Source organism: Hibiscus syriacus, unplaced genomic scaffold (assembly GCF_006381635.1).
Source record: "Hibiscus syriacus cultivar Baekdansim isolate YM2019G1 unplaced genomic scaffold, ASM638163v2 tig00111783_pilon, whole genome shotgun sequence".
Classification (NCBI taxonomy): domain Eukaryota; kingdom Viridiplantae; phylum Streptophyta; class Magnoliopsida; order Malvales; family Malvaceae; genus Hibiscus; species Hibiscus syriacus.
Genome location: NW_024063178.1, coordinates 2,146,484 through 2,218,572, shown reverse-complemented (window position 1 = coordinate 2,218,572; position 72,089 = coordinate 2,146,484). Strand labels below are relative to the sequence as shown.

Genomic DNA, 72,089 nt, shown 5'->3' with positions numbered 1-72,089 from the left:
ACCTTAATTTACCCTTAGCTTAATTAGGATAAATAAAAATTTATTTGATTTGCATTTTATTTTTAAACCTAAGGTAATGTTCACCTATTAGGGAATTAATGGTACATCTCCCGTAAGTATGCTCAGGGGGTGACTACTGGTGATTTTTAAAATCGAGGCAATATTCGGTTATCGAGTGCAATAGTTTATCTGTCGTGTTTATGCTACGGGGCGAATGCTATCGGCTTTAATAAATGAATACCCTTTTTAACATTGCATCTGTAATGATTTTTAAATTAAGTAACGTTCGAACTCAAAATTTATGATTTTAAATATAGGGTAACCAACTAGGTACCAATTTTTGGGTGCTTGTGGGGGTGGTAATCCTTCCCCACGCGTAACTTATTCCCGAATCCGATTTCTGGATTTTTGTAGACCTTGAAACTTGGTATTTTATAAAAATAAAATGTTTTATTAAAATCACTTGGTTTTCATGGTGTTCCAATCGCACCTTAAATGATTGGTAGCGACTCCCTATATTTCAAAAAACCTTTTCAAAAGAGAAAACCCCGAGTTAGTATCGGTCTTTCCCCGCACGGGCGAAAAACGGTGTTGACACATATGAAATCATCCATCAAAGTTATAAAACAACAACATTATACTCAAGTTTACAAATATAAGGAGCTCCTAAAATACATCATAATAATAATATAGTGTTAAAAATAAAACAGAGTTACAACTGAATACAAAGGGTCTACGAATAGTACATGCCCTCTAAATATGACTCAAGACGTATTCTAAAGCCTCAAGTGATCTGAAATCACTAATGATGATAATGCTCATTGATCGATCTCCTAAAAAATTATGTAGGGAAACACATTCTGAACATTGAGCTTACGAGTTCAGTGCTACACTAATAACTGTATTGTACTATGTGCATTCATTACATGAGCATGCTAGTGGCATAGGTAAAAACATATAAGAATGCTAACATGCACACTGAAGTAGGCATCATGGTGTGGTTGAGTGTTCTACATCTCAAAATGCAAACCCATCTGCCTACCTAAGATACCCTTGGGTATCTAGGGTGAGATCCAGAATTACATTGGAAACGTACATTTAGCCAACTTACTCCGTCGAGTCTTGGAGTATCTGCACCCAGTTGGAAACTAAAGTGTCTTGTCACTAGCTAAGATATATTTGGATATTTCTAACAAACAATACAATCATCAACTACTAAAGTAACTCGAGTGTTCATGTTGTTTTTCCGAGCATCATTCAAGGGCTAATTTTATGTTATCTTAGTTGATATTGTTTCTAGTTGTAATTGTATTTATTATTGTTCTCACTTGTAGTTTTATTTTGGTGTCGTTCTGGTGTTATTGGCTTTTTTTTAACCATTTAATTAAATGGGTTTCTTACCCAAAATTGTAAGTTGGTATCGATAATTTGCTCCTTAGCATCGGTACTGCTCCTTGAGTATCAATACTCACACTTGGTAAATATACTGAAAATTAGCTACTACAATCTAAGAAGGATGGATAGTACCATTACTCTTAGTTGAAGTATCAATACTTTTAAACTAGGGTATCGATATTATCCTAAGTATCGATACCAAAATTTGTTTCGATGTTTTGAAAATTAACCCAATATCGATACTTTTACTCAGTATCGATACTCCCATGAGTATCGATATTAAAATAGGCTACTAAAATCTACAAAGTAAACTTAGTATCTATACACATCCTGCGAGTATCGATACCCAACTAGCATTATTGATACCCGATGAAAATGTATCAATAAAATTTCCTTATTTTAGGCCATCTAATGAACAATATTAATATTGTTCTTCCAGTACTGATACCTAAAACCAGAGATGCTTTGTTTAGGCATGAAAATGATTTCCCATTTTCCCCAAAAGTCTCATTGAGGTTCCCAAGTGTTATTTAAGTTTTAATGTTAAGAGGAATCATAATAGGTCAATAAACATTTTGAAAAACATCAAATACTGAAATCTACCATGAACATACTTTTATGCTTCATAACTCATGCAAGATAACAACATACACCTAGTGATCTACAGGTGGTAGAGATGAGTTACAAATGTGTTACCTTGAATCCTAAGTTGTTGAAAGTGTCCAAAGCTCAACCAAGTGCTACTTTTTTCATTTCCCTTACTCTTTAAGCTTTCTCTCACTAGAAAAAAATAAACCACAAGAATTACTAACTGGTTTGAGAGTTTAGAAAGAGATTAAAAACTCTTTCCTAAGGTTTTAAATCCATTAAAAACATATAGATTAAGTATGATGTTTTAAACCCCCACTAAGGGCCACCATGGCCAAAACTTTATTTTGTGAGCTTGAAAGAGAGCTTGGGATGAGGGGATTATAACTCTTACCTTGTTGAATCAGACTGGTAGTGCTGGAGAATAAAGCTAAAGCCTTTAGAGAAGTCATAAAGAAGATGAAAGGAAATTCTTAAGAGGAGAAAGAATATAACTTTTGGAGAATGAGGGAGGAAAACATGTTGCACGATTTCACCACCAAACTTAATGGTTTTAAGCCTTTGAAATATTGGATGGGATATTCACTCACCTAGTCCCTCCTCTTTTGTCCTAAGATTAAAAATGCCACCTTTATGGTTGTTTGGGCTTAAGCCAAACCCAATCCAATTCAAACTAGGACTAAGACTTCCCAACATCTATTGGGTCTAACCAAAACCCTCTCAGTTTAGTTCGAAACTACTAACCCAGAATTTGGGGTGTTACACACAATGCTATCATTTAATCTTACAAAATTAATAGAAATAACTTTATTTGAGATCAGTTGTCTATAGTATTATGTTAATGACACATATGCCTGGACTTACCATTATACTTGAAATTACGCTAGTCACAATATATGCATACTTTTGGGCACATATTTTAGTCATTCAAGAATATTCTCCAAGAAATTACAAAGCCATTCAACTTATTCTCCAGACTTATCTAGAGATACAAACTTATATTTCATTATGAGTCTAGTTATAGTTGTTTTTTAAGGATTTTCATGACATGGCTTCTCCTCCCAATGTGAAATATATTTACTTTGTGTCTTTGATATCTTAATATCAAATTCCAAATAGCATCAGTCTATCATTCTAAATAATAGGATAGTTAAAGAAAATACAATTCATCGTTTAAGACCTATTTTCATTTGCTTTGGTAATATGGTCATCACATTCGCAAAAGACCCCATATTTTTAAGTGTTTGCATGACGTAGGTTTTCAGTATTTTTATAATTCATATGCTTTTTTGTCATTTTTTTCCCGGAGACCTTATTTAAAAGGTAATTAGTTGACAGAACAACTTCTCCTCTCCCACACATGTTCTGTGACAACCCATAAGTTCTTAGCATTACGTTCATTATTTTCTTTAAGATTTAATTCTTCCTCTTTGGTACTCCATTTATTTTAGGAGATTATAGTGATATCACTTCTTGAATATTATCATGTTGCGCACAATGGCTTAACATATTCATCACCACTGTTACTTTTTACCATATTATTTATTAGTTGGTTTTAACTTTATGTTTATAGAAAAAAAATCTCTATAACTTCACTTTTACTCTTTTTACACACCACGATACTTTTGCTATCATCAATAGAGGTAATAAAATATTTATTCTCCATCATTTGTGTCATTATTGTGAATTTTAAGAACTTGATCACTAATAATTCATTAGTACAAAGATCTTTCGTGTCGTATCTATGGTCCAATGTTATCCATAATTCTTTTTATTCATCTTATTGGATACTATACACTTTATATAATGTATCTGATAATACATTTAGGATGTATTTTCAATATAGAAATCGTAATACTTCCAAACTTTAGAAGAAGTGAATGTAGTAACAATGTTTACATTATCCTCTCTAATAATAGGAGGATCATATGATATTGGGTCAAATTTAACATGGTCAAATATAACAACATATTATGTTGTCACATCATAAAATTATATCTATAGAATTTTAAAAGTTTTTCACTGTTGTTGATGATCACCGACAATCATGATTTCGTTTAACACACGAAATTAGAATTAATAATAATTCAAACAATAAACCAAAAATAAAATTCTGGTTTATTCTACCCACAAAATGTAGTTAGATACTAAATTAGTAACAAAGTCGTTACTTTCAAACAATTTCTATTATAAATAGTAATCAAATAATTCTGTTACAAGAGAGAATTAAATCTCAATTGATTTCAAATACAAAATCAAAAATTCCAATAAACAAAAAATTAATTATCATTTATCTTCTATTTTGTTATCAAACAAAATCAAAATTCTGAAACAAAATCAATAACTAAATTTACTTTCACAATAATTTTTGTTATACAGATTTGTCCACTTTGAGATTTTAGCAAACATGTTAAGACAATAGGACAAATCCCAAAACAAATTTGTTTGTTATCTTGATTTTCTTACAATTTTCGAAATCAGATTAAGAAAGGTCAAAGAATGAAAAGGTGTTTATCTTAAGATTGTTAAACAAAATAACAATTCGAGACGAAATTGAACCTGGAAAAATAAAATACAAAAAAAATAAAACTTCTTTAAAACAAATAAAAATAAATGGAAATAAAAAAACTCCTTTTTATTGATTTGTCGACCATAATTATTTGAGGTTTGTCACTACACAATTTCCTTAAGATAAATTTTCTGTCACTCCTTCGTTGGTCGTCTTTCTCCCTGGATACAACAACTAGATGATCAACTACAGTAGCACAACTGTAAAGATAACGAACTATCCTTATCTTCGTCTATCACCGGAAAGCTAGTGGAAGAGAAAATATTTTTTTTCTTTCAAGTTCTTGAATTCTGAGATATCAAGACTTGTTCTGAATTGAATGCATGTGTTTAACATAGCATGTTAGCACAATATTTATAGGGGATTTCCAAGAGGGATTTACTCCAATCAAATAACTTTTAATATTCAAATTTAAACTGATAATAATATCTTTTAATTTGAAATATTGAAAAGATATATACACCATTCACTATTCAAACTTAAATATATATTATTTTAATTTGAAATATTCAAAAGTATATAATCATCTTTAATATTCAAAATTAAATAGAAATAAATGCCTTTTAATTTTGACATATTCAAAGTGTAATTATCATATTAAAATTAAAATTAAAATATCTTTTAATTTGTAACAGTCAAAAAGAATATAAATTTAATTTAAATATTAAATCCATAAATCAAATTCATTCTTTTTCCATCATTACGAAGATTATTGGATTTTTTTTTTATGTTTGACATATTTAAGAATGAAAGGTTTTATTATGAGTTTTTTAGTTTCTATCGTTTTAATGTTATTTTTAAATATGTTGTAATTTTGATTTATTTTATTATTTTTATTAATAAAATTTAGTTTCTCCATTGTTCAAAGAAAAAAATCAGGAAACTAATTGGCTTAGAAAATTGTTGGAAGTTCAAATCGACACACTGCCTTGTAGTTATAGTCTTATAGACGCTGTGTAGGGTTTTTTTTCTTCTAATTACCGTGAGCCCCAAAATTATTTAGGGAAAAAGGGATGTCAATAAATTATTTTGAGATCTACGGTATTTTCTATAATGCATGGTGAAATCGTCACTTCGAGGTTACGAGTTTCATTAAAAAATATTTTTCCCAAAATTTTAATATGAATTTAATTTTTTAAAAAAAAACCTTTTGATTTTCTTTTGGTATTGGGTAAACTATCATTACTCATGTAAACAATTTTGATATTGAGTAAACTACATGTTTAATATATAAACTATCATTTTTGTTTTCTTTTGGTACCTAAATTTTTATTTGTTTCAAAATTATAACTAAAGTTTACTTTTTTTATTTAATTTTCATACCTCGCTGTTAAAAGTTTAGCGGAACAAGCATAACATTTTTATGGGTAAATTACATCATTTATCACTCTACTATATTCTCACTCCTATTTTGATCACTAGAGTTTAATTTTTTAATTTTGTGACATCATGTTTTTATTATTGATTTATTAATATATAATTAAAATAAAAAATTAAAATTAATAACTTTCAAATTGCTCCTAATTTAATCACTCTTACTTTTAAATTTAATTTTTAACAGCGAGGTACCAAAATGAAAAAAAAATAAAGTTTAGGTATAATTTTAAAACAAATAAAAATTTAGGTACCCAAAAAAACAAAAATGATAGTTTATATATTAAACATGTAGTTTACCCAATACCAAATTTGTTTACATGGGTAATGATATTTTACTCAATACCAAAAGCAACTAGTCACCTCGTTTTAAAAAAAACTAAATTCATATTAAAATTTTGGAAAAAATAAATTTTTAATGAAATTCATCACCTCACAAGAAATATTAAAATATTATACTCGAAATAAAAAAATATCCCATGAAACTTGTCGTCTCGAAATAACAAATTCACCTTGCACGGTAGAAAATACCGTAAATCCTAAAATAATTTTTAAGGTATTCTACTGGGTCAAATAATTATTTTCGGTGCCCTACTGGGCTAAAAAACTCGTTGTGTAGTTCTCTAGGCCTTGAGCCTTGTACTTGGGCTGGTATAACATGCACACAATGTTTCTCCAACAATTGAGTGCCATTGATCTTTTAAACTCGAGCAGACTCTGTGAACCGGGACTAGGGTTTAAACCGAGTATAAAAGAAGTTTTCGTTTCCCAAAAGAAAAAAGGAAGAAAAAATCACCTCAACACTACTCTTACATCAGCTCTGCGCAAAACCCTAAGGGTGCGTTTGGATGGGGGATTGTGAGAATACGGGGGGGGGAAGTTTTTTCCAGAATGTGATACCCATGTTTGGATTGCAAAAATTCCTAGTAAGGGCTAATAAGTCATTCCTAACAGTGGCATTTTGGGGGCTTATTAGACATTCCCCCAATCCTTAGGTATTATTTTTTTCTCGTGACTTTGGACAAAAATACCCTTAAAACAAAATTTCCCCAAAAACATCCTTCTCCTAACCGGTGAATAAAAAAAATCTACGAATGGTAAATTGCATTATCCTTAAACTATTTTAGATTTACAAAAAAAAAATCCACAATTAAAATTTTATATGAAGTTCAAGGGTTAAAATAAAATTAATGTTTTTCATTAAACTAATTTATCTTTTAAATTTTGTAAAACAATTATATAAATTTTTAAATAAAATATATAAATTAAAAATAATAAAGTTATATATTTTCTATGATCTTTTATACAAATATTTTCTTTCGAATATTAAAATTCAACTTGTTTAAAAAACAAATATATAACAATGATAATTTGGTAAAATATACATTCCAGTAATATTTTATTCTTTTAATCAAACATTGTAATCTTACATTTCAGCTAAACAAACCAGACATAACAATGCAACATTCACAGTAATGTGTAGGGATGGCAAACGGGTACAATTTAGTGGATTTCGTACCGTACACGCTCCAATTGGGGCGGGGATGGGTATAACTTTAGTGGGTAGTGGGCGGGTGTGGATTTAGAAAGTGATACCTATCATGGGTAGTGGGCGGATGATGGGTTTGATACCTAACCCGCCTCGCATTCGTCCGCCCCACATCCACCCGCCCACTAAATATCCATTAAATTTTGGACCATTATGAATTTAGGTATAATTTTAGAGAATAAGTTGTAAATCTTAATATTGTATAAGATATAACTTATAATTTAACCAAATATTAGGGATAAGTTTATGAATCAATTTTTTTCTTTCAAACCTCTTGTTCTTTGCTTGCTAGTTACTGCGTCGATATTCTGGTAGTTCTTCTTCTCTAAGTTTCAAACTCTGGTCTCCAGCTCATTCATGTACACATTCTTCCTCTTCTTTAGTCTAGTCTCCTCTGCGGGTAGTAGAGTTGTATGTCATCTTATACACAGATCTAAAACCACCTTCCTAATTTTATTTGCTGCATCGAAGTTGTTTGTGGCTGCTTTAATTTGTCGTAAGGTGAATACTCCGGTTTTCAGATCTAATCCTCTTAGTTATGTTTTGATCTTCTTTTTTTGGATTGGGATAATGCAAAGGTAAAGATCCAAACATCGGGCTATATTTTACGCATCATGGATCATTTGCTTAGATTTGTATAAGCTTTTTTGGTTGCTAGTGTAGGGAAAGAGATGAAATAAAAATACGGTGTCCCTCGGCTCAAGAGCGAAGAGCAAAAAGACTTCAATAACAAAGATGAAGAAATTATAATTATAGGACAATCTATGTGCGTCAAAAGACAAAGGGATTCTAAACCTGTTTCGAACCCTTGCAAACGGTTAGCTGCCGAGCCCAGTTTGGAGCAACGACGAGTAGTTGTTTGTTCATGGGGAAACCAACGACTAGAAGAAGCAGATCCAGATGTGGATGAAATTATGAAAAATGAAAAGCAAAGGCAAATATTAGGAATTGAGCTTATTGCTTCCGAAAATTTTGTGTGCCGAGTTGTGATGGAAGCATTGGGAAGCCATTTAATAAACAAATACTCCGAAGGAATGCCTGGAGCCAGGTACTATACTGGCAACCAGTTTATAGATCAAATCGAAACCTTATGCCACGACCGTGCATTGGCAGCTTTTAATATTGAATTCAAGAAATGGGGTGTCAATGTGCAGCCATATTCATGTATCTATGCAAATTTTTCTGTTTATACCGGAGTTTTGTTGTCATGCGGGTCTAACTGAGTATGTCTCCAGCTGGATAGTGGGTGTGGGGATGGATTTGAGAATGTACCCATGTGGACGGGTATGGATTTGAAAATTTTTACCCATCATGAGTAGTGGGCGGATAGTGGATTGTAAAATATTAGGTGAATATAGGGATGGGGAGGGATATCCACACCCAACCCGCCCGTTTGTCATCCCTAATAATGTATTGAATAATGTTACATCTCGATAATCCTATCCCTGAAAATAATGCTTGATGAACCAAACTCATCATAAAAGCAATGCCTCTCAAAGCAGCTAAATCCAAGGAAGCTCCAGCCGAGAGGGGATTCCTTGGCTGATTCTCTTCTCACCTCAAGATTGGAATCATAACTTTCTTCTTCCAACTTCACTTCTCATTTTTTTCTTGAAGCTAAAGTTTTTCATCCACTAAATACCGCTTCTTCACTTTCATGTGGGATTGCCTAATGTGGGGAAATCTACTCTTTTAAACACACTTACTAAGCTTTCAAGTCATGCTGAGAACTTCCCCTTTTGTACGATCGAGCCTAATGAGGCCCGAGTTAATGTCCCTTACGAGCGATTCGAATGGCTTTGCCAATTGTTCAAGCCCAAAAGTGAGGTATAATCTGTTTTCTGCTTTGTTTTGCCTATTTTTGCATAAAATTAGCATTAATTGCACTTAAGCGGCTGCACTGTTATTGTATCCAAGTAAATCCTTAACGTTTAGTTTATACTTAAAATAACCCTTAATCTAAAACAACATTTCATAACTTATTTGGATGCAACTAAAGTACAGTACATGGACTTACTAAATAAATCTGAAATTATGCTGAGGCTTTTTTAGTGTTTTAGCTGGAAAAGATAGATTATGAACATTCAATATTGTTTTCTTAGCTGGTTCCCGTGTAAACATTTGAGATGTTTTGATGTAAAGGGGTTTCAGCTTTCTTAGAAATTCATGATATTGCTGGACTGGTTAGAGGTACCCATGAAGGGAAAGGATTGGGCAACAACTTCTTGTCGCACATACGTGTTGTCGATGACATTTTTCATGTTTTACGTAAGATATCTAGATTTTCAAGATGAAACTTTTTGTATCTTCTGTTTTTATGTTACAAATCACTATGTTTGCTTACTTAAGTTTTAAAATTTTATAATACCTTGCAAAAAATTAATTTTGCTTTTTCAACAAAGGGTTGTTAAAGTTATTAAATGGTTTATGTTATTGCTATTTACTAATAAGTTTGAGGTTATGTAAAGCCACTTTTGTTTTTATTGTTATTATGCTTGTCCTTTTGGTTTAAAAATATTTCTTTGTAATCTTATTTCTTGCACTCAATCCTACAGGTGCATTTAAAGATTCAGACATAATCCACGTTGAAGACTCTGTGGATCCTGCAAGGGATTTAGAGACTATTAGTGTTGAGTTACGGTTAAAGATTTGTTCTTGAATTCTAATGCTATTGTAATAGGTATTTGGAACTCTACATTCTATAATACAATGAAAATACAACTGGCCTATTTTTCATTTGGAATTGGAAGATTAATGAATGCATTTTACCAGTGTTGTCAAGACTTGTGCCTTAGCACTGGACAACAACAATGCACATTTGATCAGGCGCACACCTGGCACATGTAGTATGTGCCTGATTGAAATTCTCTTTCATTTATTTTTTTTTCACTCTTTTCATTAGATATTTCTTCATTGTTAAGAAATGAACGTTATCAAACCCTATACTTTGGGATGGACCATAAGGGAATGCAAGATTGACTGATAAAAAAATTTGCATATTTTGTGGATAGACTAGATCACGCACCAGAGTATGTCATGTACCTTAAGCTCTATAAAAAACACACACACACAAAAACTCATAGATATACATATTGCATTTTATTTCACTTGGCTAGCACTTTCTCTTGTGCCTTGCACCTGAGGCAATATGAGGGTTCTAGCACCTAGAGTGTGCATTGCTCCCTTGACAACACTTCTTTTTACAAGCTTGAAGATGAAATTTGAATTAAAATGATTAATACATGTACACATTATGCTTGTGCCTCTGTTGTGTGTATGCAGTGGCGGATGCACTAAGCCCCCATAGGGGCCAAGTGCATCCCTATTATTTTAGAAAAGTGATTAAATTTAGCTTAATGTGTTAAGGAAAAGAAAAAAAATTACAATTTTTGCATACTCATTATTTTTAAGAAAAAAAATTAAAATTTTGGACCCCTATTCTTAAATTTTTGTATCCGCCACTGTGTGCATGTCATAACTTTGATTGGATTTTATTATATTCCTAATGTCTATCATCTCCTCATTCATTATATTTTGGGGTGCTGTTAAGATTTAAAGAAAGTTAGCTATAATATATTTTGTTTTCAAATTTAATTTATGGCATCAGTTAAAGATATCACTTGGTGTGTTTCTTCCTTGTTACAAATGCAATTATGTCATTTATTCATTACTGATTCCTTTATCTATATGATGGTTTTTCTATTATTATACGTCAACATTGAAGAACCTAATAAGGACTTTTATGTACTCATTACTTTCTAAATTCATTTTCTTTAGGATGTTGAATTTATGGAAAGGAAGATAGAGGATCTTGAGAAGAGCATGAAGAGGAGTAATGACAAGCAATTGAAAATAGAAATTGAATTGTGTCAAAGGGTAGGGTTTTGAACATTTGATCTTTTACTTTTGCTGCATTGCCTCATCTTATCTCTGCCATTCTTCATGGTTCTTGTTCTTTTACTGGTTCTTATCTATTGGTGTTGCTTATGTATTGTAAATAGAGGAGATTTATCTCATGATTCTTCTATTTGGCTTCCCTTTAGTCTATGTACATCTTGATATTTTTTGGTTTTATCTTTTCAAAATTTAGTCCTTTATTGTTAGGGGTAAAATTTAGGAGGCAGGTTTGTGTTCTCTTTATAGTCTCTCTTTGACGTGAGGATTTCTACTTTTAGAAACAACCTTTACTCCAAAACTTAAGACCACCAGAGACCATGATCCAAAAGTTGTCAGCTAAGGTTCATCGCCTTAGGCCCACAACCTAAAAGATAGGCCCAAATTAAACCCCTATGACTGATTTAAAAAATTGTGCTCGGAAGTTCAAATACTGAAGACCATGACAGTGGCGCTGGTCAAAAGTAATTGGTAAAGACTAATTGTCACTGGACATAAAGTCTAAATTTTATTCAGTTTTTATTTTTTATGGTAATTTGTGAAGACTATTGTAGCTCAGTCAAGTATGCATTTAATCAGATTATCATGTTCATTGTATATGAGCTTATTCTATATAGCAAAATTTGCTAATGGTGGGTTATACGAATGCCAAAAATGATATTGCTTGTTGTATTACAGGTTAAGGCATGGATTGAAGATGGAAAAGATGTTCGTCTAGGGGATTGGAAAGCGGCTGATATTGAGATATTGAATCATAGTTACAGAAATCGCTCAACAGCCCACGATCTACGTACCGTACGATGCGATCCAAAACGCGGTACGAACGCGTTCCAGTCGTTTCAAAATCGCGATTCGGTACGAGCTTTGGGTTCATCGAGTGTTAAAGAGGAGCTTGAGGGATAGGAAATGGGGGAACGATAGGGGTTGGTTTAAGGCTGAAGAAGATAATGAATTAGGCGAAACTAACCTTGGCGTACGGTGGCGGCTGTCGATGACGCGGCGGAAAACCCACCAGAATCTGGGCGCCGGTTGTAGCTCCCTCTCTCTCTCTCTCTCAAAACTGAGAATGAAACAAAATGAAAATAAGCCCGTTTTGGCTTATATGCTTCATCGGTCGGCGGTTGGAAGTCTCGATGAGGGTTCGAAGAAGAAGATAGGAGGATGAAGAGGGAGAGTTGGAGAGAGACGGCTGAGTTTGGGTATTTTAAATTAGGTTTGAACCTTTAATTAGGTTTTATCTTAAAAGTTTTCAGTTAAATTAGGATTTAGTCACCGTATTCTTAGGGATAAATTAGGTTTAGGCCCTCGTAATTTAGCGAATTTTTATAAAACGGTCCCTAATTCATCCCAATTTTCTTATTTTGTTTCAAATGTTTAGGTACCATTTATATTATTTTACATATTATTTTAGCTTAAACCGATTTTGATAAATTGTATATAGGACCCTGTAACTTATACGCATTTTGTACTTAGGTCACTGATTTATTTCTAATTTTACCTGTTCAATTTTATATTTGTTTCTAGTTAAGGGTAAATATCTGTTTAAATCCCTGTTTTTTTATGTGTTATTTCAGTTATTAAGGAAGTTTTAATTTCTTTTATTTTATTCCTACTATTTATAGTTACTTATAAAATTTGATGTAGAAAATAGCAACCTATAAAACTGGTACATCATACCAATTTATATGGTACATCGTACCGGAGCGATCCAAAATAAGTCTACATCCCTCGTACCGAATTTTAGGGACCTAGCGAATTGCGATCCCGTTCCACGTTCCCGTACTAGAGCGTACCGCGATCCATGTGACTATGTATTGAATACTTTTCAATTGCTTAGTGCTAAGCCGGTTGTTTATTTGGTTGGTGTTCCTTCTATTTTACTTTTTTTTATAAGAAAAGGAAGTCTCAATGTCTCATTAAAAAATCTCTCTATAACCGTCAAAATAAAAAAAGTATCTCAATGGACATTAAAACCCCCCTTCTATTTTACTTTTTTTTATAAGAAAGAGAAGTCTCAATGTCTCATTAAAAAACCCCTCTATAACCGTCAAAATAAAAAAGTATCTCAACGGACATTAAAAACCCCCTTCTATTTTACTTTTCAATGCCTCTATTTTCCTTTTCATACGGCTATAGGTAATATGTACTTGTCATCTGTTAAGTAAGGTTGCTGCTATCTTGTATGATTTTTGCTTGCTGCATCTCTAATCTATATAACTATCAGTGACAAGATTTCCCATTACTACCTAAATTATCTGATGAGTTAAATGGTATAGCCTAGTTGTCTGAATACCTCATCAATTATCAGAGTTATAAATGGTTCATAGATGAAGTATAGTATACTTACTATGGATTTTTCTAAACTATTTCAAAATAGAAAACCTGGAGCTCGTTTGCTTTACAGATTATCCTTATTTCTAGCTGCCTGGTTTTTTTGTTTAATGTTGTTGGCCCATTAACCAATTTGTGTGTTCTGCTTATTCTAATATGGGAGAGCTTCAGATGTGTCATGTTTTATAATGTTAATATTTTAGAGAAAGTAGTTTTGTTTATCTTTCATAGTTTCGGCCTTCGGGAATGTGGCAGAGATTTAGTATCATATCATTTATTCATATGAAGGTTAACATGACCGAGAAAGATTACCAAAGAAAAAAGAAAAAGTTCTTACCAAAGATTCATTCTTGGTATGCTCTCTTCCTATGTCTGTGTTTGTCTCAGTGGTTGGGATTCACATATGCTTTTTCTATATAATGCCTGGAAACGTAGTGAGATGATCACACTAATATTTAGGTTTTATATTGGCCTTGATTGAGATAGGAAAGGAGGTGTAAATAAGAGAAGCTAGAGATTACAACAAAAAATAGAGGGAACTGGGAGAAACGTAGGAAATTGATAGAGAAATATAAATAGGGAAAGACAACCAAGGAGAAATGGGGAGAAATCGAAAAATAATAGTCCATAATTCCAGTAATTTATTATTAGCACCTTTTTAAAGGTAGCAACCGGATCTTCTATAGGCATAACCCATGGAACCCTAAACTAAACTCAAATTCTATATTAAGAGTAATTTGAAGTTTTGAACTCTAATAGTTCAGCACTCTTATATTTATTAGGTGTTAGAAAAGTATTTAACCAGTAAGTGTTAAATTTGGTTTAAGCAGCTCTTGGTGTTGGAAAACTTTCTTTTTGCTTTGTGTATATCATACTTACATTCTCAATTTGAATGAGAACTGTTTATCTTTTACAGGTGCAAGAACATGGTGGTGAACCTATCATTCCTTTTAGCGGTGTGCTTGAGAGGAACCTTGCTGATTTGGAACCTGCTGAAGCTGCAAGTATTGCGAGGAAACAAGGTGCAAAGGTTAGTTGAAAATGATCTCTTTGTTATTAGGGGTTTATAATGCTTTTAGTTTGAGTTGATCAAGACTCACGGTCAGATAGTCTTTGGTGTCCTGATGTTTGACCTGAACTTTTTCCATTTTCTTTGTATTCTGTGTATATGATGCTAAATAATTTTTGTTACAGTGCTCTTCCAAAGATCATCAAGACTGGTTTCTCTGCGATTAATCTCATATTTCTTCACAGCAGGACCAGATGAGGTATCTAATTCTTTTGATCTTATTTACATATTTTGGAAAATCCTGGTTCTATTTTAAATATTAAAAATGTGTGAAGGATGTAAAGAGTATTTACTGCTTCTAAATATCATCTAAGATCATTACATGAATTTGTAGACCTTTTATGCAATGTTGTGCTCTGGATTTGTTATTTTGCCAACATACTTCCTTTTTATAAGCATGGTATCCAAGCATAAGGATCACGTCTTTTGATTTTCATAGCTGCTCACAATGATAACTCGGTACATCATAGAATACTGATGTTGCAGTATTGTAGTCTAACTGACTATCCTTATTTTGGATTCCTTGGTGCATGCAGTTGCATGTTTTAAAGCTTTCCTCTAAATTGGATCACTTATTGGACGGTTCAGTGAATTTGTCTTTGGTTTAATCAAATGATGGCATTAATAATTTGATTGTTTTCCCCAATTCCAGGTGAAATGCTGGCAAATTAGACGGCAATCCAAGGCTCCTCAAGCTGCAGGAGCCATTCATACTGATTTTGAGAGAGGATTTATATGTGCTGTGGTTGGTCTTAGATCGCGACTTGTACATTTTGAAGTGCGCTTTGGGATTATCTTCTGTGACGAACTGACAATAATTATGCTTTTCAACTGGTCCCTTTTCCCGTGCTTAATCTGTTTCATGTTCTTGGAATTTATTAAGTGCAGTTTTTCTATTGCTTAAGTTTAAACATTGAAGCTTTTGTAACGTGTAGACTGTTGTTCCTCTAACTAAAAGGACAATATTTCCTTTTACCTATACATTTGATTTTCTTACCAGCATCTACGACAACATTTATATGTTTCTGTTAGTGACACCGATTTGTGGGTGTTGTGTAGGTCATGAAATTCGAAGATCTGAAGGAGCTTGGTGTAAAGTCAATATGTGTGTGCTAAGGGGGCACCGAATTCGGTGGAATTCGGTGCCATAAATGATTTGTTGATTTTTTGGGGTAATTTTAATTTTAGTCATTGCATTTTTTAGGGTATTTACAAGATTAGTCCCTAAGCTTCAAATATAAATATCCTAGCCCATTTAGCTTCAAAATCATCCCAAAAATCATTTATTTCTCCCAATACTAGAGAGTTTTCTTGTGAGTAGTGAGTGTTTTGTAAACACCTGTAAATTTTCTCTCTTAGTAAAAGATCTGTAGTAGTCCGGAGACGTATGCAAATTGGCTGAACTCCGTTATCAATTTCGGGTATTATTTTTTCGCTTTTATTTCGCATTCGCGCTAATCTGGTTATAGGGAAATTACTTGTTACTCGTTTATTTTCCAACAACAACTGGTAATCCGAGTTCTTGGTTGTCAATTGTGTCAATTTTTTTGCGATGTCATTATTCATTACTATTCACGTGAATAGTGAATTTCGTGAATAGTAAAAATTTTGTCGGCGATACGAATTTGTCGACGGATGTGTTCTAATATACGGTGGTTCGCAAGAATTGTCAGAAACGATCCAAACGAAGCCATATTCGAGTGGGAGCGATGGCTGCAGACGAAGGGAATGTGAAAATTGAAAAGTTCGATGGTGCGGACTTTGGTTTTTGGAAGATGTAGATTGAAGATTTTCTGTACCAGAAAAATCTATATCAACCTCTCTCAGAAAAATAACCAGAGGGCATGAAGAATGAAGACTGGGCTCTTCTCGACAGACAAGCACTCGGAGTAATCCGACTGACGTTATCCCGCAATGTTGCTTTCAACATAGCAAAGGAAAAGAGCAAGGCGGGTCTTATGGCGGGTCTTATGGCGGCTCTCTCCAGTATGTATGAGAAGTCATCGGCCTCAAACAAAGTTCACTTGATGAGGCGATTATTCAATTTGTGAATGACGGAAGGGGCATCAGTGGCTCAACACCTGAATAAACTCAACACAATTACAACCCAGTTGAGTTCCGTGGAAATTGAATTCAATGATGAAGTTCGAGCTTTAATTCTCTTATCATCTCTACCAGACAGTTGGAATACTACTGTTACAGCAATCAGCAGCTCGTCAGGAAACAACAAATTAAAATTCGACATTGTTCGGGATTTGGTATTGAGCGAAGAAATTCGACGGAGATAATCGGGTGAAGCATCAACCTCCTCAGCCTTGCACACGGAGTCTAGAGGGAGAACTTCATATAACAACAACAATAAAACCCTATTCACATATGCAATGGGGTAAGGGAGAGGTAGGGTAGTAGGCAGCCCTCAACACATGGTTGAGAGCAGCTTCCGTGGATGACCTCCGGCAGTCAGAAATTAAAAAATAAAGATAAAATGCAATGCATGTATAAATAAATAAATACATAGGTGAACAGTCTTCATATGCAGTCTTTATATGCGCGTTTGTAATGGGAAGTAATCCCTACAAATAAATCTCTGCTTAAAAATCTCTGCATGTAGACAGAAAAGTAAGACCCGAATAAATTTAAAAAGAGGGAACATGAAGAGAAGGATATACAGAAGTCAACGATGGCAAGCTACGAGAATAAATAATGTCAAATGAGATAAACCTAAACTAGACAACACTACTCAGCTACCCTAGTTCTAAGCCTTCATAAATTCCAATGACAGAAACGCATAAAAAGTAAAAGTAATGGAAATTACTACAAAGGCATTAAAAGAAGACAGAGAATATACACCCTATGGATGTGTCTCGCACTACTCGGCTACCCTGGTCTTAAGTCTCCATAATTTCCTATCAGAGGTCATGTCCTCAGTAAGGGATAAATCCTTCAAATCAGATCTCAAACAGTCTTCCCACTTCCGCCTTGGTCATCCTCTCCTTCTGGCACCGTCGACTATAATCGACTCTACCCTCCTGACCGCATCCGACGGTTGTCTCCTAAGGACATGCCCAAACCACCGTAGTTTTCCATCCCTCAATTTTTCGAAAACAAGAACCACCCCCAAGGACATCCTAATAGCAGAGTTTGGTGTCATGTCCCACAGAGTCCTACCACATGCCCATCGAGGCATTCTCATTTCTGCGGCCTCTATCCTCCTTACGTGATCCTTCTTGATTGCCCAACATTCTGATCCATACAGCAGCACTGGTCTTATTGTCATTCAATAAAATTTTCCCTTAAGTTTTATAGGCACCTTCTTGTCACACAAAACTCCAGTAGCATCCCTCCACTTTAGCCATCCTGCCTTTATACGTTGTGTAACGTCATCATCTACACCCCCATCTTTATGTGTCATAGACCCTAGGTACTTGAAACAATCCTTTGAGGGGAGAACGTGTCCTTCTATGCATACTTCTACATCATCGTTTTGGTTCCCACTGAACTTTGAACATACATACTCTGTCTTTTTAATATTGATCCTTAGACCTTTTTCTTCCAAAGCAGTCTTCCAGATAGTCAGTTTACTATTCAGCTCAGTTTTTTTTTTTCAGCAACTAGGACAATGTCGTCAGCGAAAAGCATACACCATGGAACATCGTCTGGTGTCACACAATAGATGTCGTCCATAATCAAGGCGAAGATGTAAAGACTAAGAGCCGAGCCCTAGTGGAGTCTGATTTCCACAGGGAATGACTCGATGTCACCTACTGTAGTTCTGACGTATATAGTAGATCTACAGTACATATCACGAATCGCCCGGATATAAATAGTTGGGAATCGTCTCGTTTCCAAGGTCTTCCAGATCGTATCGCGGGGAACGCTATCATACGCCTTCTCAAGGTCAATGAACGCCATGTGAAGATCTCTATTTTTTCCCTATATTTCTCCATAAATCGTCAAAGTAGATGAATCACCTCCGTAGACCTGCCTGGCATAAAGCCAAATGGTTTCCGAAACCCTAGTAACTTGTCTCAACCTAGCCTCTATCACCCTTTCCCATAGCTTCATAGTATGGCTGAGTAGTTTAATACCTCTGTAGTTGTCACACCGTTGGGGGTCTCCTTTATTCTTATAGATTGGTATCACTGTAGACTCTCTCCATTCCTCTGGCATCTTGGCAGTCTCTAAAATAATATTAAAGATGTTGGTCAACCACTTAACTCCCTCTTTTCCTAGGGCCAACCACACAGTGATAGGAATTTGATCTGGACGACAGCTTTGTCTCTCCCCATCTTTCTAAGAGCCATTTTGACTTCCTCAAACCCAATCCTACTTATAGGGCAGTCATTGTCCGTAGTATGATGGTCGACTGACCCATCAACGGTACTATCTCTACAAGGAGATGCACCGTCATTAAATAAGCCAAAGAAGTAACTACCCCAAACTCTCTTAATATCATGATCTTTCACTAAAAGAACACCATTGTTATCCTTAATAAACCTAATGCTACCTAGATCATTTTTCCTATTTTTCCTGGATTTTGCAAGCCTGAAGATTTTGTTTTGTCCTTATGTTATGAGTAAGCCCTTCGCATTCGCGAATTCTATCTCTGAAAACATATTGAGTATACGATATAGATAGATAGATAGATATTTAAGAAAACAACATTATAAAAAACGATATTAATAGATATCGGTAGTTGTCCGGTCGTACCTAAACAATAATATTCCAGAGGAAAATGCACCTAAGATCAAATATTTCGAGCCGGCTTCCGTGGAAAATTCAGACTTTCTTTTTGATGCTGCGATTACATAAAAACATAAACTTTGAGGCTCAATAGCTAAATACATGGCAATTGAATCATGAGCCGAGATCATAAAGAGCATACTGCGAGTAGGAAGTGGAATTAATACTTGGTGTCTAATCTCTTGTACATTTCCGCGTATGCCTTATCCTTTACTTTAGCCACCATTTTCTTAGCTTCCCGCTTTGCCTCCTTGTATCTTTGTTTAGCTCTCGATCTTTCTTCGTCGTCATTGCATTGTAGAAACTCCTTGAAGCAAGTTTGCTTTGTCTTCACCTTAGTTTGGACTTCGTCGTTCCACCACCACGATTCTTTATGCTCCTTGACCTTCTCTGTCGACAACCCAAGGGTGTTTTTGCCCACCTCTCTGATGGAATTTGCCATAATTTTCCATAACATATATGCATTATTTGAGTTTGTAGTTCCAAAACCTGTATTAGATAAAACCTTACTCCTAAAGTCATCAGTTGTCGCTCCATGTAAGTTCTTCCAAAGGATCCTAGGTTTACCAAGTTTAGCTCTCCTATGAGTGCACCGCCCGTGGCGTACGCGGAACACCAAAACCAACAATCTGTGTTGTGATGCACATGCCTCTTCAGGGAACACCTTACAGTCAATGCAAGCCCATCGATCCCGATTTCGAACCAGGATGTAGTCGATTTGGGTATAATGTCCCCCGCTATGGAACGTAATCAAGTTCACATATCTCTTATTAAATAAGGAGTTAGTGACCACCATATTGTGTGCAGTAACAAATTCAAGCAACGTATGCCCCTCCTCGTTCCTACTACCAAAACCGAAACCCCCATGAACACCGTCATACCCGTCGGTTGTACTACATATATGGCCATTGAAGTCTCCCCCTATGAAAACTCTTTGGTCCTCCGGAATACTCCTAAGTACATCATCTAACTGATCCCAAAAGCTACGTTTCTTCCCCTCCCCTATGCCAACGTGTGTGGCGTACACTAAAAGGATATTCAATACTTCCGCTTCTATAATAACCTTAATCATCATGATCCTATCCTGGTATCTACAAACTTCAACTACATTTTCCTTGAGCCTAGAGGATACCAAGATACCCACCCCATTTCTAGAGTTATCTATGCCTGAATACCACAACTTGTACTCATTACACTCTCTGGCGCGAGCCTCTTTCCACCTAGTCTCCTGAATACATGCAAAATCTATTTTCCTATTACTAAGTATGTCAGTCAGCTCCAGCAGCCTAGCATTTACCGTGCCTACATTCAACGAACAAACTCTAAGTCTAGTCTCCTTGACACCACTCTATTGAGCCCTCCCCCTATACGCCCTATAGGATCTAAAAGAAGGACATGACCTCAAGTAATCATCTATAGCCGAAGCTAAGAGGAACTATGAAAAAGGAATCCAAAGAAGACAGAAGATGCACTAATAAAACGCTAGAGAATTGAGGGGGTACTAAGAGGCCTAGTTGGTTACTTAATAGGATTTTAAGACAAATTAACACTATCTTACTTAACTTTAGACCAACAGCTAGAAACCAATGATTGGATTTATATCTTACTTCAATTGATTTTTTTTACAAAATTCAAGATACAAACTGTTCGCTCAATAAAAAAAGCAGTAGGGTTTTCGAAGTTACTGATTTAAAGAACGAAAGATAATGGGGATTCGAGAGCGTGATTTGAGAGGAAGATCGAGATAGATATGTGTGGGAAACGACTAACTAGAAAGAGGATGCATATATTTACATAAATTAAAAAAGAATGAGAAATGGGATACCTGTCTAGATCTCTCGCTACGCTATTGCTTGCTTGAGGAGTGATGTTGATTTCCTGATTGGTGAGGGATAATGAAATGGAAGTACAGAAGCAGTAAAACTTGTCTGACCGTTCCAGGAACAGACTTAGCAGAAGAGTCTAAAATTTGTTAATTTCTCAAATCTCAAAGAAAAATAACCAACTTTTCAAGGGAAAAGGAACACAAAATCATCTATGTGAACTTATCAATCTAAAAAAAAAACCCAAAAACATACAATTAAAACAGATCAAGCCCAGATCCCAAACAGTAAAAACTAGATATCGTTAACATGAAAACATATCCAACAAAAAGAAACTAAAACAACAAATAGAAAGAATTTAATCAATCAAAACTAGAACACCTGATTCAGAGATAGATTCAGGCTTAAAGGAGGAGAACAAGCCTGGATCTGGTGAGAAGAGGAAGCTTGATGCTTTTATAACTGCGGCAAGAAGGGTCACTTTAAAAGAGATTGCCGAGCACCGAAAAAAAATATCGGCGCACTTGAATCTGTTAACGTGACAGAGAAGACAGGTGATGCCATGATTGTTCGCGTGTTGTGAGTACTATAAAATATACGCAAATAATGTGCAAGTATACACAATCGCTCAAGTAATAAAGTGATGAGTGAGTATCGTCTCCACAGGGATTGGAAGGATATTGAGTAAAGTTTATGCACTATTCTATCTAAGTATAGTTAGTCTTGATATATACAAATGTCACGGCAATGGATATGTGTATGCTGGTGAATGTGGATTGATGGTGTGATGGTGTAGCAAATGGAAATGCAGTGGCAAGAACAGATATTCAATGTTGGAAATGATGAAACGTCAAGGCAATGAAAAATGGTAAAAATAATAAATAAAAGATAAATAAAATAAAAAGAAGATAATCCTCACGTGACAAGCTTTCAATGGAATGAATGGTAGGGATTGATCTAAGAATGCTAAACTGATATCTCAGGCAGATTTAAGCTATCTGGTCTTTACTTACTCGATAGGGCTTTCCTAAAATGTTCTCACAGGAACCTAACAGAATAGGATGCCAAGGCATCTGCTCTCACTCAACGATGTTGGATAGCCTACCCTATTGATAAAGATACCCTTTTTAGTCTTTGAAATTCTATCCTAGTCTCTTCCGAGATCTAAGGGATTAGGTTATAATATTCCTAGGCCAGTTCAAAGCCCCTTGAAAATACTATAACCCATTGCTTATGAGGATCTTGTCTTGTGTTTCTTTCGAATACTTACAAGTATTTTTAGCTTAGGATTCTTCCGAACACCTAACCTTCATCTAAGAAATGGACATTTCCATGCCTCTTACAAGCCTAGATGGTGAAGCATTCATAAGCAAAGTAAATAAAAAACCAAAATAAACTTAAATATACTATTAAAATAAAGTTAAAACATCCATTAAACCAACCACCACCAAATAAGTTAGTTCATGGTGGGGTTCGAAATATCCATAGAAAAATCCACAAAATATTCGTTCCAACAACCCACAAATAAAATAAATAAAATAACAGCAAAGGGAAGTGAGAAAGAGCCTTCGACGCGCGCCACCGAAGGTCTCCTCGGCCACCACGAACCGCCTTAGCTCGCTAGCTCCCCTCGGCGCCTAGCTCGCTAGCTCCTCTCGGCGCCTAGCTCGCCACTCCTTAAAGCTTTATCAATGGAGAAAACCCAAGGAAGAAGAAAGGAAAAGGGAAAATAAAAATCTGATTTTTCTGCTACAATATGCGTATCCTTTCTTTCCCACACTCTCTTTCTTGTGAGGTGTAATATATAATAAAAATATCTAGGGGTAATGATGAGGTTGTTGGGATATTTTTGGGTGAAAAATACCCCTCATACCCCTAGAATCACATGTTGTGCATGAACATTATCCTCCAGGTGGCAGTGGTCCCCTAACAGGCTGTTACAACCATCATTTCACATGCAGAGCCAGCTGTCCACATACAGCTGTATATTTTTGTCGTTTTCTATGCCAGAAATGCCAAGGCATTTCAATATGCTTCAGCAACGTGTGATGCCGCGGCATTACTTCCCAGCTCGCCTATTTTGCTTGTTATTTCCTACACATACTAAAAACCTCACCTTCCTCTTCATATAGCACCTTAATAAAATAAAATAACACAACCACAAAAAATACAATTATATGCAGCTACATACATCTAAAATGACCTATATATACCCTTAAACAAATAATAACTTAAGTTGAAAAGGCCTTAAAATAGTCTTTTTATATAGTTATCAATGATTCTAAGCGTCAACAGTCCGATTGAATCATGTATCTTGGATTCAGGGGCATCTTTCCACTCCACCCCATGCCAAGAAATCATGGAGAACTATGTCAGTGGTGATTTTGGGAAGGTTCATATAGCTGATGATGAAACCTTGAAGATCATCGGAAGAGGAGACATTCGACTAAAGTTGGCAAACCAGACCACCTGGACGCTGAAAGGTGTGAGACATATTCCTGGTCTCAAAAGAAATTTGATTTCTGTTGGACATCTTGATGGAGAAGGATATAGCACAACCGTTACAGGCTGTGAATGGAAGATTACCAAAGGAGCACTCATCATTGCTCGTGGTAAGAAGACTGGTACTTTGTATGTAACCTCAAATTTAGAGAATATCATTACAGCCGCAGATACTGATGGAAAATCAAACCTATGGAACCAAAGGCTTGGCCATATGAGTGAGAAAGGGATAAAGACACTTTTGTCAAAAGGGAAGTTGTCGGATCTAAAGAATGTAGATGTCGGACTATGTGAAGATTGCATCTTTGGCAAACAAAAAAAAGTCAATTTTGCAAAGATTGACAAGACACCCAAGGCAGAAAAGTTAGAGTTGGTTCATACTGATGTATGGGGACCATATCCAGTTCCATCTCTTGCAAGCTCACTATATTATGTCACCTTCATCGATGATTCTACAAGGAATGTGTGGGTTTATTTTCTGAAGAAGAAATCAGAAGTCTTTGATACATTCAGAAAATGGAAGGTCATGGTGGAAAATGAAACTGGTTTGAAAGTCAAGCGGTTGAGGTCTGATAATGGAAGAGAGTACAGAAACAGTAGATTCAGAGATTTCTGCACAAACAATAAGATCAAGATGGAGACAACAGTTCCCATGACACCGCAGCAGAATGGTGTAGTAGAGCACATGAACAGAACTTTGAATGAACGTGCCAGAAGCATGAGGATACATGTCGGATTGCCCAAATTTCTATGTGCTGAAGCTATAAACACTGCAGCTTACCTGATCAACCATGGGCCCTCAGTTCCTTTGGATGGTGGAATACCAGAGGAAGCTTGGAGCAAGTGAGAAATAAACCTTTCACACTTAAGAGTGTTTGGTTGTATTTCTTATGTACACATAAATTCTGCTGAAAGAAGCAAACTTGATGCCAAGTCCAACAAATGCGTCTTTGTTGGTTATGGTGGTGATGAGTTCGGTTACCGATTTTGGGACTATGAAAATCGGAAGATCATCAGAAGCAGAGACGTCATTTTCAATGAGAATGTGATGTACAAAGACATGTCAACCATAGAATCAAGTAGTTCCAATACCGAAGCTGAAACAAAGGAATTTGTTGAGTTTGAGGAGATTTCTGGAAATGATGTTTAGATCAATCCTGAAGCAGTTCAAGAAGAACCAGGCACACCACAACTGAGACGCTCCTTCATAATTTCTAAACCAACCCAGCGTTATTCGCCTTCTTTGCACTACTTGTTGCTGACTGACAATAGTGAACCAGAGTGTTATGATGAAGCAATGCAGGTGGAGGATTCAGTCAAGTGAGAGTCTTCCATGAAAGATGAGATAGACTCGCTTATGTTAAATCAGACATGTGAATTAGCTGAATTACCACCAGGCGAGAAAGCGCTCCACAACAAGTGGATTTACATGATCAAAGAAGAGCACGATGGGAGAAAACGCTACAAAGCAAGATTAGTTGTCAAAGGTTTTCAGCAAAAAGAAGGTATTGACTACAATGAAATTTTCTCTCCAGTCGTGAAACTGTCTACAATCAGATTGGTGTTGAAAATTATAGCTGCAGAGAATTTAAATCTTGAGAAATTAGATGTAAAGACAACTTTCCTTCATGGTGATTTGGAGGAAGAAATCTATATGAGGCAGCCAGAAGGCTTCATAGAGGCAGGCAAGAAAAACCTGGTATGCAGGTTGAAAAAGAGCTTGTATGGTTTAAAACAAGCTCCAAGATAGTGGTACAATAAGTTTGATAGTTTCATGAGTAGCAGTGGTTTTACCAGATGTCAAGCAGATCATTGTTGCTACATCAAGAGGTTCGACAACAACTTTATTATTTTATTGTTGTATGTTGATGACATGCTCGTTGCAGGCTCACACATGCAAGAGATTATAAACTTGAAGAAAAAATTGTCGAAGCAGTTTGCTATGAGGGATCTGGGCGCTGCAAAGCAGATTCTTGGGATGAGGATTAAGAGAGACACAAAGTCAGGGACTTTGATGTTATCACAGGCTGAGTACATCAACAAATTACTCTCCAGGTCCAACATGCAAGATGCTAAACCAGTAAGTACACCTTTAGGTATTTATTTTAGACTCTCCAAAGAACAGTCACCAAAGATAGAGGAAGAACGTGCACACATAGTGAAGGTGCCGTATGCCTCAGCAATTGGAAGTCTGATGTATGCCATGATTTGTACTAGACCAGATATTGATCATGCAGTGGGAGCTGTTAGCAGGTACATGAATAATCCGGGCAAGGTACACTAGGAAGCAGTCAAATGGATCCTCAGATATCTACGGGGTACCACAAATAAAGCACTTTATTTCAAAGGTGGAGATACGATACTGACAGGCTATGTAGATGCTGACTTAGCCGGAAATATTGACATCAGAAGGAGCACTACTGGGTATGTCTATATTTTAGGAGAAACCGCAGTGAGTTGGGTTTCTCAACTACAAAAAATAGTTGCTCTCTCCACAACTGAAAAAAATATGTCGTTGTTACAGAAGCCAGCAAAGAGATGGTTTGGCTCCAAAATTTCTTAAAGAGTTAGGCAAGAAACAAGAAAACAATGTCTTGTATTGCGACAATCAAAGTGCTATCCATCTAGCAAAAAATCCGTCTTTTCATTCCAGGACGAAGCACATACAATTACTGTATCATTTTATCCGGTCTCTTCTGAAATATGGGATTTTGAAACTTGAAAAGATTAGTGGAGCTTAAAATCCGGCATACATGTTAACAAAGACGGTGAATACGGACAAACTGAAGTTGTGTTCAGCTTCAGTTGGCATGCTAGAGTAACAAGACCAGACATGTTGCTGCATTGATCAAGGTGTGAAGACAGATTAAAATCATTCTTCAAGTGGGAGATTGTAAAGTCAATATGTGTGTGCTAAGGGTTTGTTGATTTTTTGGGGGTAATTGCAATTTTAGTCATTGCATTTTTTTAGGGTATTTACAAGAATAGTCCATAAGCTTCAACTATAAATACCCTAACCTAGTTAGCTTCAAAATCATCCCAAAAATCATTTCTTTCTCCCAATACTACAGAGTTTTCTTGTGAGTAGTGAGTGTTTTGTAAACACCTGTAAATTTTTTCTCTTAGTAAAAGATCTGCAGCAGTCTGGAGACGTAAGCAAATTGGCTGAACTCCGTTATCAATTTCGGATATTATTTTTCCGCTTTTATTTCGCATTCGCACTAATCTAGTTATATGGAAATTACTTGTTACTCGTTAATTTCCGAACAACACTTGGAAGTGAGTGAGCAGTTAAGGTTAGTATGTCTATGAATGGTCTTGTTTCAGCTTTTATTTGTGTAAATGTCTGATGAAAATTTAGACAGAATAAAAGTAATACCAAGTATTCAAGGGGGAAAGAGAGTAACTTAACATGTGATCAAAGATGAAGTGCAAAATTTTAGGATTTAAGCTTGTTGCATCTTGAGCTACGTTGTTCATATGCAAACTTTGTTTATTTAACATGTAAAGTGTGGCTTGGTTCCATAAAGGTGCAGGGACATTTGTTAATCTCACAACATTCCCTTTTGATCAGGCTGCCGGAAAATATAGGCAGGAAGGGAAAACTTATGTCGTTCAAGAGGGAGACATAATATTTTTCAAGTTCAATGTCTCTGGAGGTGGGAAGAAGTGAAGCAAGACTGAAGCGGGGAGCACTTGCATCCCTCGTAAAGGTCAAAACCATTCACATTTTGATCCTATTTGTGTTTCTTTGCTAAATACCATCATTAGTTGGAAACATCCCCAAGAGCCGCGATAGAATGTGTTATTTATTGGGTATGCATCCTTCTGTTATTATGAGCTTTTATTTATATATATGGACATATGGGAGTAGGATAGATTATATTGACCCACAGATCCCCTGGTATTCTGTTTTGTTTTGTACGAACTTTATCATTTGCACCGCATCCAACCGTATGTACCAATTTGAATGTTAACATTTTGACTGTATTGCATAAGTTGTATTTTTGTTAAGAGCTTTTATTTAATAATTAGATGACCGCCTCTGGCGGTTGTTTAAGCTTTTCCACGTGGGTTAATCCACAAGCCTTCCTTTGTTCCAAGAAGGCTTTGTACTGACTACTACTAGCGTTTTAGCTACTGAACTGTCCTTGGTTTTTTTTTCTTTTTCTTTTCATTTTGATGATTTATTTGGGGGTAAAGTATACAAATGATCACTAATTATATTAAAATAATCTTTTTAGATAGTATAATATGATCAACTGAACTTTTCGAATGATTGTACGCTAATAAATTTTTTATCAAGTTTAATAATTATTTGAGAAGATCAATGACGATTTTATAATTCTTTAAAATTTTAAGGTTTAAATACATCTTTACCCCTTGAACTATTTCTATGTTTTTGTTTTGATAACTCAACTATTTCTTCATTTCAAAATCATCACCAACCTTAATATTTTTTCGTTTTGGTTCCATTTTTACTTCAGTTGCATTAGAACATTTAGCATAACACTGGAAAGAGTTGAGTAAAATTATAGTTAGAAATGCTATATAAAGAAGTGTTGAATTTAATAAATTAGATTTTATTATTATTTTAATTTAAAATAAGATAATAAAGCAAAGTCATTGAAGTTCGTGGAAAATTTGTCAAAAGTCTCATACTACTAATCTTATGTTTGGATTGTATTGAAAAAGGGATGAAAGAAAAGTAAGAATGGTATCCTTAGACAGTTTCTTTTTAATTTAAACAAAAAAAGGGGGGTTAAATATACTTTACTTTCCTTGAAATTCACATTTTTTAAGTAATATATATAATATGTCCAACACCTTTTTCTGGGTCGAACATTGTCCCTTCAAATGCAGCAATGTCACCAGCTTCTTCACTGCTCCATACATTAGCATTTCCTCCAAAACCCTTTCCCTAGGATGATAATTAGACACCAAATATAAGATCTTCACGCCAAGCTTAGTGGCTACATTCGAGATTTCCAGCAACTTGTTGGAAAAAACATCAATTCCTAAACCATGATACACTAAGTCCGCCCTTCCCTTCGGACATTCACACAGCAGCTTCATCACAAGCAACATTTTCTCGTATTTGAATCGGTTCGAGTCTGATAAGAGCTCAATAAGGACGCAGACAGCACCGGCTTCGATCGCCTTCAATCTGCTTTTCTTTGACGAATGCTAGTACTTCGAATAGAACCTCGAGAGCATATGAACTCACCTTGCTGCATATCTCATCGTAGACTAGTTCTAACAATGACTTGAACAAGTCTATGAATCGATCTTCAAGCAAAGGGTTCCAATCAAGCATGCTTTGTGATGCAAGCACTTTTTCACCACATGCAAAGGGAGTATTCTTGAACAACTTAATATTTTACTTACTTTATATCATTGTGATCACCTATGAAATAATCATACATATCATGCTAAGGCTGTTAGTTATGTGATTTAATAAGTAAAGGAACTTAGCATATCCACATATTTATAATTGATGCATATTGTTATTTCAAGTATGTTAGATTAGTCTTGCATTCATTTAAGCATGAATCATTAGATTCATGAAATGGCAGCATGCTTAATCATTCAATTGTTAGCTCATGTGCATTCATTTTAGCTCCTAAGTCTTATACATTAGCTTACATATGTTATATCCTTATGTACTTAGCTCATGACATGCATACATAGCTAGCAATACACATGCAAGCTTGAAGATAGCTCAACCCACGCCCAAGGCTGTTGTACATGTTTGGTCTTCATCATATGCATAAGGCTACACCATAAGCCTCCTAGAGAACCATGTGCATGCCTTGTGACCAACCAAGCCATGTGTTGTGCGTGTGCCTCTTTTAGGCACCAAAGATGAATGGTTACATAACTATTCGACCAAGCAGCCCTCACCCTTCAAATTTGCGCCAACTTGAAAGGACTCAAGCACTATTTGGCCATGAGACATGCCCCTTCCAACCAGCCGAATCATCACCTATGCATCCATCTTAATTCGTTAATTAAATTATGTATTTTCAAAGAGACACACCTTTTGTAACATTATGTTTCCATTCGGCCATGTCCCTTCAATTCCTATAAATAGGCTAGTCCTATTCATTTTGTAACAAACCTTTCATATAATTTAAGTGAGATTATTCTCTTTTCTCATGTCCTTGTGACTTTTATCGACTTATCAAGTAAGTTAATTACTTGTGACGTCAACCCTTATTCCTTGATGCTTGTGGTTCCTATCTCCTTATAGATAGTGGGTCCAAGTCCTTTGTTACCACCCCTTAGAAAGATTTGTAAGGCTGGGTCTTTGTTCATTGTAGCACCTATTCTTCCTTGGTCTTTCTAAGATACTATCCTCACCAAACATCATTTATTTCATAAACCAAACCATAGCCATATAATCCTACTTCTGCTACCATATTCATAACATAAATAACCCTCCATTTCACCTTTACATCAACTACCTAGCCATCTATTTGTGCCATTCACTTATGCAGGTTATTTTGCTTCCTTCCTAGATCCACAATCAATTTAATGTAGGAGTACCTTACATCAAGTGATATTTAGAGCTTTGGTGAAAGAAGAAACGAGCAACAACAACAAATTCAAAATACAAAAAGAAGTGCAAGTGAGGGAAAAAAGTCAGCAAAGAAAAATGCAAGCACTCAAAGAAGAAAACAAAAAAAATGAAAAAAAGAAATCTGCAAATAAAAGTTGAAAGCACACAACAACAAGTCTCATCACCAAGTCATTCAAGTAAGCATCTAAAATTGATTGTACTGATAGAAAGGTTGTGAAGTGACTTAGTGTAAGTAACCCCTTTATTCTCTTCTTTCTTATTTCTAAGCCACCCTTTTCAATATTTTTTGTTTTCCATTCCTACTAACCATTTGCAGCTGACGCACAATAAGTAAACTTTACTTGATATAGTTTTGAGTAAAGTTATTTAGAACTCGAGACAAAGAGATTGAGAGGAAAAGTCTTGAGCGTGGGAGACTAGAAAAAGACTAGTAAAAGCCTTAAAGTCATAGAGTGTAAACACGAGCGGATTGAGTGAAATTCAAGTTTCCTTGGAGTGAACTCGTGAGGCTTTATGAGAGCATTATTTGGTAAGGTATTTTTACACATTTTCTTTTCTTTATTTCACTAATCATGTCTCGGAGTCCAAGACGAACACCTGAAAGAGAATCCCCTAACTTGCAAACTCAAGTAATTATGCATGAGATGGCAAGATTGTTGAAACTAGAGTTGGAGCCCTTAGATGAAAGAATGGATCAAGTTGAAGCATCATTGGGCAACCGAAGGATAATTCGCACTAGAATGGAAGAATAATTTGAGGAGGAGGTTGAGGTAGAGCAAATCACCCAAGGAACAAGAAGAGATGTCCATAGGAATCTAGGGGAAAGGTACCAAAATGACAACTTTAACAACATCAAGGAAACAATTACTCCATTTCAAGGACAAACTGATCCAGAAGCATATCTTGATTTGGTAATCAAAATCGAGTATATTTTTTAATGCCAAAACTACTCGGAGCAAAAAAAAGTAAGGCTTACCGCTATAGAGTTTGTGGACTACGCCCTCGTTTGTTGGGATCAATTAGTAAGTTCAAGGAGAAGAAATGGTGAACACCCAATCAATAATTGGGAATAAATGAAGGCCATTATGAGGAAAAGGTTCGTGCCTACTCACTTCACCGAGATCTTTATCACAAGCTTCAAAATCTTAAACAATGAAGCCAGAGCGTTGAAGATTATTTTAAGGAAATGGAGATTCCCATGATTCAAGCCAATATTGATGAAGATAGGGAAGCAACCATGGAAAGGTTTTTATCTGTCTTAAATCCTAAAATTGCTAACCTTTTTGAACTGCAACATTATATAGAGATTGAAGAGATGGTACATATGGCCATGAAGATCGAACGACAAATTAAAAGGAAGGTCTTCAACAGGAGTATCCCAAGTTCGGCCACCAAATGGAAACAAGGGCCTAATACTTTCTGGAAGCCAACCCCAGTCCAAATGAAGGATAATGTTGAGGGATCCAAAACAATACAAGTGGGTGAATCCAACAAGGGTAAAGAAAGGCAAACAAACACTTTAGAGCGGTCAAGAGACATCAAGTATTTTAAGTGCTTTGGAAAAGGACATTTTGCAAGCCAATGTCTCAACCAAAACACTATGATATTGCTAGACAATAGAGATGTTGTCTCATATTTCGAAGAACCTATTCATGATGAAGAACCAGAAGCAATCCATGAAGAAGAGCCAAAAGAGAATGTTGATTATGGAGAAATGCTTGTTTCAAAGAGATGCCTCCAATCATAATCAATTAAGGAGGATATACAAAGAAACAACATTTTTCACACAAGGTGCCATGTCAAGGATAAGGTTTGTACAATGATTATTGATGGAGGGAGTTGCACAAATGTAGCCAACACTACTATGGTGGATAAACTCGGCTTGACAACCTTAAAGTATTCAACTCCATATAAACTCCAATGGCTCAATGAATGAGTTGAGTTAAACATTACTAAACATGTCCTAATTCCTTTTTTAGTTGGTAGGTACAAGGATGAGGTACTTTGTGATATTGTCCCTATGCATGCTAGCCACATTCTACTTGGGAGGCCATGGCAGTATGACAAAAGGGCCATTCATGATTGTTATCAAAACTAATACTCCTTTAAGCATGAAGGACGCAAGATAACTTTGATTCCTTTGACGCCTAAATAAGTCCAATAAGATCAAATGCATATGCGAATGAGTGTCCAAGCCTTGCGAAAAGGCAAACTACCATTGATTATGAAGGTAGACAAGACATGAAATTGAATTTCTTCATGAAGAAATATGATGGTTCGATGTTGAAAATTGAAGAGATTTCAATGAATCATGGTGATGGTTGAGATTCAAAGTCACAACTCTTCATCAAGGGTTATGGTTTATGTCGTCAAAAAGTAAGTACCCCTTTATTTGAAACATCATTTCTCTCCATTTTTCAGGGAAAGCCAAATGAAATGTCACTTACAAAAAGGATATCCTTAGAAGAAGATCATTGTAAAAAGGTACTTGTTGGTAATTTATATTCCAAAGAAAGGCCTAATAGGAGATCTTGTGAAATGGTACCTATTGGAAGAACACATTCGTCCAAAGAATACATTCTTTTACCAAAAGAATATAAAGCTATGCAAGAATAGAATGATAAACACTTCAATCATATCAAAGGCTTCGATTTGAGGACAAATCGCCTTAAAGAAGGGGGGATGTTGCAAGCATGTTTTCACCACATGTAAAGGGAGTATTCTTGAACATCTTAATATTTTACTTACTTTATATCATTGTGATCCCTTATGAAATAATCATATATATCATTCTAAGGTTGTTAGTTATGTGATTTAATGAGTAAAGTAACTTACCATATACACATCTTTATAATTGATGCATATTGTTATTTCAAGTATGTTAGATTAGTCTTGCATTCATTTAAGCATGAATCCTTACATTCATGAAATGGCAGCATGCTTAATCATTCATTTGTTAGCTCATGTGCATTCATTTTAGCTCCTAAGTCTTATACATTAGCTTACATATCTTATATCCTTATATAATTAGCTCATGGCATGCATACATAGTTCACAAGATCATACTCATGCACGACAACAAGGTAATTGGATTGATTTACCTTGTTTTCTTTGCACATGTAGGTACATGGGAGCATGACACACATTGGGGTAGCTTGTTGGAGTATTTGGGATCCTTATGCAACTCACAATTAGCTCACAAACATCATGGAAGCTCGTGGAACACAATGGGAAGCTCAATTTAGCTGGAGGAGCTCAAGGCGGGCTCATCTCAATTAGTTATACTATTTGAAGACAAGTTGCTATAAGTGACAACAAATGTAAATGAACATAGCTGAAGGAGATGCTAGGGAGCTTGGGAGATCATGACTAAGAAGATACTTCACCACCTGCCCTTGCATTGCTAGCTAGCTATATATATGCAAGCTTGAAGATAGCTCTGCACATGTTTGGTCTTCACCATATGCATAAGGCTACACCATAAGCCTCCTAGAGAACCATGTGCATGCCTTGTGACCAACCAAGCCATGTGTTATGCGTGTGACTCCTTTAGGCGTTAAATATGAATGGTTACATATTTATTCGGCCAAGCAACCCTCACCCTTCAAATTAGCGCCAACTTGAAAGGACTCAAGCACTATTCGACCATGAGACTTGCCCCCTCTAGCCAACCAAATCATCACATATGCATTCATCTTAATTCTTCAATTAAATTATGTATTTTCAAAGAGACACAAGGGCTGGCCGAACCATTATGTTTCCATTCGGCCATGTCCCTTCAATTCCTATAAATATGTTAGTCCTATTCATTTTGTAACACACATTTCATATAATTTAAGTGAGATTGTTCCCTTTTCTCAAGTCCTTGTGACTTTTCTCGACTTATCAATTAAGTTAATTACTTGTGGCGTCAACCCTTATTCCTTGATACTTGTGGTTCATATCTCCTTGTAGATAGTGGGTCCAAGTCCTTTATTACCACCCCTTTGAAAGATTTGTAAGGCTGGGTCTTTGTTCATTGTAGCATTGGTTCTTCCTTGGTCTTTTTAAGATATTATCCTCACGAAACATCATTTCTTTCATAAACCAAACCATAGTCATATCATCCTACTTTCGCTACCATATTCATAACATAAATAACCCTTCATTTCACCTTTACATCAACTACTAATCCATCTATTTGAGTCATTCACTTATGCAGGTTGTTTTGTTTCCTTCATAGATCTACAATCAATTTAAGGTAGGAGTACCTTACATCACTTTGGCTATCTTTTTGAAGATAATTATGACATGAAGCATGGCTTTGGCACTCCCACGTTGAAGCACGACCGCTGCCGATCTCATTGGTTTCGGTTTCAATAAACAATTCAAATGCTTCGTCTTGCTTCAATAACAGTAGTACATGTAAGAGACCTAAAGCTTCCTCACTTGCTTGAAAGCTAACGAGATCACAGTTATCGATGATGACATTTGAACAACACTCTCAATTGACTAAGGTGGAAATGCTGTCGTCAACAGTTTCTCAAGTTACCTGGACCAAGCCGATGTGGGTGACAACTCTTTCTAGTCTTATGCTAAAGGTTCTAATGCAGTTGGAGTAAAAATGGGACCAAAACGAAAAAAAACATTAAGTTTAGTGATGATTTTGAAATGAAGAAATAGTTGGGTGACCAAAATAAAAGTATAGAAATAGTTTAGTGGCTAAATATGTAATTTACCCTTGTATTTTTTAACGATGTTAATGATTGGGACAAACGAGATAACAATTTTAACTTCAAAAAAAATACTTTAGGGTGTAATTTGATAAAAATGATATAGTTCAAGGGACAAAGATGTATTTAACCTAAATTTTAATAATTAAAATATTAGTTTAATATAATTTAATCTTATTGTGGGCCCCTGAAAGGAGCATCACCTTGTAATGAAGGTTGCAGCTGAGATCATCCAAAAATACGGTTGGTCCAAGGATCTGACTTGCGAATGTGTATGTATGTTTGGCATTTTAAAAATATTTTTTTAATGTGAACATATATATTAATAATAAAAAAATTTATATGAAATATATATAAATAAAATTTTAGGGTGATTACCTTCAGTAAAATGAACAATTAATATAAAAAGATTTAAATTTTAAGATGGACATAATAAAATTTTAAAATAAACACTTTCAGTTAAATGAACAACTATGATAAAAAATTTGGATTATGTGCCCACCTTAGGATGTGCATGCATCCGCCGGTCGTCGTTTCGCTCCCTCTCCTACTGCAATTATATTTTCTTTCGGTTGGATGCCGGCATGCACCGAAGAAAAAGAATGTGCGAGTTGATCGGCTTTTTTTAAAGGGAAAATAAGTCTTTTAGTTTTATTTTTACGAAGGCAGGGCAGGCTTAAATAATAATAGCTTATTTTTGGAACTTAGACATTTGCAGCTTTTAAATTAAATGAAATCACGTGATATTTGGTGATGGTAAGGAGGGAGTATATTTATGTTGGCATCAAGTGTGAATGTATGAATTTTGGAGATGTCACACAGACTGATCAACTTCCACATGATGCATTCCAACCGTCCATGTCATTCCAACAAAAGTGGGGGGTCCCACGCATTCCTCACCAAAATAAATCTCTCTTGCACCTAACTCACCACTCCCTCATTCCTCCATTTTGATTCCCCCCGGTTTGATTAAATATAGGGTTAACTTTAGTTATCGAATTTTGAAAAATATAAAATTTTATTTTTATTAAATTAAGATATAGTCACTTTTATTTTTATTCAATTAAGATACGATCACCACTCCCTCATTACGAGTTAATTAATGTTAACAATTAACATAAGTGATAATTGGTATAATCACATATTTGGTCCCATTATTTATACATTCTCTCAATTTAGTCATATTTTTAAATAAATTTTAACATAATATATATTTTATATGAAAATAAAAAAAATATTTTTAAATTAAGTTAATAATAAAATATATTTAATAAGTTAATTAAAAAAATTTTTAAGTTAATATATATAGTATTATGAATTTAAGTATTTATATACTAAGATATAAAATATATACACCATGTTGTATAGTTTAGACTAAGCAATGGTCTTGACTTAATAGTTGAATATATGTTTAGTTTTCAAAGTGACCAAGGTTTAAATTTTTTTGTACCAATTTGCTTTCCTTTATTTTCTTTCAACCAAAGGATGACACATGTCACTATTTGATTGATGGAAATAAATATATTAAATTAAAGTTAGACCTCTGACTAAATGGTGACACGTGGGCATGACATGTGTCATCATTCGATTGGAGGATTAAATTTATTTTAATTTATTAAATGTAGGACTAAATTGAGAGAATATGCAAATAACATGAATCAAATGTATGATTATATCAAAATATTTAGCTGATGTTAATGACAATTAACTCATGATTGATCACGTCCTAATTAAATAAAAATAAAATTAATCATATATTATATTTTTTAAATCAATAATTAAAATTGAATTAATACTACTAAATGACAATCACAAACCCAGGTCAAAGGGGCATTGGTTGGTTGGTGGGTGGGTTCCATTCCCATGCAACATGCAAACACAACCTTAAACTAGATTTCATAAACCCATTTGATGTCCACCCGCTCCCCTATTTTACTCTTTTGGCGGGTATTATTTTGTAGAAAGAGATTCCCCCCTTAAGCTGTCACAGTCCCTTTCTCTAAGGTCTATAAAGTTTTATTTTTCTATTTAACTCTAAAGTAAATTTAAATACTATTATAGTCACACTGTGGTCTAGCCATTCAATTAGCGATTGGCAGGATCTTTAATTTTCAGGATGTCTTTTTATCTGCCAATGCCATACAAATCTAGGGTTTTTGCTTCCTTGGAGAGAGAGTGTTCATGAAAGGTGACAAAAAGAAATCCCTTTTCTCACTTTTGGGTTGTGTCCTGCGGGGGAGGGGAAGAGGGCTTTGTTGTCATTGTCACGAACACGATTTAGGGTTTTAGCCCTTTCAACAACTAAAGTCTAAAAATTTTGATGTACTTTTTTTTTTTTTTTTGTAGTTATGGGAATAAATAAATAAAATGTGTCTTTTTAGCTTTTACTTTTGTCAAGACCCATTTCTTGTTTGAGTGCGCTGACTAGTGTCAAGCTCTTTCATTTCTTTTGCAAGCAAATCTTCTTGTTTGCTTGAAGAGTCTTGAACTTTTTTCACATTAAAAAAAATAAACTTCTTTTGAGCTTACATTGTTTGAATGAAGATTCGGGATCTTGGTAAGAAAATTGCTGCATTTTTATGTCTCTTATGGTTAGATCTACGTTTGGGGCCCAGAGTTGTTGCAGCTGATTTCATACATTAAATGCATTATCTTTAGCTTATGTTGTGTAGCATTCATTCCTTCAACCTTTTAAGCCTTGACCTTTTTCGAATTGTGCTCTTTTGTTAGGTAATATGCTGTGTTATTCGTTCTCTGTATTTTGTGTTTAAGGTTGTTGTGTGAGAATTTTGTGCATTGGGGATATGTTTCTTGTTTCTAAGCAAATTGGGAATTTGATAGGAGTGATATGAAGCTCTTTAGGTTTTTAGTGCTGTACCTGTACTTCCTTTCTGCCATGGGGCAACTGCCCTCGCAGGACATTCTGGCATTGCTCGAATTCAAGAAGGGTATTAAACATGACCCTACGGATTATGTCCTCAGTTCTTGGAACGAGGAGTCGATCGATTTCAATGGCTGCCCTTCTTCATGGAATGGGATTGTCTGTAATGGTGGGAATGTTGCTGGTGTTATCCTCGATAACTTAGGTCTCTCTGCCAACGCAGACTTGAGTGTTTTCTTAAACCTCACGAAACTTGTGAAACTCTCCTTGTCAAACAACTCCATTGCTGGTGTCATTCCCCACAATATGGGTGACTTCAAAAGTCTCGAGTTTTTGGATTTGTCGGATAATCTCTTTTCTTCAGCATTACCACTGGACATTGGTAAGCTAGAGAGCTTGAGGAATCTATCACTGGCCGGCAATAACTTCTCCGGCTCTATTCCCGACACGATTTCAGGGCTTGCTTCAATCCTATATTTGGACTTGAGTCGCAATTCCCTGTCCGGTATGCTGCCGACCTCATTAACTGAACTGAACGGGTTGTTGTATCTAAATCTGTCCTTCAACCAGTTTACCAAGAGCATACCGAAAGGGTTTGAGCTTGTTTCCGGTCTTCAAGTGCTTGACTTACAGGGGAATATGCTAGACGGCAGCTTGTCTGGGGAATTTTTCCTTCTCTCGAATGCCAGCCACGTTGATTTCAGTATGAATTTGCTGCAGAGATCTAGTCCACAGAAATTGCTACCTGGCATTTCCGAGAGTATCCAATTTTTAAATCTTAGCCACAACCAACTTACCGGATCATTGATTGGGGAAGCCGAGCTTCGGTTGTTCAGAAATTTGAAGGTGTTGGACCTAAGCTACAATCAACTGTCCGGAGAATTGCCTGGATTTAACTTTGCATATGATCTTCAGGTCCTCAAGCTCAGTAACAACAGATTTACAGGCTTCATTCCTAATGTCCTGCTGAAAGGAGATTCTCTACTTTTAACCGAGCTCGATTTAAGCGGGAACAATCTCACAGGTAGCTCTTTTAACATGGGAATTCTTAAACACTTCAATGTCTGATTTTTCTTTTGTCAATTTATGAGTTGCACTTAGTTGCTTTGTCTCGTTGAATGCATTTTACCATTCCTCATACTTCCTGATTCATCTCTCAGGGCCAATATCCATGATCATGTCGACAAATCTGCAGATACTCAATCTTTCTTCAAACGGGATCACAGGGGAACTTCCGTTACTAACTGGAAGTTGTGCTGTACTAGATCTATCTAATAACAAATTAGAAGGAAATTTAACTCGTATGTCGAAATGGGGGAACATCGAATTCCTTGATCTTAGCCAGAATCGTTTGACAGGGTCGATTCTGGAGTTAACTCCTCAATTTTTGCGATTAAATCATCTCAACCTTTCACATAACTCCCTTACTAGCTCCCTACCTAAAGTGATACTGCAGTACCCAAAGCTTAGAGTCCTCGATCTCAGTTTCAACCAGTTAGATGGACCTTTTATTAATGACCTACTGAACTTGGATACTTTGGAAGAACTTCATCTTGGGAGCAATCTGTTTACTGGTGCTATTGGGTTTTCTCCTTCAAGTAAATCCGACCTCCACATTCTTGACCTCTCACATAATCGGCTTAACGGTTATTTTCCCGACCAATTTGGCTCATTGGTTGGACTTCAAGTACTCAATCTTGCAGGCAATAACTTAGCAGGTTCTCTGCCTACTTCCTTGTCTGCCATGAACTCCCTAAAATCATTAGATATATCCCAGAATAATTTTACTGGATCTTTACCGAATAAGGTCCCTAACGGCCTTCAAAGCTTTAATGTTTCCTACAATGATCTCTCTGGAGTTGTCCCGGAAAGCCTGAGGAAGTTCCCTACGTCCTCCTTCTACCCTGGAAATTCTAAGTTGTATTTGCCAAGCAGTCCTGGACCGAACAGTGGCCCCGCTGAATCAAACAAGAAGAAGCCAATCAACACCATTGTGAAATGGGTGATTGTGGTGTCATGTGTTGTTGCCCTTATCATTCTCATCTTGCTTGCTATATTCATTAATTACGTCCGTATATCTCAGAGAACTCCAAATCATGTTACAAGTAAAGATGTTGGCAAGCGAGCACCGAGAAACCCTTCTAGCCTTGTCGGGGCCGTGAGTGGGGGTGCTACTGTTGTCTCGGTGGTTGATGTCATGTCTTCTCGTAAAGGATCGTCATCTGAAATTATCAGTCATGGTGAGAAAATGGCAGTAGTGCCTGGCTACTCTCCTTCAAAGACCAGCCATTTATCTTGGTCACCAGAGTCTGGAGATTCATTTACTGCTGAGCACCTTGCAAGACTGGATGTTGGATCACCGGATCGACTTGTCGGTGAGCTGCATTTTCTCGATGAGACAATCACATTGACACCCGAGGAACTGTCACGGGCTCCAGCAGCAGTTTTGGGAAGGAGCAGTCACGGGACTTCGTACAGGGCAACACTGGATAATGGAGTATTCTTGACTGTGAAGTGGCTTCGAGAAGGGGTGGCAAAACAGAGAAAAGAATTCGCTAAGGAGGCGAAGAAATTCACAAATATTCGGCATCCAAATGTGGCTGGTCTGAGAGGGTACTATTGGGGCCCTACACAACACGAGAAGCTGATTCTTTCGGATTATATCTCACCTGGAAGTCTTGCAAGCTTTCTTTATGGTAATCTGTTTTCCTTCTTGCTTTTCCAACGCGTTATTCGCATTTTAATATAAAGAAGAAGCTTGTTTGATCCAACTTTTATTTCCCTTTCGTTGTCATATAAGATACTTTCATAAATGGTTGTTAAAACTGGACTGGCTGGTTGAACCGGTTCCACCAAGAACTTGAGGCTGTTGTTCTCGAGCTATGTGTGTATATATAGCTCTAATGAATCTCATCTAATATTTTCAGATCGACCAGGAAGAAAAGGTCCACCTTTGTCATGGGCACAGAGGCTGAAAATAGCGGTTGATGTGGCACGTGGTTTAAACTATCTCCATTTCGACCGAGCCGTGCCACACGGTAACCTAAAAGCGACAAACATACTATTAGACGGGCCTGATCTTAATGCTCGTGTTGCCGATTACTGCCTACATCGTCTCATGACACAAGCAGGAACTATGGAACAGATATTGGATGCTGGTCTCTTGGGATATCGGGCGCCAGAGTTGGCTGATACCAAGAAACCATTACTATCCTTCAAGTCCGATGTGTACGCATTCGGAGTGATTTTGTTGGAACTTCTAACGGGAAAATGTGCAGGTGATATGATTCCAGGGAAAGCAGAAGGGATCAGTTCGATAGAATGGGTTCGGTTGAAGGTAGCAGAAGGCAATGGCTCGGATTGTTTTGACTCGGCACTGGCTCAAGAGATGGGGAACCCGGCTGCTGAGAAGGGAATGAAAGAGGTCCTTGGAATAGGATTGAGATGCATTCGATCCCTTTCTGAGAGGCCAGGTATCAAGACCATATATGAAGATCTTTCTTCCATATGAATCGTTCGTGTCCTCGTTTATGTCAGGATTCGGATCCTTAGGGACTGACTAGATTCAAATGTTCAGGGAATTTAATCTCTCATTGGCCTCCCTGTTTTGAGTCTTTTTTGTATTTGGCTTAATTATCTCTTCACAATTTGTTGTAAAATGAAGCACATTATGGAATGAATAGAAGAGTTTCAGATTTAGCTTGGGTTTCTTTCTATGCTCGTTTTTTTATATGGTACATCTAAAAAACATAATCATATCAGTATCAATCGCATTCATTAAGTCCTATAGATGTTACCCTTTCACAATGTAAGCTTTGACTAAATTTGCAATAGAAATATACAGAACATGAAACTCTGTTTTTGCTTTTATCATTGAACATCTGATTCATGGAATTTTAGGCGACAACTCACACTCAAATCCTTGGGATACAGATCAAATCCAATCCTTTAGAAAGAATTACTACGGAAGCTGGCACATTTATCACGGATTTATGGACAAATCAAGGGTTAGGGATTTATGGACAGAAATTAGAAAAAAATGGGAATTGGGAAAGTGGAGCTAATATTACCAAAGAAAAAACGACGACGTTGGGCGTTTGGTGAAGATAGGAATCTAGTTGAGAAGAAAGCAAATGACCCAATGGTGGAGATCCATTCAGAGAAGCCCATAAGCAGAACTATACCAAGCAATAGTTGATGATTAGGTCGTTGCACTAGCAGACAATTTAGGACAGCTGTGTAAAAATAATAGGCTTTGTCACATTAGCATATTATATATGCTAAGAATTGTAATGCACAAATCATGGAAAGTTTATGAATGAAATCTTATCTCTTCTTCTTCAAAAATTCCTCTGCTTCATTAATCTTTTCTATTCTACTTCTTTTATTCAATCTCAACTTCTCTATTTCTTAAGGATCATAACAAATTGGTATCAAGAGCCATTATTCCTGGCATTCTAAAGCTTGGGTTTGTCAAAGAAGAACCAAACGATGGGTGATTCCACTGATTTGTCTGCTATACAAAAACATATTGATTACTTGACAAAGCTGGTAAAACAAACAACCGATGAGTCCACCCCACCTAAATGGTGGCAGAAGCAGGACAAAGGGTTGAGTATGATGGAATCCAAAATGGCTTTGCAGCAGAGAGATGTTGAGCACATTTTACATATTCTGACTTGTACAAAGTGTAAGCAAAAACATGATGATTCACAGGTGTTCGATAAATTGCCAACACCAAAGGTAAAGAATATTGGAGACCAAACATATCAAAGTTATGAGGGACTTGATTTTTCAAAGTGATGAAACAATGAGTCTAGGTTCTTTCAATGCCATTGAGACTATAAAGAACCATGTTGAAGATGACACATCTTCCGTATTTGGTAAAAGGCTTGTACAATTGGAGGAAGTGATAGATGGTGAAAATAGAAGTGATGATGGTGCGGTGAACGTGGATGTCATGCTGCAAACTTGGTTTGTAGGAGACCAAAATGCGGCAACCTTCAAATTCTTTAAAATACCATGTTCATTATCTCTGTCAAAACTATCATGGGAGTTTGCACCACCAAGTTTCTTTAAAAATCACAAAGCTTCATTCCAGCATCAAGGACAGGAAGGTGCATGTAATGATGCATAAATATAATTATCAACTAATTACTTGTGTTTTGGTCGAGGGGTGTAAATTTGGCTCGATCAAGATTATGTATGTTGATGGGTGTAAGTTCGATCCTGTCAAGGTTGGGAGGGATAAACTTGTAGAAGAAGATGACCCTTACAAGTTTAGATTAATCCTAATGGGAATCAATCTTAAAGATGCGTGAGTAGATGTTGAGGAACATAGGGTTGACAGATCGATCACAGCTTACACTCAAATTCAATCAATAATTTCCTACAGTTCATTGGATGGTGGATGGACCACTATAAAACTCGAACAACAGCAAAACATTTAGACGGATCTCCTTCAACGATAAATGTGAATCAATTTCTACAGTGCCAAAAATCTGTTCCAAACATTGAAAGCTGCTCAATCAAATGTCTTATAGCTGGAGTAAATGAAGGTTTAGTGTATGTCGGAAACATAGAGAACATGCAAGGAAATATGGTAAACAACAGGAAGGTTGCGAATGTTGTGTGGCTAGGAGTCGAGTTATATCATAGATGGCTAAATGTTGACCTTTGGAAACTATCTCTCCAAGGAAAAAACACAAATGAAATACTGGAAATACTTCTTGATTCAGCAAAGAACATATTCATGGAATTCAAGAAGTGCAATGTTGCTAATTTGTGCCTACTGGATGACCCTTCAAAGTGGCTTATAAAGGTATTGGCTGCTAATTCCATGTATAGAATATGTCAATCCATTTTGCTAGACTATAAAGCCAAACATTACAAGATGACTGAAAGATTATTCGAAGCCATAAAGATGATGGTTTTCGATATATTGGCTACATACAATAAGCTATGCTTTAGAAGGCAGACCAAAGCAACAATTATAATTCAGAGCCAATGTCGTAAGTTATTGTCTTAGTTGCATTATATGAGGTTGAAGAAATTGCTACACAATGTGCATGGAGAGTAAGAGTTTCTCAAAAAGAACTGTGGAAGCTTAAGATGACTGCTAGGGAAATTGGAACTCTGCAAGCTGCCAAGAACAAATTGGAAAATCAAGTTGAAGAACGGACATGGAGATCACAACTGGAGAAACGTATGAGGGTTGACATGGAAGAGGCCAAAATAACAGAAAACACAAATTTTCAGTCTGCTTTGCAAGACATGCAACTTCAATTTAAAGAAACCAAAGAATTGCTAGCCAAGGAACGTGAGGATGCTAGAAGGGTAGCTGAGGTGGTCCCTGTAATTCAGGAGGTTCTAGTGGATGGTCACATGATGCTAGAGAAGCTTACTAGTGAGAATAAAAAATTGAAGGCAATGGTGAGTTCGTTGGAAATGAAAATTAGTGAAACGGAGGAAAAGTTCGAAGAGACAAACAAGATCAGTGAAGAAAGGTTGAATAAGCTACTGGAGGAAATCAAGCAAAGTAAGATGAGGTTTTATGCGAATAAAGAAAGGAGAAACAAAGATTTGAAGGTCGGGGACAGAGTTTACCTGAAGTTCTAGCACTATCACCAAACGTCACTTGCTTTTCGAAAGAAATTAAAGCTTGCAGCAAGGTCCTATGGTCCTTACACCGTTTTACAACACATGAGGGTGGAGAAGAACAATCAGGCTTTCACTTGGAAATGCAACATTAGCCTCAAGAAAAAAATTATGGTATTTGATCCTTGGGGACAAGGATCATCTAAAGGGGGAGGAATTGTTATGATCGAAGTTAGGAGAGAAACGAAAATGGGGACAATTCATGGGTTAGGGATTTATGGACAGAAATTGGAAAAAATGGGAATTGGGAAAGTGGAGCTAATATTACCAAAGGAAAAAATACGACGTTGAGCATTTGGTGAAGATAAGAATCTAGTTGAGAAGAAAGCAAATGACCCAAAGGTGGAGATCCATTCAGAGAAGAGCCCATAAGCAGAATTATACCAGGCAATAGTTGATGATTAGGCCGTTGCACTAGCAGATAATTTAGGACATCTGTGTAAAAATAATAGGCTTTGTCCCATTAGCAGATTATATAAAGAATTGTAATGCACAAATCATGGAAAGTTTATGAATGAAATCTTATCTCTTCTTCTTCAAAAATTCATCTGCTTCGTTAATTTTCTATTCTACTTTTCTTCAATCTCAACTTCTCTATTTCTCAAGGGTCATAACATTTTCTCATTTGTCTTCACTACTCAATAAAAAATGAGGTATCGATTAATTTCGACGCTGACCCCGCTTGATGATAATAGATGAGATGCCACATACTACACCCAATATCTCTAATGGGAAACAGTTTTAAGACAAACATGGAGATAAATTCTAACAAGTATAGTTCCGAATCAGGGTGCGAAGATGGAAATGTGTGATTGTGCCATAACTGTTGAAGACAAACACCTTGTAGATCAAGGGGAGACAATAAGAAAATTTTCTTTCAGTTCAATCATTTCTGAAAAGAAAGCTCAAAAGGCTTCTCGACTACATTATCTGGGAGTATAATAAAATGACGACATGGTCTCACCCTAATATTTGGAAAAGATTTTAGAAAATAATGGACACGATCTATCGATGCAGGTCTTCAAAATATGTTTTACCGCATCAAAGGAAGTAACCATCTCATTTCTGCACCATTTCCATTGGCTAAGTAGTATACTTTTTTCCAGCTTTCCTCCGAGAATGCTTCCCTTCGTATAAGCCTTTGCCTGCAACGTGTGTAGGAGGTTAACAGCGAACCATGTAACTTCACCATGTAATATACAAGAGCAAAATCCAAATGAAATTCACAACACATATGCATACCAGAGGTAGTAATGGCAAACAGATTCTGCCTCGTCAGAACTATAACGCGGCATGTTAACACGGGCATCTATAGGTACATTTGGCAATTCTAGACGAAGTTTTCCCACAGCAGTTGAATGAGAGAAAGCACCAACCATCATGTCGTCATGCATCATGGACCTGAAGGCATTCACCTGCACAAGAAATATAAAATGATAAAAAAAATAGTGAAGCTGCAAGGGAAACTTCTGTTAGATACAGATAGTGAAACACAAAAATTAATACCTAGATTTCTATCATCTCACAAATCCTAATGCTAAGAAAGAACACAGTTCACTAAGCAATATAAATGAAACAAAAGAGTCGATACCAACCATTGCAACTTCTCTAGCATGTATTGGTCGACGAGAACGAACAGTCACTGGCTCCTCATACTCACTGAAGGTAAACCAATTATTATACTGAAGACAAAACGAGATACATCAGTCAAAATACTTTCAGAATAGAGTTTAATCATGTAGCTAGGAACAATAGCAATGTGGTGCCAACCTGGTCAATAGCAATGAGCACGGGGACATCTTTAACAAGTGATAATTCTTCTCTCAACCGAACTCCAACTCCAACAGCTGCATGTGTGTACTTGATTCCCATTTGAAGCAGATCATACAGTGTTGCACCTTCTGGGAGGGCCATGGATTCAACTCCTTTCATCCATCCAACACCAGCACCTTCTCCCAATCTAATAGGATCAAAAATTTGGCATGGCAATGATTGTATGCGAGATTCATTGTATTTCAGAAAATACTGCAGCAATATAACCCACCAAGAACATTTCATCATATAACAAACCAAGAAGACTTAACATTCACTCCCGCGAAAAGGGGAGAGGCATTAACAACTAAACTTTCAGCTTCCCTGATCTCCAGAATGTATGCCACAAAAATGAATGAATATAGAGTGTGTTTGTTTATTCAGACTTAAAATATTGAGTGCATTCGCGACTTGCCTTTAGAACATTCTCAGCCTGCAGAGGTGTATCCCAAAAACCTGTTTCAGGGTTTTTATAGAAAAATCCTCCATGGGTCCATTCACGACCTCTAGGGGCATAAAGAACAAGCCAGCCCTCATTGCGAGCCCAATGCACAATCATTGCTACTGCAATACTCTTCCCACAGCTAACTCGATCGTCCAATACTACTTGCTTTCTCGGTTTTGGAGCAGAAGATGGAAATCATCTCACACCACAAACGCAATCTATTAGCAACACAACCATCTAATAGCAAGTGACCTTTATACATCTAATAGCATGGATCGTTTAGCAATGGACCTCAACATTTCTTCTTCGTTTCTTATTAGCTGCTTCTGCGAAGAAAGAATAGCATAGCAAAGGAAGGGATGGGATCAAAGCGTCATATCCCCTAGACCCCAACTTCTATGGCAATTTTATGTAGAAACCACCTTTAAAAATAAAAAACACTTATTTTAGAGAAAGACGCGTTGTGTTGAGGTGGAAGGTGCATTGTAGAGAGCATGCTTTACTTACGTTTTTAATGATTTGACATCACGGTGGAAGACACGTGCCAGAGGATGTACTTTTACTTCTAAATATAGCTCATTGAAAAGGTAATTTAGGGTTTTTGAAATAATGAAAGAAAAGTGGTTTAGGTTAAAGGTGTTTTAAGGGTTTTGGGTATGTTAAAGTGGTTTAGGTTTATTTAGGTTAAGATGATGTAGGGCTTTTATGTTATAATGGTTTAGGAGTAGATTAAAATTTAACACATTAAGCGCAATTACAAAATCGTAAATCGAAAATAATAAACCCATACAAAATAGAAGAAAGCCACATCTTGTAAAAGAAAAGTAAATAAAATCAAATAAATTTAAAAAACAAGAAAATCGAATCACATAAATTGAAATATAAGAAAATACAATTTCATAAGTAATGGTCAACGGTGATGATGAAAGAGATGAACATTTTTCCTATTGTGGCCTAGGTTTTTATACTGCCTACATCTTTTATGTTCTTTTGACGCCTCTCGAATATCCATATCACAATGAATTCGAGAGGATTTTGGACGACATGGCTCCCTTAGTAACAACAAATTTGATATAATTATAAGCTAAGTCTGAATCTCATTTGGGTCTTTTTCATTACATATGGGGGACTCAAATTCATATACCTTGAATACTTGTGAAAGTTGGTATACCAGATCAATATAATGTTTATAGTCCAAATGGAAATGTGAGCAAGTTGCTATGACATGAGAGCATGAATACTTTAGAGTTTGAAAAACCAACAATCACACTACATTTCTTGTAGATTAATTTTGAAAGAGTTAGATTTAATCCCTTGAAGAGGTCGCAGCATTTCTATCACACGAACTAATTCATGTCTGCGAGAAATATTTGTTACCAACATTCCATTTGATGTTGTAACTTTTTTTTGTAGATTTGTTACTAATCTTGGGTGATAAACATGTCTGTTTTGCATCTAAGTAAGAACTTGTCACCTGAGCTTCACAAAAAGCTTACCCAAATGAAAATACGTCGTTTTAACCAGAGCAATTATAGGTAAATGACAAGCCTCCTTTAAGGTTGAATTGATAGCCTCAGCCAAGTTGGTTGTCATATGACTATATCGATATCTACCATCGTATGCATTTGTCCACATTTCTTTGTTGATGGAGCTGATGTAATTGCATCCTTGCTCATTTTTCCTTGCAACTCTTGAAGCATGAACTCAAACCTTTGAGGTAATAGTTCGTAACCTAAGTGTTGTATGTACTAGTTAGTGTGAAGTAGAATAAAAAAAATGAAAATGATTGAGAAATGAAATTTGATAAAAAATGACATACCCATGTGTATAAGTAATTGGCATTCATCATTCTTCTTAAATTTTCCATGGTAGTTTGCAGCAATATGTCGGATACAGTAACGATGTTGGACATGTGGGGTTTCCACATTGTACCAAAAGAGTCCATTTCTACTTTGATCCCAGCTCCGCGGTTTGAAATGATGCATATGCTATCCCTCGTGACAACATGTAAGCGTAATTTTTTCAGGAAAAAATCCTAAGACTCTGTATCTTTTACTTCAACAACGACAAACATAACTGGGAAAAACATTGTGGTTATCATCTTGGACAACTACCAATAATACAACTTGCATGTATTTTTCATACAAGAATGTATTATTAATTTGGACCACCGATTTGCAGTATTTGACGACATTAATGCATTGTGGGTAGTCCAAAAAAGACGGTAGAATTGACATCGATCTTAAACTACTCGGTCATTCGCATATGCATGACAAGTTTCGAACTCAACAATTATCTCAGGATTCAGTCTTTGCATTACTTAAAACCAACTCGGTAGCTCATTGTAAGAAGAATCCCACTCGCTGTGAAATTTTATAATGGCATTCTATTTTGCCTTCTATGTTTTTTTGTAGGAGACAATGTACCCATATTGTGATTGTATAGCATAAATCAGCACTACAATAACTATGTGAGAGCTTGCTTTGACCGTGGGCATGATGGCTTGGCAAATAATGTTAGAATACAAGTTTGGATGGTCCTGGTTGATCCCTCTTGCACAACATGTATGAGGACCATTGTATCTTGTTAGTTTTCATATGTTGTTCTTTCCTCTTTGATATACAAACCATCTAGTTGCATTCTTGTCACGTTGGACACTTTGGCAGACATGCTTTTTGGTGGTGGATCAATTGACTTTGGAGTGAAATGAATTATGAATGTTGTAATTCTTAATTGCAATCATTTTTTTGTCTTTGGATGTGCATATATAACTTACCTTCATTGACTGATGAGTTAAATCCATAGTCTCCAATATTAGGCATATCCAAAAATTATGGCTCGTACATTATATTATAGTCAGCTTCATACATATGTGTTGGAGGTTTGATTTGTGTGTTGAATTTATGGGTACCACATCTGCATCATCATCAGAGTCCATGTTAAATTACGGTGATTTAGGTTCAAAGAATAACCCTGTCTCAGCAGCATCTGCACCTGACTCACGAAGTAGTTCTTCTGGTGGAGATGAGGGTTCCTCTGTCAATCCGATGTTCAGGTTGAACAAGTTTGTAGATGAATGTATTCCCCTTGAACTTGAAGGCATTGTGTCATATGGGTTTTGAACAGACTGATGTGTCGAAGACATGCCTATATTGAGGTTGAAGAAGTTGGTATATGAATGTCTTTCCTTGGAACTTGAAAGAATAATTTCATTTGGGTATTGAACAAGCTTTTGTGTCGATGGAATTTCCATGTTTAGGTCGAAGAAGTTTGTAGATAAATGCATTCTCCTTGAACTGGAAGGGATGTTGCCATATGGATTGTTTGTGGAGCCATCTTGGTAGAGATCGCAACTAGTTGCTGATGAATACCTCCCTACTGAACTTGATGGAATGTTGCCAGGAGGTGAATTTTCTGTTAATGATGTGAAATCATTACATATTATTTGAGTTGGACTGTCAACATGATCAACTCGATAAGACAACCCATAGTGAGAACATAATGACATACCACAAACTGCATAATTGTTAACAAATGTGGCATACATTTCTGTAATAGCTTGTGAACTTTCATTCTAAGCATCAACCATCATAGCAACATCATCATTCTTGGAGAGATCAAATGTTGTATAAGTCAATGGAAGAAGTTCAGTAGGAAATCTATACCAAAGTGAAGATAATCTTCTAGTACTTCCAACATGAACTTTTAAGGAAATTTTTGTGATTAACTCCTCAAGAGTGATGTTTCTCTTGAAGGTTAAGGGGATATAATGATCTGATTCGAAAACAACGCCCTCTTTAGATTGTCAAATTTGTCCATAGTAATAAATAACAACATAAATACGACCCATTTTTTAGAGATAAGAGCGAGAGTTTGATACTTTGAGAGTTTATGAGTTTCAGAGTCTGATACTTTAGGATTTTTGAAGAATTTAGTAATAAAATGAGTGTAACACCCATAACCTGTATACGTCTCGAGATACGAGTTAAAGATGTTACATCAACCTTACAGACATTCGTTGATCATAAATGCTTAAAACTTTGTTTCATTTAAAAAACTTCTTTTTTCCAACTTTAAACTATTTCATTAATCGTGTAAAATCATAAAATAATATTTAATCGTCCAAAATGAGTCCAATTTTAGGCAGCAATTAGACAATTTAGTACTGTTTCATAAACTATTTAAAACTACCTAAATACTGCTTAATTACAATTTAAAAACATATATATATATATATATACTATTCATTTATAAATACGAATATAACTAGACTAACCAAAAATAAATGGTCGTAGTTTACTATTACGGACCATTTAAAACAAATCTTATAAAACAACATACAAATATAATATACATGCCACTAATAAGTCAAAGATAAGATGTCTTATTGATATTGATATTTGGCATGATTTTTTGAAAGATGCTCAAGAGACTCCTCACTTCACGTTCTTTTCTCTATCTGAATCTACGCATGAAAATCGTCATGCGCTAAATAAAACTTAGTGAGGCAGTAATATAACTAAAGTGAAATAAAACATAAATTTCATAAAGTATTCTAAACATAATTTTGTAAATTTTACAAAAACATTAACACTTTCAAACCGAGTTATTCAAGCCGTTTTCCTCTTCAAAACTAGAAAATCATCATCTTATGATTTTATCAAAATTCATGTAAATCAAAATCAAATATGATAAACAATTCATATTCTTTTCACATACACATATTCCAAAACTTTCATTTCATTTCCATATTCTTTTCTTTCACACACTTGTCATAACATTCATTTTTACTTTTATAGCCCAATATATATGTAAGAGAATGCAAGGTACGTGAGTCAGACGATTGTGCGCAATAAGCACTTCAGTGCTATCATTGTAATTAGAATATGCACTCCGAGTGCATTCATATCATTTGTACCAAACGTGCTACACATAATGTACACAAATGTACCAGATCATAATCATAATCACTCTACCTCATGACATGCCAATTTTACTTACGACTCTCAATGTAACATACAATGGGCTTTCAGAACATATCTTATTCGTTTCATAATTTTTCAAATTCAGAATCAGTTTAATTTATCATTGTCAAAATAAAACGTGGGCAGTTCATACCTTAAATCATCCATAAAACATTTATATAAACATTGGAAATAATTCATAATTAAAGTGGAAAACATACTTGAAAAATAATATGAGATTGACTTATCGCAAGTCTTTCTCGTTCAAAATAATTAAATAAACAAATTATACTCTTTGACACTTTATAAATCGAAATATAAACCTCACTACGCTTTAAGTTTAGTCATTTTCTTTCAATTACTTCGACTACAAAATTTATTGAAATTTCATAATTTGGCAGTTAGTACAACATTCAAAGAAGTATCATTTTGTATTAATATACATACTTAAAAATTATGCTATTTGTACCTATGGAAACTATACTCGAATATGAATCTAACCATATAAGGAAATTCCTTTAGTTCAACTTGTACAATTTATAGCGAATTTTCAAAGATGACTTATAGAAACTGTTTTGAACAGAATTTGCTGCCCTGTTTTCTGACCTATGCTCAATCAAAATTTCATATCTTTTTGTATACTTCTTGAAATCAGTGGTTGTTTGTTTAAAAAAAAAACTAGTCTGATATATAAATCTAATAGTATAGAGATCATCTTTTAATCACTTCTTTATAATTTATGGTGATTTTCTAAACCTATTTGTTCAAACCTTAATTTCTAAGCAACTTTCCCTAAATAGCATCCTTAGCTTATTCCATAATTATATTAGCTTATCAAATGAACATATATGCATGAATCACAAATCATATAATATTTAGGAGTCACTTCTTACCATAATAATTCCGTCACTGACTTATCGCAAACCAATGTTCGTTCGATAGCATTTGTACAAATTAAATATGTACTCACCTTTGTTTCACTAGTGAACATTCTCTACAATAATCTTCTCAATCTTGCACTTTTTCCTTCCCTTTCGAGTTACTAGGATCACTAGATTTATCGTGGTTTGACGACTTCATATAATAACATAAAATATTCAAACTATATGTTAGTATCGAACTAACATAATTTAAACTTAATAATATAAAAGAAATATATGAAAATAAAAATCAATACTTAATCGATATAAAACTAAATCGTACTTCCAAACTTCTTAAGATATTCACTAGTTTCCATAAATATTTATTTCCTATATTAACCCCTCGAATTTTGCCAATTGCATAATCAAGCCATTAATTATGGATTCTTTCTAGAATTCATCTCAACTTTTTCATTAAATTCATAATAGCCCTTCACTATTATGATCATTTCACATTAATTACTAAAATTTCCAGCATTGTAATTTCTTGTTCAAAATAATACTAACATGTTTTCAAGCTCACAAACAAGTCCCTATATTTTTTAGACTTTTCGAATACCCCAAATATCACATTCTTTCAATTATATCCCATAATTCTTAAAACTTGCTAAGTAGACATTTTTCTATTTCAAGCTTCCAAAATGATCCAAATTGATCTCCAATTCATATATAACACTTCTAATATCAATTCAATACCATAGGAATTATTTCAAACTTTCCCCCCCTAAATTTCCCTAATGGCCGAATATTACAAGTCTTCTAGGGCTTGATTTCTATTCGATTTCAAGCATGAATTCAACTTCCTTGCATCAAATTCATGATATTCTAATCATAACAACATCAAATTGCATCAAAATCAAATCTTTCTTCAAAACCCTAACATGGTTGAATGATGTATATGCTTTTACACATTATTTTAATCATCACACAAGCCTTATAATTATTCTCCAACATCAAAAACATAAAAATCATTAATCAAATCCTCAAAACTAATAAGCCTTACATAAACCCTAACTTTCAATCTCAACGTACAAGCATCTTCACCATGTAATATTTATATCAAATGATGGAGAATTTCGTGTAGATTAAATCTCTATCTAATAGCTTATTCAAAAAAAATCAAGCATATAGCTTCAAAAATCAAAAATAAAATCTCACTTTGGAGAGCAATGGTGGTTCGACCTAGGTGAAGAAGATGTCTGAAAATAAGCTAATTTTCTTGATTATTCTAGTATTATAATCCTTAACACATGGCATTTTAAAAATACAATTGAATTTAAAATTCAATTAATGAAAAATTTCAAAATTACCATTAATAAAACTTGATATTTACTAAATGTCATTGCATTATCTTCCATTAAAATATTCATTAGTCAAAGATGAATAAACTTGGCTTTGACTTTCTACTTTGACCATGAGATTTTGGAAAATTTCATTTTAATCACTAAATTTCCACTATTCGGCCAAAATCTGACAAATTAACTCCAATTTCATTGTTCCGTGCTAAATTTCACTGATCTAAAATATGGAAATAACATTTCCAACCTTTATCTAGCATCGAACAGAAATTTCATGAAATTTCTGTTCGATCCGATTTCTATACTGAACTTTATCACTTTATAACTTTTAACATAAATCCCATACTTAAAAATCTGATTACCACGAAAATTCTTATTTTAGGCTAAACTGTTCGTTTACGGGCTAACATATATAACTTTTTAAATTAAAATTTTGGACCCTAATCTTTCACAAAGTTTATACTTTAGCCACAAAACTTTCACAACTTACATTTTAGTCACTGGCCAAAATTTGGGATATTACAATGAGTAGATCATGTTTGATGAGATGAAACACTATGACATATCAAAGATTCTCTGAAAAGGTGAAAGCGCTTCTTGTGGGATGAGCCTTTCATTTTCTGTCAGATTATCTCTAAGGGTATTCAAAATTTTGGTTAACCGATAAAACGATCGAACTTAAATTTTTTTCTGGTTAATTTTAATTTTAGTCGGTTAACGATTAATATTTTTTAAAGTTCGATTATCGATTAATTCAGTTTGAAATCGGTTAATTATCCAAATTAACCGATTTTTTTTATTTAATATATTATTTATATATTAATATCTTTATGAGTGTTTAAATTTCGGTTTTAACCGAATTAATTAACCGAACTAACCAACCGAATTAGCCTAAAATATTAAATATTTAATATAAAAATATATAATTTAAAATTTTAGTTAATCCAGTTAGCCGACTGATTAACTGAACTTTGTTCGGTTCAATTAATTATTTTTGAAAACTTTTTGGTTTGGTTAACTGTTAAAGCGAAAAAAATTTCGGTTAATGAAATTTTGAAAGTTCGGTTTTGTTGGTTAACTAACCGACCGATTGAACACCCCTAATTATCTCTGCATATTTTAGTCAATTATGTGAAGCATAATGTTCCCGGTGGGGGAACTATTTCTGTAAATCCAATATTCTGTTTGATGAGATGGACACTGACATGTTAGATATTCTCTAAAAAAGGTGAAAGCACTTTTTGTGGGACGAGCCTTTCCTTTTCTGTCAGATTATCTATGCATATTTTAGTCAATTATATGAAGCATATGATGTTCCTAGCGGGGGAACTATTCCCATTAACCCAATCTCCTGTTTGATGAGATGAGACATTATGACATATAAGAGATTCTATGAAAAAGGTGAAATCGCTTATTCTGGGATGAGCCTTTTCTTTTCTGTCAGATTATCTATACATATTTTAGTCAATTATATGAAGCATGTGATGTTTGCGGTGGAGGAACTATTCCCGTTAACCCAATGTTCTATTTGATGAGAAGAGACACTATGACATGTCAGAGGTTCTCTGGAAAAGGTGAAAGATCTTCTTATGGGACAAGCCTTTCCTTTTTTTATATCATATTATCCTTGTATATTTCAGCCAATTATATGAAGCAGGTGACTTGTTCCAATTTCGGGGAACTAAATATATAAATGAAGGATACCCAGTGGTCCTCACTACCTCATTTATTATTGTTATCTATCATTTTAATTCTGAAATACATAAATAACTCCAACGTATTTCAATGGCAGCTAAATTTATTAGTTGAGATTTTATGTTGCGCTGCTACTAATTCTATTGAGGGTTTCCTTAACTTTCGTTTAACTTGTTGGGAATTTTTTTTGGCTTCAAATTACAAATTTATATTTGTAAATGTTCAACTTTATAGGCATGCCTTAAACCTTTGGATTGTTCTGAATGTCTGCTCTTATGGAAGACTTCTATTTCAAAAAATCCAAATGCATTGTTTTGGAAAGGTATAATTGAGTGTTTTTCCAAGTATTGTGCCAATGTTGAAGTTGGTTGTCATATTTTGAAGCAAATCTCTACAGTGTTAGGTATATGATTGATTCATATAAAAGGGAGGTTGCAAGAAGGATATCAAGTGTTATACACTCTTTACCAAATGCATCTAATGTTGAAGCAAACAAAACTTATGTATTGTAGAAGCATCACTGTCTCTACTATTGCCAAAATTATGACGGTTTCGTACATCGAAAAGATTTTGCAAACATATTGCAGATGTGATGACATGTTTAAAGGTTGCTTTTATTATTTCTGGAATTGTGAAAGTAATATTGTAATAGATTTTGTTCTTAGTAGGACTAATTAAATTAAAGCTAAGATTATAATAGATTTTGTTTATAAAAACAACAAACTATAAAACATTACATTAAGGAACAAACCATAAAACATTACATTAAGGAGATAAAAACAGTAAACTATAAAACATTAAATCATAAACATACCACTATTTTTTATGATGTTTTAATCCTCGTAATCAGTAGACACGTTAGAAGTAATATTGATTTCTTCAATTCTTCATGCTTTTTCTTGTTGTCGTTCATGTACGGACTAGAACTATGCTTTTGGGTCTCCATTATATACCTCTGTTTCTCTATCATTTTCCTTGGTGGAATATTCGAACTGGAATTAGCATCCTCAACCAAATGAGCAAGGTCGACATCATCGAACTCTACAACAAATCTATATAAGATATAGAATGATAGTTGTATGTCCCAATCATACCAGAAAGGTCGGCATTATTGCTTAGAAGAAACCTCGTGCATGATAGTGATAATTTATAATATATTGAAAATATTCTTCTATTTCTTCCGAGTTGAACCTTTCTTTCTATTTTCAACTTCAATTTTTTTGAAAGACATGCTTAAATATATGCAATCATAAAAAACTGTTGCAAGAATAGTAGCCATGTTAGAAAAATAGCTTTGGAAGTAAAAGCCATTTTTTTTTAGATTTTTTTTTTCAAGTGGAAGAAAAATAGCTTTCACCCATACATATTTATAGGCCCCATTTTTGGGTTATGTTTTTCTTTAGTTGTTAGAAAAGAACTAAACACATAATATGAAAAACAATTAATATAAAAACATAATACATTAACAAATAAAACTAGATAATATTAAACATTACATTAAATAACTAGATAACAAAAAAATCATCCATTTAAGTTTATGAAAAACAACATAATATTAAATAAAAACATTAATTTCTAACGATGACTCCTTCTTGAATGCGTTCCACAGGGTGGTGGTTTTCTATTTCGATAGGGGTTTCTTCTTCTAGGCTGTTCTTCCTCTTCACTCTCCTCATTTTCATCATCTTCATCATTGACACCAGCTACAGTTTCTTGATTAGGAATGGATGACGATGAAGGACCTTTATAGAATAACAACTGGAGGTGTATCATTAACTACCCCACCTCTCAACGAGAATTACGAAAACTGTAAAAAAATGACATCAATGTCTACAATCTATACTGAGGTAGAGACATTTATAGTGGAGCACCACCAACCAGATAAGTAGCATATGAAGCAAATGTTGGATCAATAAGCATAGGCATATAATATCCTCTAAGGGGTGTCATAAAACCCTAGGGATCAGTATATCACCCTGAGATGGTGGCATGTGAACCGATGGCTGTGGTGGCATGTGAACCACTAGTGTACCCATGTAAACTAGCAGTGGATGTTGTGATGATTCCATGGTGGTACTAAGGACAAGCCGTAAGCGCCTGCTCTTCATCCCCGAGTGAAGGGAACATGATATTGTGACGGTGGACGTTTTTCTTGGTGACGACGAGTTGCCCCTTGTACTTCCTCAAAAAGTAAGAACGACTTCCCATTTTCGTTGAACCATTCAATATAGCCTCTAAAACCGAAGAACCAATTTCCAAAATATACTATCAAGGGGGAATGCATTGATACCAGTTTTCTCACATCACTATCAGTTCTCTGTGCTTCAACACCTAGTTAATCTTTTTTTGCCTCGTCTATCAATGTTATGCATATTATCGAGTTTTATAGGTGCTTCAAGAATATATTGTGTGAAACTAAACTGATGAAGCACACGGTCAATTGGATGCCACTCAATAATAGCATAACAAATAAGATGCACAACCACAAGCCATACGTCCAATTGTCCACTTAAGTGAGGTTTGATACAAGCCCTCATTTTATCATTCAAATAGGACAACCATTGGAACTAAACATATATATATATATATATTCCTTATCAAAACTAAAATGGTATTCTAATTATATAAAGATAAAACCATAAAAAAAATTAAAATGTGTACCTCTACACCAACTTTTTGATTAATGAGTAATCGGATATCTTCTAATTCATTAGGGATATCACGATGATTTTTTCTTTTTGATGACCACCTATTTAATATAAAAATATTTAATCATTCTATAATGAAAAATAAAAATAATTACATAAATTTAGTATTGAAATTTCCTTAATAATAACGAGAAGACAAATGGCTCATTCATAATCGGGCATAAAAAACACGCGATACCACGCCCATGATTGGATAAGTAGGTGACAGCCGCCTATAGTAGTTTTACTATAATTCGTTGCCCAACACATTTCTCTTAATAGAAATCACAAAACTACAGATCCCCTACTCAACGTGCCCACTGCTTCAAAATCAATGAGGTGACGCAGCAACATACAATGAACTTGGTTGTGAGATTTATTTGGCATCAAGATCCCCTTATAATTCGTAATATGTATACCCTAGCAAATGCTTTTGCCTCATCCTCGGAAAAGTTTTGGGCCAACTCTTCAAATTGGATTGCAACCACGATAACGTTATTTGGATACCGTTAAACTCCGTCAGGGAAGCTCTAAGATAATTCATGCACAATGAATTCCAATCACCATCTGCTACACCAAAAATAACAGTTCCAACTATCGGGAGCCCCAAATGTATCGATACATCCTCCATGATAATAGTGCACTCCCCACATGGAAGACGAAATGTTTGTGTCTCTAGTCTCCACCTCTCGATTAGTGGAGAAATTAGGGTGGGTTCAAGTTTACAACCTCCAACAATTTTGGCTATGTAACCAAATCCAGCCTCAGATAAATACCGTCAGATTCGACGCGGTGTGTTCATCTTCTTGTTACAGATAAAAACTTCTAATATGCGACCATGTTCCTAGTTAATAAACATTCTACAAATTAATAAAAACTTCTAATATACAAATTAAAATTTGAAATAATATTAAAAAATTTATTTAAATAAAAAAAATAAAATAACACAATTTAATATTTTCGCATACCATATCAGCAAAATATCTTGAAATATGGTTTTGTTTTTCAATCGCAACATCTCGCCTTCCATTTTATATCTGCAGAAAATAAAAAAAATTAATATTTATAATTAATTAATAAATTAATAAAATATTAAATAAACAAAATTATTATTAAAAAATTATACCTTTAAGAAAAATTCTCAAAATATATCTAACTTAAGAAAGATATAATGAGAAAGATGAGAGAAAATTATTTTTTGGTGTGATTTGTTAAGGTACGGGGAGGGGTTTATATGAGGGTTGGGAGGGTGTTTAGGCGGGAATAGTGGGCGGGAAATGGGGAGGGTGAGTCCCCTGCAACGCGCCTCCCAGTTGGTACCCAGAATCCCACAAAGTCCCATTTCCTACGAAGTGCCTTACCATGTGGTTGCTAACTCATCCGAAGGGGCGCTCCCTGCAATGCGTCTTACGGCCACATCAAAACCTATTTTGTTAAAAGGGTGCTAATTTGGTAGATATTTTGGAATGAATGACAAATCAATGTTTTTTAATTAATTTTTAGGTGATTTTTGGATAAAATTGTGAACTTCTATTTGGGCTAAGTGTTTTTATTTTTATTATTGTAACTTTTAAATCATATAGGTATTAACTTATGAAATTAATTTTATTTTGATCACTCAATATTTTTTATTAATTAAAATTTTAATTTAATTTTATCAAGTTTAATTATTAATAAAATTATTGACTTGTTAAGTTATATAAATTTATATAATACTATATTTGATAGTCATTCAAGAAAATTTAAAAAATACACGAACCAACTTACATCAGTGGTTAAAAAAATTTGTTATTATTCCTAGAGGTCACAGTTTCGAGCATCAGTGGCTGTAGCAGGGTGATTGAACAGTCATTGTCAAATTGTTGAGAGTATTTAGAACATATACTACTTTGTAATTACCCTAGCTTAATAAAAAAATCTATAAATAATCTTTAAAAGGTTTGAACATAAGACCTTTGAAAAATTAAAGCTTTAATCACTTAATCAACCTAAATATTTAATTTATCCTTGAATCAACAATTAATTATTAAAATAAATACTTAACTTGATTTGGTGGTTAAAAAAAGATATTTCAAAGGTCATCTTATTAAAGTATCTAAATTAAGACTAAATCATTAAAATATATAAATAATGAGGATCAAATTTATTATTATATTTATCATATCAATAAATTTTTAAGAATTAACAATCGATGATTTGATTGAAACTAAATTAAAATTTTAATAATTTAATTAATAATAATTTTCATCTAAGGGTCAAAATTAAATCAATCTAATAATTTAATGACTAAAATGATATTTTACCTTAAAAATTATCTAACCCATTCAATTTATATTTGAGTGAAAATAGAGTAAAAGCAACAAACATAATAAGTAAATAAATATTTTATTAAAATGTTATTCTATTATTGGCATTATTTGTAACACCCCAAATTCTGGGCTAGTAGTTTCAGGTTACTCGGAGGTAACTGGACCTCGAGGATTTCATTATTGAAGTCGTTGGACCGAGCGAGGGTTTATTTGAATGATTTTGGGCCCAATTGATTGTAAACATCGAATTTTTGCATAATAAAAAGTTGAGAATGGATTATCCCATTTTAAAAAGATGAGGGCTTTTATATCTACTTTCATCTCATTCTCTTCACTTTCTTCACTCTCGCTTTTCTTCTTCATTCTCTTCCTCTCCAAGTACAATAACTAAAGAGAAAGCGGGGTTTATTATCCAAGCCTTGAAGGAGGGTGATAGCTAGCAAAAAAGAGCCTCATTTCAGGATTCTAATAACAATGTAGTGCATTTATAATCCTTTGCCGTGTTAAGGCTTTCATAAGCATGATGATTTGTTAAGATTTGAGTATTTGAGCATTTTAGAGTTTATGTTTGATTTAATGATTAGATGATATTTTTATGTAAAGCATGTGTTGTTATGACCTTAAATAACTTCCTAAAGCTTTAGCACATGATTAGAAACCAAACCAAGACATTTGGAATGATTTTAGGTGTTTTTTGAGATTAAAAAAGTTATTTCTAGGTTCGAGTATCGATATTGGATGAACTAGGACTAAATCTGGGTAATTCTAGTAGAGAGTATCGATACTACCCCTAAAGTATCGTTATTGAGGGTACATGATATCGATACTGAGCCACTTTTTAGAAAACATAAGCTATTTTTGGTACCGATACTCATGGGGGTATCGATACTTGACCCTAGTGATGTGATCCTAATCAGCCCCAACTTTTTACTCTACTTGATCACATCATTGAAGTTCACCAAGGCTGATTCTAAGGGAGTTCTACCTTACTTCATATTCTATTTGCTTATTTATGCATTAAACCTTATTATATGATTGTATTTTTAGCTTGAGATATGCTTATAATGTGATCATCATTCCTTTATATGCTTATCTTATGATTATCATGCATAACATCTTTATACTTAGCTAAATAATACATATTATATGTTTCACATCCCATACTTAGTCTTACATTATTTTTGTAAGCTTATTATATCATTTACTTAACTTATCTTTTGTGCTTTATGAAAAGTACATTTAACTATAAAGAGGGGATCTAAATTAAGCTACAAGATGAAGCTCAAAGCTAGTGGAATCAATCTAGGACAACTCTATAGAAGCTCACGGTTAAAGCTAAGAAAAGTTGTTAGCTGCACTTGTGCTCATAGCTGTACTTGTGCTCATAGCTGGATTGAGCTTAACATTTAAGCTAGTTTAGCTACTCAAATCAGCTGGGGAACTGAACGGATGTAATCCTCCATCAATAGACATGTCTTTTACACAAAGTCACTTTTTCACAATTCATGTCTTTTCAAGAATAGATTCCTTTTCGGGAGGTGCCTATTCATAAGAAGCTGCCAAACAATTCATCATGCTTCAACGCACCATGGCCAGCTCATTCATCCTACAACACGCCTTTTCATGAAGGGTTACCTCTAAGAATCATGACCTTTCATCAATGTGACTATCCATGAAGAGTCTCCATTTCAGGAGGTGCATGTTTAGTGAAGAGATTTCCTTCAAAAGATTCCTAGAACATGAAGAGACATGAGACAAATATCCAAAGAGTCAAAATGATTAAGCCTAAGCATTCAAAAAGGCTCTAAATACATTCAAAACACTCATTTAGCCGAACCAACAACTAACCATTCAACCTAAGGCATAATTCTCCATTAAAAGTCATAAATCTTCATCAAAAGTATGCATTTTCAAGGGGATTTCACATTTGGACGAATTGGTTCAATATTTTTAGGCCTAAAGGACATTATTTATCATTAAAACATCATGTATTATCATAAGGACACCTCCTAGACAAACCATTGCATGGTTATTCATCCATGTCCTTTGTTTTGTTATAAATAGCCAATTTCTTGGCTTTTGTAAGGCATACAATGTCTTTTTCATATAAATATACTTGTGAGATTTTCTATTTTCGAAGTTTTTTTAGAACTATATCGACTTATCAAGTATTCTATACTTGTGGTGTCAACCTTATCACATTCACCTTGGTACTTGTCATTCCTATCTCTTTATAGATAGTGCATCCAAGTCCATTTATACCACCCCTTAAAGAAGCATATTAAGTCTGGGTCTTTGTTCTTTAACATTAGTTCTTCTTTGAGTATTCTTTAAAATACTATATTTATTTCCATCACCATTGCCGAGCACCATCTTCATCACCATCCAAGGACTTATTCAAGACATTCCAACATATCATTATCTTCATCATATTCTTCCACAGCCTACTCTTATAATCCTACATTATATCTTTATCATATTTCAATTATTTTCTTTATTACTTTATCACTTATCTCATTCTAACCTATATTTTTCTTGTTTGTGGCCAAAGCTTTCAAAGTGGGAACAACACTTATTGTTCATCCTAGATCGGGAAATAATCAAGGTAGCCCATTCTTCTTCATCTTTAGAGGAGTGTGGACGATCCTTTATCACCTAGGGTATCAATAATGCAAGTAGAGTATCAATACTACCCACTTTGGATGGTTAGATTTGACCTCGTTAAGACCCGTAAGAGTTAAGGATGATCTGTAATGGTATAACATAGTCCGTGAGGCCCATAAATTACCAAGGGGCCTAAAAGCACTCGTAGAAGTAGGTTACAACTAAAGTAACCATACCAAGTGTAATACATCCAAGTATCTCTAGTCGAGCACGTATAGAATAATTAAGAACGAGGATCATTGTAGAGGATGTACTGACAAGCAGTACAATATGTATGTCAAATTACGTAATAGCGAAGTTGTGTACTCCAGAAATACCAGTGAACATAGAATATATAAGTTGTCTCACCAATTTAAGGGGCACCGAAGAGAAGTGCGATAAGAGCGACTAGAGTGTCGTTACCTAGTAATGAACCTGAGTTAGTTATCTGATTAGCTAGTATTACAACTAGTGAACAGTAAACTCAATAATCACGGTAAAATCATGAAACACATAGAGACCTCTTTAAAGATAGAAATGAGTACAATACTCCTAAGTGCTCATGAACAGAATACAACAGCTTAATAAATTATTAGAAATAACATAATAATAAACATTCACATAACTTATTCAGAATAAATGAGATAGCAGCTTGTGAGGGGTTGGCCTCACTTTAGTTGTCGAGCTACACTACTGTGCAGTTAGTACCGTAGTTGCCCTAGTTGAGCATTATTAGTGTTGTGTAATCTTAGGGCTCTCAGATATGCATATGTGGTTGCATCAGTCCATTATAGCAGATATCCTTAAAGATTGGCTTGAAGGTTATGTGATACCAACCCAATGCTTCAGTTGAGTAGGAATTGTGTAACACTCCAAATTTTAGGTTAAGAGTTTTGGGTATATTCGATTTGGACCTTAGAATAAATCCCCTTAGCCCATGGAGAGTTTGACCCAAGTGGCATTTGATTTGGGCTTGAGGTGACCCACCAAGGTCTAAAAAGAGTGTTTTTAATATTGAAACAAGTGTGGAGGGACTAGGGGATTAATTATCCCATTTTTCAAATTAAAGGCTGAAGACTCTTAATTGTGGGATGATCTCACGTCTTTTATGGTATCTTTTTTTCCTCCCATTTCTTGTCTTCTTCCTCTATACTCTTTGTCTTTCTTCCCCCTTAAGAGCCAAGAAAAAGTTGGAAACTTTAAGAGTTTCAAACATCCATTTGATTTTAAAAGGTGACATTTACAATCTTCATCTCCCAAGCTTTCATTCAAACCCCTATTTTCAAGTTTGGCTTAGTTTTTCCAAGAGTGGGTTTTAGTGAGGTTTATGAATATTAAGTTTCCAATATGTTTTTGGGAGGGCTTTGAGTTATATGATCATTTGTAACACCTTCTTAAGTTCCAAAATGAGTTAATAACTGATTTTCATGGTTTTGATTAGTGCAAGAGAAGGGTAACAGCTCTAAGGCAAGGGGCAAGGAGAAGCTAACTCTTAGGTGATTCAAGGACATTTTTCAGTCACCTAGTTTCAAGTTAACATGATTCTAACTTGTCCATACCACATGTAGGTCAGAAAATGTGCATGACTGGTATGTTTTGTTCATGAAACCATGCTAGAGTAATTTCATGGTAAATTCTGTAATTGTTGTTTGCAAGCATGAAAGTTAGTATCTTTTGACCTCTAAGACCTTAAATAAGACTTTAATAATCTGAAGGGAGTGTATGGGTGAGATTTAGATGCATTTTCGTGCCCAAAATAGTGCACTTCTGTCCGTTGGTATCAGCACTGGAAGAACAATACCGATACTGTTCTTCTTAAAAGGCAAAAACAAGGAAAAATATAAAGGGAATATCAATACTTGATAGGAAAGCGGTGGCGGATTGATGAACGTTGCTCTTGTTGAAGAATCAAACCTAGAAAAGCTCTAGACTCGATGAAGAACAATAAGGAATGAATGAGGAAGGTGGTGGCAATAGTTAGGATTCTTTAGGGTTTCTTTTAGTGCTGGAAACAAGAAAAGAAACAAGATAAAAATAAGATAAACAAAAGATAAAGGAATTAAAAATAGAGAAAATAACCAAGAAATCAAAGATCTCCCTTATGAAAGTGAATGGTAAAGATGATTGATGGCGTGGATGGATGTGGAAAATCGATGGATAATGTCCTATCGAGCCCTCCTAGTCGCAATGAAAAGGCAAACACGATAATATGGCTCTAACCAACCCTCCTAGTCGCGATGAAAAGGCAAATTGGAGTGTGAAGATTAATCTCCCTCACAAGAACTTGAAAGAACTCCAGGAGAATAAGCTTCAAAGGCACAAGGCAATCAATACTTGCAAAAACAAACTCTCGTTGTATTATTGATCAAAGAAATCTGATTTACAAAGTTGAATGAAGCCTCCTTTATATAGGGGCTGAATTCTAAAGGTCCTAAATAACTAAAGAATAAAATATTAATAAACTAAACATGTTTTAACTATAATTCCTAATAAAATAATAATAACTAAAAATATTGTTTTTACCCAACCTTAATTCCTAATAAAATAATAAATATGATCCTAATAGATAATTAATCATTCTATATTAAATTATATTACAAATAATCAATATAAATATTGAAAATTTGTAATATTTACAAAATAACGTATTAATCCCGTATAGGATTTCCTTCATGCATCGTCTTCAGTAAAATGACCATATCTTGAGTTCCCGATATCGGATTGATGCGATTCAAGAACCGTTGGAAAGATAAGAGACAGAAGCTTGTATATACAGAAGACATGTCGACCGGATAACAACTAGATCCCCTTCAAAAAGTTGTTGTAAATATGCTGCTATTAGACCCTTCCGGATGAATGCTTGAACTGCGATTTGAAGCTTGTCTTTAAGAAGTTTGGCCCGGCCTCGTGTGATAGGGCCAAGTGGTATAGTAAATTCATCATCCTTAGCTTTAGGGCATGTGGTGCATGTATCATCTCCCCCTTCCTTAAAAGGATTCATCCTCGAATCTGAAATATCAAAAGGAGATAAGTCAGAAACATTAAAGGATGCACTCACATTACACTCACCGGGATGATCAATGCGATAGTCGTTGTCATTGATTCGTTCAAGAACTTGGAATGGGCCATCGCCTCATTGGTTTAGCTTGGATTTCCTTTGTGCCGGGAACCTTTCTTTTCTCATGTGAACCCATACCCAATCTCCTGGTTCAAAGGTGACATGTCATCGGCCCTTGTTAACTCGGTTTGCGATTGCCTCGTAGGTTTTCTCCATCTTGATTTTGGCTTTGGCATGAATGTCTTCGACAAGGGCAGCCTTCTTTTCACCATCTAAACTGGCAACCTGATCTAAGGGTAAGGGAATAAGATCCAAAGTAGTTAGTGGGTTAAAACCATAAACTATTTCGAATGGAGAATATCCTGTTGTGGAGTGAATGGATCGATTATAAGCAAACTCAACAAAAGGTAAACATTCTTCCCAATTACGGGTATTCTTACCTACCACAGTTCTTAGCAAAGATCCTAGAATCCGATTTATTACTTCGGTTTGTCCATCAGTTTGAGGATGATAAGAAGTGGAATAGAGAAGTTTTGTGCCAATCTTACTCCATAATACCTTCCAAAAGTGGCTTATGAACTTAGTGTCACGATCGGACACAATGGTGCGAGGAACGCCATGAAGGCGGACTATTTCTCGAAAGAATAAATTAGCAATATGTGTGGCATCGTCCGTTTTATGGAAAGGAATGAAGTGTACCATCTTTGAGAATCTGTCCACAACCACAAAAATACTATCTCGTTCTTTCTTAGTGCGGGGTAAGCCAAGTATAAAATCCATCGATAAATCGATCCAAGGAGAAGAAGAAATTGGTAAAGGCGTATACAAACCATTAGGATTTACCTTTGACTTTGCTTGTTTGCACGTGATGCATGATGCACAAATCTTTTCCACTGTTTTACGCATGTGCGGCCAAAATAAGTGTTCCATGACCATATCAAGTGTTTTGTGAATACCGAAGTGTCCCATAAGTCCTCCAGCATGTGACTCGTGAACCAAGAACTCTCGCAAAGAGCCTTGTGGTATACACAACCTGTTCATGCGAAAAAGAAAGCCATCTACAAGATAAAACTTGTTAAAAGCACCTTTTACACATTGTTTATAAATCTCAGAAAAATCTGGATCGTTAGGATAAATTTCTTTGAAATGTGCAAAACCTAGAACAGTAGCATGCATTCGAGTGATAAGTGTGTATCGTCGGGATAATGCATCAGCTACGATGTTATCTTTCCCTTGTTTGTATTTGATGATGTAAGGAAAAGATTCAATGAACTCAACCCATCGAGCATGTCGTTTGTTTAACTTACCTTGTCCATTTAACCAATTGAGTGATTCATGGTCTGTGTGAATGACAAACTCTTTAGGGAGAAGATAGTGTTGCCACACTTCGAGTGCTCGGACGAGTGCAAGAAGTTCCTTGCCGTAGGTAGAGTAGTTCGATTGTGCACCTTTTAACTTTTCACTAAAGTAAGCGATAGGTTGTCTTTGTTGCATGAGGACGGCACCAATGCCTATGCCTGAAGCATCACATTCTAGCTCAAAGGTGTTAGAAAAATTGGGAAGACGAAGAATAGGGGCAGAACATAACTTATCTTTAAGAAGTTCAAAAGCTTTTTATTGTAGTGGTCCCCATTTGAATTCAACTGACTTTTTGATGATCTCGGTTAATGGTGCAGCAATGGTTGAGAAATCTTTGACAAAGCGACGGTAGAAACTTCCCAAACCATGAAAAGATCTTACCTCGGTGATGGAAGTAGGCGTGGGCCATTCTTGAATTGCCTTGACCTTCTCTTTATCTACATGAATACCCTGTACACTAACTATAAAGCCTAAAAACATAAGCTTATCACTGCAAAACACACACTTATCCATGTTAGCATATAAATGTTCTCGTCGAAGAACTTCGAGAACCATTCGAACGTGAATGACATGAGAATCAAAAGAAGATGAGTATATAAGAATGTCATCAAAGTAAACGAAAACAAATTTACCTATAAACTCCTTAAGAACGTGATTCATTAATCTCATGAAGGTGCTTGGAGCGTTTGTGAGTCCAAAGGGCATAACAAGCCATTCATACAAGCCGAACTTTGTCATGAATGTTGTTTTCCATTCGTCACCTTCTTTCATTCGAATTTGATGGTAACCACTCTTCAAGTCAATTTTGGTGAAGATACTTGCACCATGTAGTTCATCCAACATATCATCTAGGCGTGGAATAGGATGCCTATACTTGATTGTTATCCGATTGATAGGTCGACAATCTACACACATTCAGAATGTGCCATCTTTCTTTGGAACTAGAATGACGGGAACTGCACAAGGACTAAGACTCTCACGGATGTGTCCTTTTTGTAATAATGAATCTATTTGTCGTTCCAATTCCTTCGTTTCCTCAGGATTGCATCGGTAAGCGGGGCGGTTTGGTATGGTTGATCCATGGATGAAGTTGATTTGATGTTCGATTCCTCTTGTAGGTGGTAAACCATCCGGTGGGTTGCTTAAGACATCTTGAAACTCCTGTAATAGAGAAGAAAACACACTAGGCAAATCTGTGATGTTAGTGATAGTTGATAAAATGGAGTCCATGAAACGGACTAGAATACACGACCTATTTTGAAAAAGGGTATCTCTCATGTCTTTTTCACTCGCATAAATGTTTTGAGACACTCTTTTATTTTCATATTAAGGTTCACTCACCACCCGTGGGTCATTTGTTTGGCTTTTATCGGTTGTGACCTCTTTTGTCTTTTGTTTCAAATTCCCTGTTTCCTTGAGAATTCGTTGTTGATCTATGAGAATCTCTTTGGGGGGTAGGGGGTTAAGTCGGAACGGTTTACCTTTTATTGGAATTGTGTAAATGTTCTTTCGACCATAATATGTGACGTCGTTGTCGTATTGCCAAGGTCGTCCTAAGAGAATGTGGGATGCTTGCATCGGAATTACATCACACCATACGTCGTCACAATACTTTCCCATCTTGATATTAACGAGGCATTATTTAACCACCTTCATCTCGGCACTCTCATTAAGCCATTGTAAGCAATAAGGTTTCGGATGTCGTTGGCAAGGAAGTTTGAGTGATTTAACAACGTTGGAGCTAATGACGTTGACACAACTACCATTATCAATGATGATAGAGAATGGTTGTTCCTTGATTAGGCAGCGTGTGTGGAAGATGTTGGAACGTTGTATGTCAGACTCGTCGGATGCTTGGATGTTCAATGTATGACGGATCACCAAGATTGTGCCATTATACTCATCACTTCCATAGTCATCACTGTCTTCTTTGGCTTCGGCATGTGCTGGAATGTCGGCGATGTCGTCATCAGAGTCAGAATTGTAAGATCCATCACCTAGTATGGTTAAGGTCCTCGTGTTTGGACAATTGCGGCTGATATGGCCTCTTCCTAAGCATTTAAAACACTTGATGTCTCTTGCTCGGGTGTCGTCTTTAGGGGCTGGAAGTGTCTCATTCTTCGCTGGTCGTTGTTTTTCTTTATCGAGTTTGTCATATCTCGACTTTTTTTGAGAAGATGGAGTAGAAGATGAGGAAGGATTTGAAGGATTACCTTGGTAAGAGAATGAAATACCTTGGTAATGTTCTCTGAATCGGAATCTTCTTTGTATTTGTGCTTCGATTGTCATTGCTTTCTTTAGTGTATCTTTGAGGTTTTCGTACCCATGGAGATCAAGAAGATCAGTGATGTTTGAGTTTAAGCCAACGATGAATCTTGACATGGTGTCCTCTTCTTCTTCAGTTATGTTAGCCCTATTGAGTAAGGACTGCATCTCCTTGTAGTAATCTTCAACTGAACTTCTACCTTGTCGAAGTCGGTGTAGTCATTGTTTAACTTCTCGTGTATAATGTGTCGGTAGGAATCGGTTCCTCATGGCATGTTTGAGTTCGGTCCAAGACGTGATTGGTTGAATTTGGTAGTTGTCGATCTTTTTCCTTGTTTGCATCCACCAAGTGTGAGCATATCCTTCGAATTCCAAGGTGATGAGGGGAACTTGTTCAGCTTGGGGGCAGTCATGGTATGCGAACAAGAGATCAAATTTTCCTTCCCAATCGATGTACTTGTCTGGGTCGTAGTCTCCTTTAAAAGACGGGATCGTGAACTTTGGTTTTGCAAAGAGTTCGGGTGTTTGAAAACGTGGTTGTGCTCGCCTGGGGGCCAAAAGTTCAACATTGTTTGGCCTTGGATTCTGGTTTGGTTGATCCAGTTGTAGTTCTTGCCGTTCTCTCAAGGCATTGTTAAGTTGATCAAATTGAGTTGTGAGTCGTTCAAGTGTGGCTAAGATAGCCGTAAGTGTCTTATTGTTATATTTGCCCATCCTGCAATTATAACACTCAAAAGAAGATTTTAAAGTAGAATAAAAATAAAATAAAATAAATTCAACAAAGCAAGAAACCTCACAAGTCACTCCAAGAAAGTAACACAACGAGAGGCAAGTAAGCCGATCTTTTACTCTTTAAAACTCACTTTACCAAGTAGTCTTTCACAGTTCGTATCGGAGTTTGATTACTAGCAAAGGCGATAAGAAAAACCTAAAAGCTCTAAGAGGCCAAACAAAGGTTAGACTCCAAGAGAACGAGAATGCAAAGAAGGAAGAAGTATGCAAACTCTTTAGTCCTACTAAAACAAAGAAGATAATGTGTTAGATAATGCAAAAGAACAATAACAAGGAAAAACAAAAGAACCTAAAGCACTAAGAGTCAAAGAAAAAGGGACCAAACCAGAAAACCTAGAAAACGATGGATCCACTTGAGCAACGTTTTTGAGGGGGTTACCGGTGTCAAAAAATTCTGAAAAATTTATTGAATTTCTTTCGATGCGTCAAGAAACAACCTGTAAAATTTCAGAACCAAATACCTTCAGTAGTATCCAGTAGACTCTGTTGAACGGTGAGTCCTCAAACAATCTGTTTTTCTTGATTACTTTTTTCTAAGTTGTTCTTGATTTCTAAAAATTATGATATTTTGTGTGAATTATCTCCAATATATGAAGTTTCAATCTGGAAATTTTAACCACAAAATTCCTCCTGTATAATTTTCAAGAAATTCGACAATATTCTAGACCGAATCTGCTGATAAAACTTGAATGATGTATTTGAAGGCTCTAATGAACTCTGATTGAAGTAAATTTTGGACTGAAAATTAAAATTAATATGGATATGATATCTGCAGAAAATCATCCCTAAATACCTTCGTTTACAATTTTTTTAAAATTTTGTTTTTTTTTTGTTTTTTTTGTTTTTTGTTTTTTTTGAAAAAAATAGCAAACTAACAAGAAGGGTTTGAATCTAAATTAAAATTAAATATAAAGAACCTGAAACGATGAATCTTCTCTGAACTAGCTCCGTTGGGGTACCTTGACGGTTTTGTGTGCAAGAACAAGCAAAATTGTTTGCTTCTTTCCAAGAATCGGCCCAAATCTGATACCAATTGATAGGAAAGCGGTGGCAGATTGATGAACGTTGCTCTTGTTGAAGAATCAAACCTAGAAAAGCTCTAGACTCGATGAAGAACAATAAGGAATGAATGAGGAAGTTGGCGGCAATAGCTAGGATTCTTTAGGGTTTCT

At 35.3% G+C, this 72,089-nt stretch overlaps 2 protein-coding genes and 2 long non-coding RNA genes across 4 annotated transcripts; 3 read left to right on the top strand and 1 right to left on the bottom strand.

The window, feature by feature from the left end:
* The first annotated feature begins 13,181 nt into the window (after window positions 1–13,181).
* LOC120170556 lies at window positions 13,182–27,523 on the top strand. Its single transcript, XR_005520786.1, has 4 exons — window positions 13,182–13,228; window positions 13,989–14,134; window positions 23,170–23,172; window positions 27,508–27,523. It is a non-coding gene; the product is annotated as an uncharacterized LOC120170556 (long non-coding RNA).
* On the top strand, window positions 14,616–15,860 carry LOC120170555. The gene is made up of 4 exons (XR_005520785.1): window positions 14,616–14,730; window positions 14,895–14,968; window positions 15,422–15,514; window positions 15,829–15,860. It is a non-coding gene; the product is annotated as an uncharacterized LOC120170555 (long non-coding RNA).
* A 10,388-nt stretch (window positions 27,524–37,911) lies between the features above and the next one.
* LOC120170567 (LRR receptor-like serine/threonine-protein kinase GHR1) lies at window positions 37,912–41,590 on the top strand. The gene is made up of 4 exons (XM_039178515.1): window positions 37,912–39,037; window positions 39,174–40,709; window positions 40,941–41,527; window positions 41,563–41,590. Exons 1-3 carry the CDS (start codon window positions 37,981–37,983, stop codon window positions 41,522–41,524), a joined length of 3,177 nt encoding a protein of 1,058 aa, XP_039034446.1. The 5' UTR covers window positions 37,912–37,980; the 3' UTR covers window positions 41,525–41,527; window positions 41,563–41,590.
* Window positions 41,591–45,676: 4,086 nt separating this feature from the next.
* Window positions 45,677–49,730, bottom strand: LOC120170683. Its single transcript, XM_039178592.1, has 7 exons — window positions 49,704–49,730; window positions 47,219–47,323; window positions 46,898–47,122; window positions 46,441–46,695; window positions 46,266–46,352; window positions 45,913–46,085; window positions 45,677–45,815 (listed from the first exon to the last, which is right to left on the bottom strand). The coding sequence occupies exons 1-7, from the start codon at window positions 49,728–49,730 to the stop codon at window positions 45,704–45,706; spliced, it is 984 nt and encodes a 327-aa protein (XP_039034523.1). The 3' UTR covers window positions 45,677–45,703.
* Between the last annotated feature and the right edge of the window lie 22,359 nt (window positions 49,731–72,089).

What these genes read in the sequence shown, in the direction of transcription:
- LOC120170683 (XM_039178592.1), bottom strand. Translation starts at nt 49,730, where the DNA reads ATGGATTTAACTCATCAGTCAATGAAG. An exon ending in TAACTCATCAGTCAATGAAG is followed by an intron (nt 47,324 to 49,703) that starts GTAAGTTATATA and finishes AAATTGCCATAG; the next exon opens with AAGTTGGGGTCTAGGGGATA. An exon ending in AACGAAGAAGAAATGTTGAG is followed by an intron (nt 47,123 to 47,218) that starts GTCCATTGCTAA and finishes GGTGTGAGATGA; the next exon opens with TTTCCATCTTCTGCTCCAAA.
- LOC120170567 (XM_039178515.1), top strand. Translation starts at nt 37,981, where the DNA reads ATGAAGCTCTTTAGGTTTTTAGTGCTGTACCTGTACTTCCTTTCTGCC. An exon ending in AAGCGGGAACAATCTCACAG is followed by an intron (nt 39,038 to 39,173) that starts GTAGCTCTTTTA and finishes TTCATCTCTCAG; the next exon opens with GGCCAATATCCATGATCATG. An exon ending in TCTTGCAAGCTTTCTTTATG is followed by an intron (nt 40,710 to 40,940) that starts GTAATCTGTTTT and finishes TAATATTTTCAG; the next exon opens with ATCGACCAGGAAGAAAAGGT.